This window comes from Haemaphysalis longicornis, unplaced genomic scaffold (assembly GCF_048455015.1).
Source record: "Haemaphysalis longicornis isolate Haplotype H1 unplaced genomic scaffold, Haemaphysalis longicornis Haplotype H1 scaffold_9, whole genome shotgun sequence".
NCBI lineage: Eukaryota > Metazoa > Arthropoda > Arachnida > Ixodida > Ixodidae > Haemaphysalis > Haemaphysalis longicornis.
The window spans coordinates 30,025,025-30,095,359 of record NW_027526460.1 but is presented as its reverse complement, the minus strand read 5'-3'; the positions used below and the strand labels follow the sequence as shown (position 1 = coordinate 30,095,359).

The window sequence follows — 70,335 nt, the reverse complement described above, 5'->3', positions numbered from 1 at the left end:
AGCATGGCTATTCAAAGTTGTGCCTCGTGCGATCGCCTCTGTGTTCGTCATGTTCAGTGATAGGGGATGTACACCATTATTTAATGTGTTGCCCAGAGCATGATGCCGAGCAGACTGCAAAGGTCTGGGTGGTTCAAAAGTTGGCAGCCCCACACAACACCCTGGACCACATCGTCTTCCCCAGGGGACATTGGATGATGCCCAGATACGTGCCGCGCCTGCTACTAAGCTTCCTTCAGGATACGGAACTGGCAAACTCGTGGTGAAAGGACCCTAACATTCACTAATTAGGAGGAGCTTGGGCGGAGCAATAGCCGGCATATCCCGCCAGGCTAACCCCGCCTGATCCCACACAACAACCACCACCCCCACTACCACATCAAGGGTACTCTTAGCGCTAGATATTTATTACGCGTTGAACAGCTAGAAATTAACGTCGTGTTCAAATGGTCATCAAAGGCATCCTTGACGCCAGAAATGAACGTCATTATCGAATTCTCATCAAAGGCGCTGCTAGTGCAAGAAACTTATTGAATATTCAAGTCTTATTGTATTTTGCAAGAAGCTGTTTAGACCACAGAATGTAGGTAATTACTCTCTCTCTCTCTCTCTCTCTCTCTCTCTCTCTCTCTCTCTCTCTCTCTCTCTCTCTCTCTCTCTCTCTCTCTCTCTCTCTCTCTCTCTACAGTGCAATCCACGCAAGTTCAGAGCAGGTAGCATGGCCTCTCCCCTCGAGGGTAGGTATCACGATATTCCGATGCGAAATCAGACGTATAACTCGCCGCTGTACATTTTGTGGGGAGGGCTCACGATTATGATGCTCAAGTTGAAAAATGGCGGATGACTATACTTTATTAGAGACTTTTAGCTTACCGTATTACCGTGGCCTTACCATTGTACCGTGATGCCACCGCGCATGAGCGCAGATACCGGACTCCTTCCATCGGTCGAGGCAAGAAACATGTTTTATCACACGGTTTCGGTTTACGTATTCGGGCGTACCGGCTGCCGAAATTAAAGTAGCGGTATCTGGCTAATAAACCTTTGGCTGGCGATTACAATACTCCCTAACGCGAAATTTGAGCGCAGCTGTCTAGCTGTATCGACTTGCAAGACATGCTGAGGCGACATGCGTGAATGGGCGGCGACGGTAAGCATCTCGTCGGAGGCGCGAACTGCAATCTTCACGCCGACGGCGCATAGCTGCTCCTTCGGCGAGCGCACCTCTGGCGTCGGCGGCGATGGGCCCTCTGCTCGGGCGGCTGGTTTAGCTGCCGCGGCAGTCGAAGCACTTCCTCTGTCTCAGGAAGCGATTGCGTCATCTGCGAACGCACAACGCCGCGCTGCTCTGGAGTTATGTCGTAGTGGGTCCACCGTCCCCGCCACGGAGCACTTCTCCGCGGCACCCGCGACACGCCGCCTTCCTCCTCACACTTTTGCCACACCCATCTGCCGCTTTTCTCCTCGCTCTATATTCGGTGTTCTCCTCGTTCTCGCGTTTATGAGGTGTTTTGTAGCGCCCCAGCACTTTTCCGGCAGCAAACGATGCTTTATTAACTGAGAAATTACACAAATGTAAGCCAAATTTCAATTCTCCCGCTATATCGTGTGTTTATTGACGTAAGAGGTGACGCATCCAGGGAGGAATTTAAAACTAATGTTAAGTATATTGACTAGGGCTGTTGCGGACGACAAATCGTCTTTCGTTGCTTCATTTACCGTCTGTCCTATAGATGGCGACACAATACCGCTCAGGCCCGCTGTCCACACTCACTTTGTTTTTGACCGGATTTGCACCTGGCTTATTTTGTTGCGGTTGATAGTAATCGTTTCATGAAAGATTGGGTGCTTGACAAGCAGAGTCACAGAAGACAATGTCGCTCATGCCAGTTGACCAGTATATACAGCTGAGCGCACCGGACGGCTGTGCAGCTATAACCGGCATAGTGCGCACAGTGCACTGGTGCTTCTATGTTTTCGTGAGCGTACGTAACTGCCATTGCTTACACCACCCTTCTGACTGCTATAAAAAGAATACGCATTAAATTTAAGCCCATAAAACCTCGTTCTGCAAGCTTATAAATGAGCCCTGTCTAACTTGCGTTTTCTTTTGCCGGCTTCAGCTAATCACACTGTTGCCCATAATACGTTATAAGTTCTATACTCGGTAACAACTTAAGAACGGCACCGGAAGTTGCCGCTGTGCCTTATCACCATAGCCGGATGTTTCTCCGCGCGGCGCAAGTAGGGCGTTACTGGGAATATTGTGAACATGGCGTGAGCCGTTCCCGTGATTTTTTAGACTTAATATGCTTATAAACGACTCCAGTGACGACAAACAAACTGCGCGAGACAAGGCAGACGATATCACGCATTCATAGCAAACCCCTTTCAAAACGCGCGCGCATTGACGTCACGGGTCCGGCGCTTTGGCGGAGTGATACACTACATGAGGTGGTGCCGTTCTTGAGTTGTAACCGAGTATAGTGCTGGAAATTAAGTAGTGAGTCACATGGCCATTCCCTTTTTTTCAATATTATATTGCTTATTTTAGTGAAGTTGGCGTTAAAAGTGGTGTGAGTGCTATTCTAATGAGGCAATCTTTCTAATGAACCAAACTTGCATTTTGTGTTTATTGCCTGTTTAAAAGCCGCGCTCTAAAAGCAAATGACCGAGAACTTTGTTGCCCAGAAATGTTCGCTTACCCGTTAAATTGCTTTTATTCCGGACTTCATAAATTATACGCTCGCAATACAATAATTTTGTTTTGAAATAATTGTAGAGATTTTCAGTACAGCTTTAAAAAGACGATGATGATGATGGTGATGATGATGATTGTATTCTGGCTGTAGCCTTCGCATTGGGTGGGCGTGCACGGCACACACTGGCCAAGAAGAACAGCGACAAATGTGTGTGATAAACATAACAACAAATTGGCACGGACGCGAAAGAAAAAATTAGCCCAGTTTCACTATACTTAAAGGGACCCTGCAACACTCCTTTCAACTTTTTTTAAAATCTTGAATGCTTGCAGAACGTAGTCACCCAACACACCCAGTACTTAGATTAGGGGGTGTCAGAGTACTTCAGCCAAAAATGACTGCTCTATGCCCATCAGATAACATAGAAACTCGCTCAAAAGATTTTTCTCTCTTTACCGGTTTTGGCGCTCTTGAACCACTCGAATTACGTCATTAAGACCATTTAGCGGCTGTTCGTCGGTTTTCCTTCAGTCGCTGCAATGAACGCATTCGATAGCAACTTTAAAAATAAAACCACAAAAACAAAGCAGAAATGGAAGTCGTATCTGCTGCGACGAGCAAATCACGCAGTGCCACTCTGCTTCCAGACACGAAGGAAAGAGTAAAAGCGTTTAACAAAAGTGTTGCAGGGTCCCTTTAACGTCGCGAACGCTGATGTCAACAACAAAGCTGCCTGGCGTTTCCTGATCGCAAGGCTAATCTTCATAAACTTCTCAAAGCCAGCAGATCGATTTGTTGCACAGGCTAAGACTGGGTGGGCGGTTATCTATCCATGCCTTGTCTATATCCCCCGTTTCATACATAGCGTTACAGTGTACTAGAAGTTAGTACACTGTAATAGCGTGCAACGCTGTGAAGGCTATAGAGAGCGTGATTGGGCGCTTCCTGCGACGAGGAAAGTAGAGCGCAGGGCTACTTGAAGCAATAAACTTCCAGATACTGTGAGCTCAGTTATTATGATTAGGACTTTGCTGTAGTGTTATCTGGAAAGACAAAGTTTACGTACATTTACAGCTGCTTTTAGTGTTTGTGACAAGGAGAACCCAAAGATGGCGCCGTGTGGCAAACAGAATGCTGCGAGACAAGCGCGTCTGAACTTTGAGCAGACGACGCGAACTGTTTCGCCACTCGTGCCTTTCCTTTCAGCCATATAGACGCTATTACCCAGAGCGCGCATCTGAGCCACGACGCAAGGCGGAGCGATACCATTTGTTTATTTTTGCTTCGGACTACTTGCGTAGATAGACCAGATTTAGGGGAAATCCCCAAGGTGGAGCAGGTTTCTGCGAAGGAAAGTTTGACATCCACCTCAATGCAGGAATCCAGGCTGTGTCACCTCAGCCAAGCAGATGTCCAGCAGGGTTTGCGATTCCCGCGAGCACTCAGCCGTAATTACCAGGTCGTCGGCAAATGCAAGCCCTGGCAGGCGGTAGCGCTCGCGCGTCCCTGTAGTGCTATACTTGAGCCGGAAACCTAGACCACATTGGAGCAGCCTCTGCTTAATACTTGTGGCAAATAGGATGTACAGCAGCGAAGACAGCGGGAAACCGTGGCGAAGGCCCTTAGCGACGGAGATTCGGTCTCATTGGGTCGGTCCAAAGTGCGCTCTGATGGTGTTTCCCTCGTAGACACTTTGAACCGCCCGCAACAGCGCTTCCGGACGTCCGAGTCGACTGAGTTGCTGAAAAAGGGGGGCATGTGGGACTCTGTAATACGCCTTTTCCACGTCCAAAAAGCGGCAAATAAAACAGAATTTTTCTTGATCTCGATTTCGGCACACTGCATTACGATGAAGAGGTTCTCGTGTGGACGAAACCCGTTCTGCAGTTAAGAGCCGTTTGTACTCGGCCCACCTGCTCAGCCATTCCTTCGAGACGCCCATGAAGAGGCGGTAAATCGCGCTGGTTACGGTGAGGTGTCGACAGTCCTCCAGAATATCGCCTTGGCCGCCTTGCTTACGTATAAGCGTCAGTCGACCGTAATGCCGCTCCTCAGAAGTGCCTCCACCCTCAAGGATGTTAGTAAGCAGCACTGCCAGCGGATCTCGTGTGTCTGACCCGAAACACTTCAAAAGTCGCGCTGGAAAACCATCCTGGCCGGTGGACGTATACAGGAGCCGAGTCACGCCAAGGCACGGTCGATTGTTATCTTGGCGAACGCCCAGCGTGATTCTGATTCCTCCACATGAACAACCACATTTGAGGATGAGGAGGACCGGTACCCACGAGTGGTTCGTTTGGTGAGACATGCATGGGTGGAGCCAGGATCCAAGGAGCCGAGCAAGCGAGCGAAGCGCTGGTTCAGGTGTTCTTTGATATTGGGGACTGGTTGCCCAGTTGTGATATCCCCGAGTTGCTGCGGAGGCCCGTCTTTTCTGTCCATGCTCTTCACATAGCACCAACATTTTTGGGATGTCTTTCCGTTCTCCTGCAGAGAGTGCAAAAGGCGCAGGTTAGTCTCAGCAAGCTTTGTATGCACTAATGCCTGCCCCCTGCGTTTAAGCTCCAGATAGTGGTGCCGAGTCCTCAAGGGCACCTTGGCGCCGCCTGCTTTGACGGCACTGCGTTGACTGCGTTACTCACGATTTTCAGCGCGACGTTCTTGCCACGCGGTTTCCACCTTACAGTCCCACCACCGACGATTCATCCTTGGGTGGTTGGATCCGCGTGCTCTTCTTATGTTCCTCTGTATAGTGGAGCGGAGGACTACCACGATGTCCAGCATACGTAGCTGCCTTGTCTATTCGGGGGCTGCTCTCGAACTATTCGGCAACTGCCTCTAAGGCCCGCTCTGGCAGGGAAGTAACTGCGATTTCGTGTGTAAAGCTGCCACGCTTCTTGTGGCCATGCATGTGCGAAGTCAAGGAGCAGGTGGTTGTGGTCACTTCCCAGGCTGTGCACGCCAGCCTTGTCAATAGAGGACATTCGGAGGCCAGTTAGGCGGGGAGACATCAACGCACAGTCAATGGCTGTAGCACTGACACGCGCACACCAAGTGATCTGTCGTTGACAGCGTTGGCCAAGGTTGGCAATTTCTAACTGCAAGTCATCCGCCAGCTGTAGCAGCAACCAACAATTTGCATCCGTGAATCCATCCAGTTCAATGATGTGACTATTCAAATCGCTTGTAAAGATGATGCTTGTTCTTGGCCCATTGTCTTGCTATATTTAAAATTCAGGCAAGTAGTTCTGCGTTAGCTGCCTGGTGAACTGATAACACAGACAGATATGAGACACATACTGCCGTAGGTACACAAAAAATTTCGCCTGCGACCAAGAGGTGGTCACGGCAATCCCCCTATTGACCTTTGTTCTGAAGGCCACGTCGCCAAATCAAGCCCGCACTTCTACCTTTGCGGTCATTCCCCAATCTAGTCTGACCTCCGGCCCCAGCACCAGTCCTGATGAATGGACGGTTCCTCGCAATCACGAAGGCGTGTTTCAGCTACTGCGTAAACTTAAATTGCTTTCTCCTCAAGGTCACGATCACGGCTGCTCGGTTAAAACTCTCATTGAGCGGCCATGGTACGATACAGTTCTGCCCATTTCTGGGTGGAAGCCTATTTTGACACACCTACCATCTTCCCGCCGATGACTGCGGTGAATTCGCTGCTGCTTAATTGTTCTTCCTACCGTGCACACTATTGGCCCTTGCACTAGCGAACAAAGTCGCCGACTAGTCGGAACAGGTCGAAGACTGCACTGGGTGATCCCGTTAGCTAAAGGGGTTTTGGTCACAGATGCGGTAGAGGTAAATGTGTGTAGGAGGAGACGGCAGAGGCCATGGTATTGTCCCATTACCGTGGGGACCCGTAATGGTGTAGGTGCGAAAGGGTGTGGGGGCGGCCATCTGCCCCAAGAGAAAGTCTGGGGCCATTGAGGAGCCGCCTGATGCTGAACTTGGTACTGTGGTTGTAGGCCTGGGCTCGTGGTTGGAGAGGTTTATTGACGCAGTGGCCGCTTTGCGTTGCCCTGTCCGTTGGTAGAGATAGAGAATTGCGATGCTTCCTCGGCATTTTGGGGTCTTGCGAAGACGGCGTTTCCTGCGCATTCCGTGCGACCACGGCGGAGTCGATGCCCTAAAAAACTTGGTGTAGCTTCACAAATATTTTCAGCGACGAAGGTTACCACATGAGGACTGTTTCGCACGCCCTCTTTATCCTACATTGTGGAGACCCAATCATTGTTCAAGTTTATGAACCATGTCAGGTTCGCTTGCATGATTTTCGCAGCGGGGCATTGGCAAGCAGAACGGCGGACCGTATCTCTTCATTTTGATTGGTGACATCAGAGCCTAAGCCCACTGCTTGGACACTGTACCTTGCTGTTGTAATATGTCGACGACGCTCACCAATTTGCCGTTCTAGAGGTGTTTAGTGGAACGACCGTGAAAACAGCCATACTGGTGATTTTAAAAGCCCGCGCGAAGCACTGAATCTTTGGACTTTCTGCGCCCTCTGTGGGAACTGTGGCGAGACTCTAGAGCAGTGAACGTCGGGTCATTTCACCCCGCACCGCACGATGTCACTGCCTACCGCCCTCTGTTTTTTTTTTTTTTGCGTTTTTGTCACGGAGCAAGGGTATTCTTGTTCCGTGGATTTCGGACATAGTTTCATGCACGTATGAAACAAGGGGACAGCGGCACAGAGGCGGAGATTCATTGTGGTGACCATGGAGGTGACTAAGATATGACGAAGAGGCTAAACTGTGCACTGAGGCGAAACCTTTGAGAGATGTCACAGACACACAGTTTCATACAATATTATTGTACGAAACTCTATTGTTACAGCGGCGAAAATGAACTTTCCGTCCTCTTTCTTTCCGTTCTCTTTTTTTTTTTTCTTCTTCTTTCGGCTATGTTGACCTTTGTGCTGCGGCAGTCTGTTACAAAGGGCACAGCCACCATCACCATCAACAATTTGCGCTACTGGGGTCATCAGAGTTTCTCACTAGCCCTTAGAAACTCTATGACTGGGGTGAACGGGTGAACAGTTCACTGAACGGGCTCGCAAGCTTGGACGTTCCCTGGTTTCCCTATAGGCGGCGTAAAAATCGACGCCCCACGTGACCAACCTATAGCGCTGTTTTCGACCATCAAGTCCACCAGACGACGCAAGCGAAAGGTTACTTTTGGTATAGAATACAAAACATTCATTCCGTGACTCAAAGAGCCCGCACAGTTCGCTTACAATGTGTTATTTAAAAATATTATTAACAAGTTCCACATCAAACATCCGTTGAGCAAAAATGTGCGCAACTTTTTACGAACAGCCGACTGGTGCACCACCTCGTTTCTGAATTCGCAACCACAAAGCCGCCAATTCAAATTGAAACCGCTGCAACGGCCCACCGTTTCTATGTGCGCGGAGCACTGGTTTCGTGACTGTTATTGCTGTTATGTGCTTTTGCGTCCATCCGCTGTTGAGAGGACTGGCAAAACACGGGAATTGAGTGCTTGTTGAGTGACAAATGTGGGAAATTCCGCATCGGAAGACAGCTGTCGAGGTCAGAATATTTGATTCTTCCAACAGAAGGTGAGTGTTATACACTCCGCTAGAAAGACGGTGCAAACGAAACCGTTGTCGCCGTCAATACCTCATTCGTGCCCTTCGTTCGAAATCTTAGCGCAAGTGAATGAGTTGTTATGGCAAAAAAATAAAGTCATGAAAATTGCAGCGATCGAAATGAAATGATGTCCTGGCCTCTGTAAACTTGCGGATGTCAATAAACGATTTGTTCTCACTTGCTGCTCACTGTGGTCTGTGCCAGTCGAGGCCATCTGGTCACCTGGCGTAACATCACTTCACTAGCGCGGCGCAAGTAAACACGCGACCAGCGTGCCAGCCAGGAACCAGCAGGAGCAGCCACGGCCGGACTCGACGCCCCTTTCGCGCGCGGGAGGAGGAGAGTCGAGTCCGGCCGTGGAGCAGCGAGCCGGCGGCCGCCGTGCAAGGGCAGCCATGTTATTAAGGAGCTCAAGCGGCCTGTGCAAAAAGCATCCGCCATGTTTACAAAGCCGTGTTTACAGCGCCATCAAGCGGGCGTACTGGGTAGTTCACGACGCCGCCACTACGCTTTTTCTGGCACTACAGGCGAAGCTAGACTACTAGGGTGCCTGGATGTTCCTCCTCGCCGCATCCAGGCACCCTAAGCTAGACCTTTGCTTCTCTAAAATCCTCCCTGTTCTGTGACTGAACTTGACCTAGGGGAAATTCGTAATTGAATTCCGCCTACGTGTTCTTGTGTACTGTTATTGAAGAGCAGATCTCGTTGCGGGCTACTCTGGCCAGATATATCTGAAATGACCAGCTGACAAGAGCCGCTGGACAGTTGATGCGAAAGCATAGCAGCTGTGCCACGGCCGCTCGATGGAAACTAGGTTCTCATCGAGCGGCCGTGGCTGTGCTAGCTGCTATGTACCCTGCAACCAGGGTAGAGTCTACCCGAGTGGCACCCCCCTCTAGCCACCATACTACAAGTGCGACGATTCCGGTTTTGCAATAAATTTGTGATCACAAACGCGTGTCACCTCATGGTGGCTACAGCGCAACAGAAGAATGACTAGTAAAAGTGGCAACACAAACCGTGCTTGCTGACCGTATTTGCAACTCTTTATCCAGGCCAGTAAGGCTTCTGGCATTACAGAGACCACTAATTCGTTAAACTGAAAGTGACTGCGGAATAAACACACTTAGAAAAGCAGAAGTGATCTTTTTGGCAGACGGCATTCTTCTGCGCTTAATCAACGCGACCTGCCTTGCCACGCACTTGTGTAAACACACTCTGCATCAATTAATAAGCAAGAGGGCAAGCTGACTAAGGTAAAGCCATATGGTAAAGCCGTAAAGCTGACTCGACCGCAGCGACCCTTTCGAGAACTTCGAGCAGCCTCGCAGAGCGCACGCGTTTTGCGAGCCGGCGCAGCTTGTGTGCTCGGCCACCTACGGCGCCTGCAGCAGTGGTGGCAGCGCAGTAGTGAGGGGCAGTGGAGCGAGTGCCTACTGCGGGTGCGATGGCGACCGAGGCAGCACCGCCGCAAGAGGCCACAAAGCGGTTGCAGACCAAGAAGCAGACGCTGGACGACGCGTACGCCCCGCCCGCAAACTACCTGGAGATCGACGTGGGCAACCCGATGACGCACGGCGTGGCGCGCAAGCGGTACACAGACTACGAGGTCCGCATGCGGGTGAGCAGAAACGCCCCACGCCGATTAGGCCTGCAGGCGCCGGCGCTGCGCTCAGCCACACGGCCGCCCTCCCTTGCAGACTAACCTGCCGGTGTTCAAGAACAAGGAGTCGACCGTCCGGCGGCGTTACAGCGATTTCGAGTGGCTGAGGAGCGAGCTGGAGCGCGACAGCAAGGTGCGAAAGCCGGGCCCTCCCCTCCCCCATCTCAGGTGGGGGGGTCCCGTGCCGAGTTGCGTCGGAACGCGCTCTTTTTCCGGTTCCTCGTGCCTCGATTCACTGTGGCGACTCTGCGCAGATCGTGGTTCCCCCGCTGCCGGGCAAGGCGTGGAAACGGCAGCTACCCTTTCGGAGTGACGAAGGCATCTTCGAGGACGAGTTCATCGAGGAGCGCAAGAAGGGGCTCGAGCTCTTCATCAACAAGTGAGCGGGGCGGGTTTTGGCGCTCTCTAGGCGCATCGAAACAGTAACCACTACCACCTGCCTCTTGTTTTTTGTCGCTTGCGGATTCCACGCGCAGTCGCGCGAACCAGCAACCTTGGAAAGCAGCGTCACACTCGGGAGTCCACCAGTCGCTAGGCAGGGTCACGTGTATGTGCAGAGAGCAGCACTGTTATTAGCTAGCGGTGGAGCTGCGACGTGTGGTCGTAGTCTGGAAGTGCTTCTTCCCATACATTGCGCGGTTAAGGTTTCCTTTTTTGGACGGGTTGCTTTAGCATAAATGCCACACTGAATGAAGAGTGTAACATTTGAACAACGTGAAAGTGCCACGAGACATTCTAGAAGTTCTGATCTACACCTGACTTGTTCCAACCCCCTAAACTATGCTATGCAGGCAGTCTCTTCACTGCCAGCAGAACTAGAATATGGGGTAGTGTGCTCACTCTACAGCCCCCAAACGAGGCACGGTGAAGCCAGAGGAGTCGACTTTTTGCAGTTTTCCAGCCGTTCCGCTTGGTGTCGCCATATAGTTTAAAACATAAGGCACACTCTCTCGCCTTTCCACTGCTGGTGGATCTTTGGTCATTCTGGCTTTGCTCAGAATCACCTGTTCTGATCAGTTGGTTGCTCGTTAATTTTTTCGAACCAGAATGTCATCAGTGTAGTATTCAGAGCGTATTATTGGCCTGTAAGTCTGTTAGGAAAGAAAAGCTCCAGGTGCTCGGCAGAACTAGGGTACGTACCATGCTGTGCTGCATGATTTGCTGCGTTTGCAAGAAATGCTGCTTGAAGGTAGGACTTCTCAGTGTGCAAAAAGAGGCTAAAATCGCAGCATGAAGGAACCTCCGTAGCACAGAAAACACTAGACAACAGCTTTACTGGGTGCGAATTACTCTTGATTGATTGCAAGGTTTAACGCGCCGACGCAGCGCAGGCGATGAGCGCGCCGTAGTGGAGGGCTCCGCATTAATTTTGACCACCTGGGGATCTTTAACGTGCGCCGAAATCTCGTGCACACGGGCGTTTTTGCTTTTCGCCTCCATCAGAAAAGCGGCCACCGCGGCCGGGAATTGAACCCGCGACCTCGTGCTCGCGAATTACTCTTCACCTCAGTCATGTTTCATTTGGGTTACACACAAAAGCTCGCCTGAAGTTGTTGCGCTTCAGGCATTTATCGCACTCATTGGTAAGATTGATAAGTGGAAACAGCATGTTAATAGCAGAATGGACTAGCATCTCAGGTGCAGGTGGCTTACATGTCATTACATTTGAGCTACAGAAAAACTAAAATTCAAGTTCTTATGATGTTTAAGTTGAGGCAAGCAACGATACTCACTTTGGTATTACCAGTTCTCTGGCAGCACTGTTCAACGCATTTCCCTTTGGAACAGGCGAGCGAGCGTTTAGTCAGCACTTGCTTCCTTGTTAGATGTTGAAAACTGCTTTTCTGAGAGAGGAGCGTAAAGTCACATAACAGCATGAGGCGGTAACAGAAGTGACAGGTGATCAGCCCAGTGTGATATATATGATCATAGCCAGCCTGCAGCCATGAGTGACTCTAGTCATCTTTGATATTGGAGGCTACATTGCTGGACAATATGGTTTGACAACGAAGTGAGAGCTGCATGCCACCTTCACATGCAGGCCCCACATGCCACTTTGCCAAGTACACGCAGTGCTGTGGCAAAGGACTGATTTACCCATCTGCACAGCTCCACGGTTTATTCCTTAGGATAAGAGATTTTTTTCGGGAATGTATCAGCCAGAATCACTGACATCCCGAGAGCATCGATTGATGTAGACATTGGCAGCGATAGATTGTCCAAGGAGCCTGCGGTTCTCACTAATGTGGAAACCCTTTCAAAGGAAGCTGAAATTTTCTATTGCTTCAATTGCTTTTAAAAAGAGTGGTTTTAGACAGCCTACTAGACAGGAGTGAGTCGAGGAGCACTAGGCCCCAGCTAAGCAAATGCGTCAGTTGATTTTCTTCTATACTCAGCCCTGTACCTTCACGAAATCAAATTTTCTCCGCTGCGTTAACTGCAATCTGCTAAATTTTTATTCGGCCAGGGAAGTCGAGCCCGTGCGTACTGAAACTGCATGCATTCTTGCGAATGATACACAACACTTTGTGTTGTGTATCATTCTTTGTGTTGTGGACGAGTTGCTAAACTATAAAAGTTTACACATGTATGTAACAAAAACTTACTTTGTTACTGGAAAAGGCCTGAATCTAGTGATAAATTGTTTGATGCAAGGAAAGAGCGATTAAGTTAAAGAAATGCATTACAGTGAGAATTAATGGTTGCAGCTCCCAAAAATATCACACGCTAGGCTCCGCTTGCGGGGTTTCAGAATCATATACATAATGCATCACGAGTTTTAAAAAAATTTTGGAGCAGTTTATTATCAGTGAATTCAGGTGGAAATGCAGCAGTTGTCAGTTGATGCCGTGAGCAATGTTCCATTCACTCCAGGAAAACCTCGTAAAAATATTGCGATGTTGCACAGAACCTGTACTGTACATTACGCTAAATGGCAAAAGGGCAGTTTGAATTCATAGTTCCATCCCAATTAATCAGCAAGCAAGCAAGATAACAAACAGCTGTTGCACCTACCGTGTGTTCACTCATGCGAGCCAAATGCGCACCCACTGCTTTTAAACAGCGAGTTTCACACACTGGAAGTCGGCCTGGTTATTTGTGGTAATTGTAGTGATACTACGGTGGCTCCTTCTAGCCACCATAGTGATACGGTGCTTTTCTGCAAGCTCGCACACCCATGTACACGCAAGCCCGCTCGCCTCCATTTCTACCGCAGACACGACAGCAGTGCCACCACAAGCGGCCACGTTTGCGTGACAGCGGCGGCTTCACGCCAGCCAGGCCTCTGAGCACACTACCCATATTCTAGTTCACTGCACCAGCAGCTACTGGGTTTCTTGTTGGGCCAGCCACTAGTAACCGGTCGCCGGACAACAGGCCATGATTGGTAGTGCAATTAGTGTCACTATCAGCCATGGACTGTATTTCGTTACTAGGAAACAACAAAGCTTCAAAGTGAACGTCATCGATGCACAGTGCCGGTTTACAAGCCCATACAACATGTCTAGTAGTACCTAAAGCACGGAGGCGTTGAATGTGTGGTTTCTCTTGTTTGTTTCAGCCGCCTTTTTCTTTTTAGTTAGCATTATTGAATTAGTTTTATCGTATTCAACCCCGGTTACATTCCAGCCACTTTTGCAGCCTTTTAAAAATGGGTGCATTACAACTACTCTTACTTGATGGCCCCGATACTGTTGTATGGCAGTGGAGAATAGCTAATCGAGGCAAAGGTGTTCTAGCCTAAGATTCTTTTCTGAACTGTTACTGTTAGGAATATGCTTGCTATTTGTGCATGGACGAGTTGCTAAACTATAAAAGTTTACACATGTATGTAACAAAAACTTACTTTGTTACTGGAAAAGGCCTGAATCTAGTGATAAATTGTTTGATGCGGTGTTGCTGTGTCCAAACACAGAGTTGGGACAGGTCCATTCATTCTAGGCAAATGTGTAAAATGAACACTCCAGTCGGGGAAACTGTGTGTTTTAGGACTCGATGATGAGAGTAATGTTGCACTTTTACATTCGTATTAGATCACAGAGGATCTGGCCACAAAATTGCTAGAAAACAAAAAATACAAGCTTCCTTTTGAAGTTAGATACAGTGAGAGAGTGAGTGCAATTGCTTTAATTGGAAGGCAGGTTAAGGTTAGGTGGTGGCTGAAGGCTGAAGCTCTCTGGTCTGCTCCGGCTGCGAGGCTTTGCTGAGTTCCCAATCAAAACAGCCCCAGGGGGGAAATGAAGGGGAAAGAATAATTTTGGGAAGACCACATGTGATGATGAACTGTGTGAGCGTTGTGCTGCTGAGCACGAGGACGCGGGTTCGATTCCTGGCCACAGTGGCCGCTTTTCCGGTGGAGGCGAAAAGCAAAAACGTGCATGTGTACGAGGTTTCGGCGCCCGTTAAGGATCCCCAGGTGGTCAAAATTAATCTGGAGCCCTCCACTACAGCACGCCTCATCGCCTGCATTGCGTCGGCGCGTTAAAACTTACAATCAATCAATCAAATGTGTCCTGGACCTTGTGATGAATGCAGGGGTGGAGGGGAACTAGAAAGGATGTATATGATGAAGTACCGCAATACAAGGGAAGATCCTGTTCGGATGAGCTGAGGGGTATTTACAGCAGGGGAGGCAGTAGTGGGCTGCAGTGTCATGAGAGCTATGTAGGCTGTCTCGATTTGACCTGGATTCATGGGAAGCAGTTCTTTGCATGCCTGGGAGGTTAGTGCTCAGGCAGTATTGTGGGCCATTTCATTGCCTCCTAGCCCTGCATGGGCCAGGAACCAGATGTTAATAAATAGGTGGGAGGATATTTACAGAGGATTTTTTGTGTGTTTGAGCCAGCGAGGAGAGATGTGGCCCCAGGAAAAGTTTAGAGCAGCCGCCTCTTCTGCTGTGGCTGCTTGCTTGGCCTGATTTGGTGGTGAGGGCTGTGGTGGAATGGGAGCATGAATGACACAGGGCAAGCACGTCATAGTGACAGCAGTATGCTGTGTCCACATATGGGGTGCGTGGGTTAGTGAGATTTGTGGGCTAATGTACGGGATAGCAGAGGACCCTGGCTAGAGAATGCAGAGGACCCTGGCTAGAGCTTCGTTAGAGAATGCTATGCGCCGTACACTAGCCCCTGCAGAATCCGAAGGCTCACGCACGGGTTCGGGTACTCGCATGCGGTAGGCAGGCTCCGGCAATCCAAAGTAAGGCTTCATTGCCTGGCAGATACAGGGCATATACCAGACAACACGACTATCGCTTGCGGGGAGACAGTGGCTCCGCTCGCTCGCTCCAGCCGCGGGACTCGGACCTCGATATCCATCATCACGGCCGCAGGAGCAGGGGAGGCATCCCTCGCGACCAGTCAGGGCAGAATCTCTCAGCAGAGTCCCATGGAGCCAACTGGGTTCACCATCATCGGGGCATTCGGAGTAGGCACTACCAAGCCAACCGATTCCGACCAAATCGCCCAGTGGACTCCCGGTGGAATGCGCACGTGTCCTGCAGGTCAGCTTGGGAGGGAGAGGTCTTCCCCTGGTTGGGGAGAGGGTGGTACGAAGGAAGGCGACAAACTGGACCTCCTTCCCTCGTGCACACGTTCGCGGCAAGCCGGTTCAGCGTGACGCACGGGGTCGCGAAGAGGTCACGACTCGCGTGACGCGCCGGCTGCCCAAAATGGCGGTTCCCAGCTCGCGAAAACATGTGCAGGCGAGGTACATGGAAACAAGGGTCCCCACAGATTTTACTGTTAATACTTGTGCCCATTGGACTCCATGAGCCATATGGTACCGAGGGTACATCTTATTGGGATAGGACGGATGAGTTGAGTATGGATGGCTAATAAGGTGGGAGTTGTAACGGAGCAGGATCAGGAGGCGGAGCTTGTGTCGGAGAGCTGGCCCTGTCGCAGTGTTGCCGAGTCTGGCAGTGGGTGTGCAGGGCAGGAATTTCAATGCAGTCTTGTGAATGTCAGTGGACCAACAAGGGAACCATGTTGCCTAGCTGGGTTCGGCTATGTGTCTCGTTCAATTTGTCCATGACTTGCTCTCGTCACTCCCCACTGCATTTGTGCCAATTTCCGCCATGGTTACTGATTAGTCCCTGTGCATTTGAACCAAGCAATGACTAGATATTAGATCGTAACCCTCTGTGGTGGCGTCGGGATTAAGGCATTGTGCTGCTGAGCCAAAGGAAAGAGGTTCAATCCCAGGTGGAGGTGAAAAGCGAAAACGCTCGTGTCGAGAAAATTAATCCGGAGCCCTCCACTACGTCGCACCTCATAGCCGGTATAGCTTTGGTAGGTTAAAGGAGTACTGACCCGAAATAATTTCAAACTGAAAAGCCTATGTAAGAAGCTTCCTTTACATATGGCATCTCCCAGCAAGTTTCGGCAGAAACTGTTCAGTGTAAGGTATTTTAATCCATTTTAATCTTTGCGCGCACGAGAAAGCTCAGAATGGATGCCCTTTTGCAATCTGCATTGGCATGACGCCATCTACTCCTCCTGGCCTCAAACTGCTTTAAAGGACCTCAGTTCTCCCGAATGTCTGATTTGTCAAATAGGCAAAGCATAACAAATACGACTAAAATTATTGGGTTTATTCTAAAACTGGTGAGCGCCTTTTTTTTTAAGGAGAGGGGGGGGGGGGGGGGGGGGGGGGGGGGGGCTTTTTAGATGCAATAATTCTGGTCTCTCTCTCAGTCCGTCTGTCCCTTGATTTGGCCTAGATTTCCTGAAAGCGGCATTTATGTGGGCCAAATCTATCCTAACGACTAAATCTGGTTGCCTACATCATTCTTACCATTGTTCACCAAAAAGAAAATGTTAAGTGCACTGGAGACACAGCATAAATACATAACTCATGTTAGCAGCGTCTTTTAATTAAAAATAATGACTTGATTTTTCCAGTAGCAAATAAAAAAAAAGCATTGAAAACATCGTTTTGACCACAAAAATACGAAAGGGGCCCGTGCTTAAGCAGTGGTGGCACTTGCTCTAAGCCTAGCAGTATTAAAATGTCGCAACAGATGGTGCGTGAACAGTGCAGTGAGAGAAAGTTGAATTGATTTTAGCAAACCATCATCGCACTCGTAATGGGAGGAGTGAGACATGAGGGGAAGAGCATGAGATGAGGGCAGGGAGAAAGGACATGTTATTACGTGGCAGGGGCTGCAAAATCTTTAGACGACATTTGCAGCGAAGTGAGCAAATATGCGGACAGTTGTTTCATTAGCTTTGTCATAATGCCATTAAGGCAAAATATTGGAGCAATTTCTCACTTTTGTTCGTTTTCACTCAGGCTGATAAAATTGTTCCACATTTCCATAACCGTACACAATTCCGTATATATCCGGTGGTCTTGAGTTGACCAAACAGAAATCAATTAGGTGGAATTTTTTCTAAAATGGAACAAAGGGATCCAGCTGCTTGGGAATTCTTTTTAAATTACGTGCACTGGTTTGAGTACATTCTATTTAGTTTTTATTCTATAAACCTGAGATTTTTACATTCAGTGTATTTGACCATCCTAAACCCAAATATGCAATTCGTTTTTGCCTGCATAGTGTGCCCATTAAACAGTGTGAAACTTTGACCTCTCTCCTCTAAAAGGACCATTTGGTGCCGCTATATTGCCAAAATAATTTTGAAGCGTCTTATCAGTGCTACAGTGTCTGAAGCCACTCTAGGCGTTCCAGTAGTGAATGCCTCCAGATGCCACCTGAAGTACCTGAACGTAATGTAATTAAGGGGGCTGAGGAGTAATTTGGATTGCCTGTGGTTTAACGGGGTCCATTCTTGTGCACTCGGGAGGACGGAGCAAGAACAAGACAGGAGGGGAAATGAGGCTTCCTAGCGTGGCCAGATAATGTCACAAGTGCTTGTCGCAAGTCTTTACCCAAGGCATCTGCCATGGGTAAATAAACTGCGCGGCCACCGCGATTGGCATTTCACTGTGCAGCCATGAAATGAATTGCAGCCGCTATCATTTCGTCCATCAAGTGCCACTACCCTCTCCTTCGCCGTCGCAGCTGCGAAGCTTTGCAGTCCGCCTTGGTTTTCATTGTGACATTATCTGGTCGCTCACCCCTGCTTGCCGCAATGGGCCATTTCTCGTCCTATATATTCTTGCTCCGTGCTCAGGAAGCATGGCGTTTTTCCGCCGTCAGGTAAATGGCCGCCGTGGCGAGGAGTAAAACTCGTGCAACCTTGTTTTCAACAAAAGCCCTTAGCCGCTAAGCTACCATAGCAGCTGCAGGTAAAGCCCCGCTCTTAAAAAAAAAATTTAATTTGTTCAGAAAAGGAGCTTCCATAGGGTAACCGAATGTACTTGCCAGTTTTCATTTGGTCGAAATGTGTGCTGGTGGTGTTTGCTCAGCAGTGTTCTCCTCTCTTGACGTTGTGTGCAGGGTGGCTGGCCACCCGCTTGCCCAGAATGAGCGCTGCCTGCACATGTTCCTGCAGGAACCAGTGATCGACCGCAACTACGTCCCAGGCAAGATCCGCAACACGTGAGGCCACCCACCACCGGAGCTGTTTTACGCGTCTATATATATATATATATATATATATAAATATAAATATAAATATAAATATACGAGTATATGTACGTTATGTAATAAAGTTTACCTTCTTTTTTTCTGATTATCACGTGTCGTCGTTTTTGTCTGGGAAGCATGTCTGTAGGTCGTAACAGGCAGAACTAAGCTAAGCACGTGTGCTCGGATGACTGTAGCAGTGTCTGATTGGCCGCCACGAATGCTGTAAAGTACGGCTGCTCTTAACTTGATGGACCCAGGCTGTGCATTGCAGTTGTCTTAACAGGGCACCATTGTTGGGCTGTACTGAAGTTGCAGCATAACACTAACATAATGTTGGAAGAGGCTTTCTCCAAGTGCCCTCTGGTACTGTGCTGTCATTGAACCAGTTGGACGTTCATGGCAGTCTGCAATCGAACAGAAGCCTCTCGTCACAAGGCATACGGAGAGCAGCACACTTTTAGTGTTGCTCTGTGTAAAGGGACACGATTGTGATGCATCTATGCAGAGGCTTTATTTCACTGCAGTGTGTCCCAAAAGCTGTGTAGCTTTCCCTCGTCACAGTGTGGTGGTATTTTCCTGGTTGCGAATCCTTTTCTCCAGACTTCTGGTCCGTCTAGGGGAGAAGTTCTTGCTTGAGAAAATGTCTAAGCACATAGCCACGGGGCTGTCAGGATGCCAAGACACATCCAAATGTCAACAGTCAATTTACAGTAAATAACCTCAGTGGATCTAAATCTGAATACCTATATGTTGTATATGTGTAATACGTATAAATGGATCTAAATATGCATTATTTAAAAAATTCCATAAAGTTTGGCTTTGCATTTGTACTTTGTATCCAAAAAGTTAGCAGTAATCATAGCACAAACTTGCAGCAACTACGGTATCATGGCAGGCAAACAGTAGTTGGTACCTGCCGTGGTGGCTCAGTGGCTAAGGCGTTTTGCTGCTGAGAATGAGGTCGCGGGTTCGATTCCCAACCGTGGTGGCAAAAGCAAAAATGCCTGTGTGTACAAGATTTTGGCGCACGTTTAAGATCCCCATGTGGTCAAAATTAATCTGGAGCCCTCCACTACGGCGTGCCTCATCGCCTGCGTTTGGTCGGCAGGTTAAACCCCACAATCAATCAAACAGTAGTTTGTGCGAGCTCAGAGTTCATCATGAGGAACTGGAATATTAGGAATCATTGTGATCATTCCTATTACAATTGCTTGAAGGTTTAGGCAAAGTGCACATTTTGTGTGCTTTTTCGCTAGTTATCAAATTCAGTATAGCAACTTGCCCATTCCAGTGTAGCCTGGACAGATTCGTGAAAATGTGTGGGTTAAAAAACTGATCCAAAACACTGCTACATTTTGAATGTCTGGGAGCATGCTTGGCTTGTGCCAAACTTTTGATGTTTCTGTGCCAGTGTGTCCTTGTTGCAAATGAGTGGGATTGTTGTTGCACTCCTATATTTCTGTGCACATAATACACATCGCATGCATGTACGTGCTTGCCGAATTCTGTGCCGGGAAACCAAACAACAATGAAAACATTTTGAAGCATTGTCACCATTGTCATCCTGACCTACTGCTTGCTGTTCTGGTGAGCGAGTCCTTTCTTTAGCAGCAGAGCTGTTTAGGCCGACACAAATCCATCTGGCATAGACAGAAAACCCTGAACGCACGTGAGAGTGTGCCTCGCGGCGACTGCGCGGCATCGTCCTGAGCTATGCGTGGGCTTACGCCACATGAAGAGCTCCCGCCTTCGTCGTCATGTAGCGACCGGCGTGCCAAGGGTGCACCGCGCCGAAGACGTAAAATCTGTCAAGCCATCCCTTCCACAATCCACATGTGGAGACGGCCGCTGGACCAGCTGATGAAGAAGTGGAGGTCCACTGAGGTGAGGACGCGCTAGAAGAGGATTTGCCCAATGTGGCTGTGCCATCAGAAGACGACGAAAGGGATGACGACGATTGGTACTGAATGAAACACTGCATACTTTATTAAATTTACGCTTCCAGCGCGAACAAGGCAAAGGACAGAGAGTTGCTACGTGGACAAGCGCCAACTTACAACTGATATTTTATTTCAGAAAACGCAAATTTAGGTATTCACACATCAGCCTGGCTGCCCGAACAATCCTGGGAAACCAGCAGGCACTGCACATAATGAAGATAACCGCTGTACCTATAGAAAAACAGTAAACCAGAAATGGTGTGACGTAGCGTGTGGGGAGGGAGCACCACCGCGAAGAACAGATAACCCAGTTCTTTCTCTGAAAGGCTGAGGGACGGCATGCTGACGCATGCGTTGCCAAGACGTGCCATTTCGGTGGCTTCTACAATCTCTCTTGTTAACTGATTGTTGCTCCTAAAAGTGATTACACACTTACTGAAAACGGGAACAGTCCCTACAAAGGGCACAACCTTTGCACTGGGCGCTCAAGTGTTTAGTGTGGGCACTTTGTACACCCTTTGCCAAAATTTTGTGGGCCAATCCTAAGCCTTTCCGACCACAAAGAATTAAAAAAATTGGCTTTACTTTCAAATGTGGCAAAAACATTAAGGCAGTAAGAAACTAAAGTGTTTTCCTGAGCTTTCCTGCATAAAAAGTTTCAGCCTCGCTCGGGACGTAAGCTTGTACATTGAATTTTTTGCAGCCTGCACGTTTCTGGCTTGGCCCACAAAATTTTGACAAAGACTGTACATTCCTAAGGTGTTCAGGTAGGCGGACGTTGAGGCACCTCGAAGTCTGGCTGACGCACTTTTTTTCGCAAGAGAGCGGAATGATCTAGACGACGATGTCATTGCAAGGCACAAACTTATTTTTATGTTTTATCTGGCAGCCTTTCTTCCCTGTGTTGGCAGGAGACATTTCCTTGCAAAGTTTTGGCAGTTTTGGGGGTGCTGAAAAAACTACATTTACTTGGGCACTCGCCCCTATTTGCTTTAGCCTGTGAGACACCTGGTGGATGTAAGGAACCACGGCCACCTTTTCGGCCTTCCTCCCACCTTCACTATGGTCGCCAGGAGAGGCACGCCTGGCGTCTGAGCAGTTGATTGGCGGCGGAAGCAGTTAAATGCCACGTAGCTGCCTTCAAGAGACAGTCCACCTGACCCTCATAACTATTCCTGCACCTGACCATCGTCTATGTTTTGTTATTTCCACGTTATGAACTGCCTTCAATTTGCAAATATTGCATTTCTAGATTCTGCAAATTTGAGGCAGTTCATAAACTGTAAATAACAAAACATTTAAGTTATCTTTCCTTCACTATTGCTACTACCAATCGCCACAACTGTGTGTGCATTCCGTTGAAGGCATACCAAAGGCTAAATACCTTGGTTTAACTAACGATCACGCGTTTCATAGCTCTCTCGGATTTTGTTTGACAACCAACAATGCCTTGTTTGCTGGGAATAATTAAAAGGTGGCTTTTCTCCTATTTTTTCGTTGCATTTTTTTGTGACGCTGAAAAACACGCCACAGTGCCCAGAACAAGCTAGGGCCCTGTTCTCGACTTTACTTGGTCAACGTCACCTTCCCAGTTTTAACAAAACCTAGCAAGCTTTTACATCCTACAGCGCAATATGGCTTCACATTGCTGCAAGTATTGTAAACAGAATCCATTACAAGGTTAGTGCCGCATACATACACGCACACTTCTGGGTGAGGCAAGCCTGGTACTGGTCATTCAAGAGACCTGCTGTGATTATATTGAACCGTATATTGACTGTTGTATTAAAGGCAACATTCAAGAGGCACCAATCAAAGGCTACGTATGTGACCACTGATGATCACCCTACCTTGCTCTACTTTGGATTCAACACCTGGCGGGTGTAACAGGTATGTCTAGTTCTATTTTTTAAACGGTACTTTGGACCTCGTTGTCGACACGAGGAGATAAAACTGTGCACGGAAATAGTTCAGCACTTCTACTTGCGCACAATTTGGTACGCGCAGCATGTCGGAATATTAGAACATGGTGCATTTCAATAGCCAGAAAAGAACACATGCAAAAGATTGATGCTGTGTGTCAAAACAGACCTGCAAGAGTGATGAAAGAACCGTTAAACAAAATGCACCAATTGGTCAGAGCAAAATTCTTATAGCTCCTAATTAAATTTCTCTATAAAAGCTCTAATCTTTTGTAGTTCGCAGGAAGTAATAAAATGTAAATACTGTGCTCTGTTCTAGCAAAATATTGTGATAAGCTTGAGGGGGAAGGGGGGGGGGGGGTAGGAAGGGGAGCTGGCATAGGTATTCTCTAGTTTCAAGTGGGTAAATATCTAGCGTGGTTACACCTTTTACTGTGAAGCAGAACATGTCTAACCCCCCCAGTTTTCATACCGGTGAAGCCACTTCACTTGGCACCGCTCTGGGGCCCATCCTCCGCTGACTCCCATACTCTCAACTGTTATTCCAAGTTCTTCGTTATTCCCGTCGCCAACACACATGCCTCTTTCACAATCGGCTGACAATGGTGGTGGCGCCGTTATCAGATGATTGTGGAGAATACACAGAAGCACGAATGGGCATAAAAATGACCGAAAGCCGCCGCCGCCGTCTCCGCCTTACTTGGTTGGAACGCCAGCTTGAGCCCATAATCCTACTTCAGCTTGAAAGGCTTTCCGTGCGAAATTTTTTTGCCGGTGTATTTCATGCCTAAGTGTGTGCCCATCACCGGTTGCTGGTTTATATGTGCGCGTGTTGAGGGTGGAAGGAGTGGGGTGTGCACACACAGCTGCGTTTCATGTCACTACCGATGACATGCCCATTGTGTTGATGGGAGATTTAAACGTGCACGTGAAAGAGTGCTGGTTCAATGCGCCCTGTCAGCTGTCTGTAATCGAATTTTTTGGGTCTGGGTCGGTGTGTTAACACAGACAATTAACATGCTTACGATGGGGGAGAGCAAAGGACAGTCACGTTTGTCCACTTGAATAAAGCTCGAGGCCTTCCAGGTTTAACTCACTATGGGACGGACGCATATATCATTTGCTTGGAGCAAGAAAAGCGGGAATTGAAGAATCATCGGCCTGAACAGAAGCACGGATAAACGCGAAAACAACGGAAAGCCGCTACCGCCTGCTGCAAGTTTCAGCTGTTCGAGTAGCTGCGAATCCCTCCCGGATGAATTCATAACGGCAACTTACCCGCTTTGAACGCTGAAGTGCGCAAATATTAACTTGTTCAGGTTAAAGGGCTTTCAGAGTGACATTTCCGACGGTTTCTTTCCCTTCTAAGCACGCACACATAACGGGCTGCTGGTTACGAACAGTCCGTTGTGCTGGCGGGAGGTTTAAACGCGTACGTCGGACGGCCCAATGCCACGTGTCTGTGGTCCTGATGGTCGAGTGAATTGGGTCGGTGTGCTACACAAACAGTAATTATGCCTCACACGCGGGAGTGAAGCAGACAGCTCCATGTTTGCCTGTCAAACTATAGTTCGAGTCCCTCCAAGTTTCACTCCGCTAATTTGCTAGGAAGCATGCTATACCGCAATTACAAAGCGTGCATGTTTTGTTTTACGCGGTCCTTGGACTGTACTCAGCTTTGCAGGTCATCCTTCTTCACAGGGTGGAAAGGCACTAATTTTTTTTTCGGAAACTGAACAGTTTTCAAATCGGAGCGTTGACGGCAAGGAGCGTGTATCGATTCATGCAATCCACAATATTACTGCTGTTTCTGAACAGTTTCACACCAAAGTCGATCTGGGGGAGCGTGTTTAGATTTAGGTCGCGTAATACAACAAATATTTGTACTTTGACCTGAAAAATAGATGTGTCACATTATGCGTTTCAACGACGCAGCTATACTTTGCGTTATTCGAACATAATTTTTCAAAGCAAGTAGGTCACCCGCCGCGGTGGCTCAGTGGCTAAAGCGTTACGCTGCTGAGCACGAGGTCGCGGGTTCGATTTTCGGCCGCGGCGGCCGCTTTTCTGATGGAGGCGAAAAGCAAAAACGCCCGTGTGTTCGAGATTTCGGCGCACGTTAAAGATCCCCAGGTGGTCAAAATTAATCCGGAGCCCTCCACTACGGCGCGCCTCATCGCTTGCGTTGCGTCCCCTACAATCAATCAAATCAAAGCAAGTAGGTCGAAATGTTTGTAGCAAATAGATAAAACACTAGACCCACATTTAAAATTCCCGCTGAGCTGGCAAAGCGCCATTGCACCACCTGATTGGTCTGCTTGACTCGCTTGACAGTTGAGCTTTACAAAATTAAAGAGGAAAAATGTGTCCAACAATAAATTAATAATAACATAAAGCAGGTTTTATTACTTTTTATAGCAGATAAATAGGAATTCGCTTTTTTGCGTTCCGCATGCAAACATTGCACTAGTAATTTCAAATTACGCGTCCCATTAATAAAGGTCCTCCCTGTTCTGTGTTTATACCGACCGCTTCGTGAGAAGGATGCGATTGTTAACCATGTTAACGTTGTTAGTTCGCTTTATCGTTTAGCGTAAAGATCGTCTGTAGTACACACATCGGTGAACATCATCATTGCGTACCAACAGCAAAACAAAGAGCGCTCCACAGGCCTGCCAAAGCGAAGTGCGTCTACTAGGGAAGGGTCGGCCCAATGGTGTGGGTGCGCAAGACAAAGCGAAGGAGCGTCGTTGTTTGGCCCGTGTGGTTGTCGCGCGGGCTGATGCCGCCGCGCCGATGCCATGCAGAATAGCGCCGCTGCCGAGGCGCCGGACGAAGAGAGGATTCTGCGCACCCACGGTCTGCTCGGTTTCCGCGAGTTCTGCTCCAAGAAGGGCTCTGTCAACCTGCGGCAGCTCGGCAAGTTCGCGCTCGCCGGACTGGCCCAGGAGTACGTCAACACTTCGCGCGCCAAACAGGGTGCCCCTTGCAACGCGCGCTCTTTGCGCCGCTTCCAGCTCGGCCTCAACGCGTATCTGCGCTTTCTGTACGGTGCCGACTTCGATTTGTGCAGCGACCCCGCGTTCGCATCCCTGGCGTCCCTCCCGGCGTCGTCGGCGGTGGCAGCAGGCGCGGCGGCGGGAAGCACAGCGGTGGTCGCGCGCAGGATGGGCCACTCGGCGGACGCCGTGACCATCACGGCCGAAGACTTGGCCAAGATCGGCCAGTACTTCTGGCGGGTGGTGAACACGCCGCGCGGGCTGCAGCAGAAGGTCTGGTTCGACCTGATGATCCACCTGGGCTCGAACGGCATCGAGAACCAGCACGCGATGCGCAAGGATTCCTTCGTGCTGCTCAAGTCGGCGGCCGACGGGCGCCGCCGGCTGCAGTGGAAGGTTCCCGGCGGGGCGTCGGTGCCGGACGACCCCGAGAGCCCCATGTGCCCCGTGCGGACGTTCCAGCTGTACCTGAGCAAGCTGAACGTGGCCTGCCCCGCGCTTTTCCAGCGGCCGCACGACGGCATCACCAAGGCGTCGCGCTTCTGGTTCCACATGTTTCCCCTCAACAACACCATGCTGGCGCTCATGATGTACGACATCTCCAAGGACGCCGGCCTCAGTCGCGTCTACCCCAACTTCTGCACCCAGGTGAGAGAGACGCCCAGCTCTTTTTCGAACTGTCTGCAAGTGCGCGCTCTTGTTGACAGGTGCTGCCGGAGAAGGGGCGCTTCTACGAGCTGGCGCGGCGTGGGTGCCCGTCCCTGGAGAGCGCCCGCAAGGAACCCGGCGTCGCCTACAAGCTGTGTGCTCAGTGCCTCACGGTAGGTTATCGGCGGGCGACTATCCCCACCTGTAACTTGCATTTCGCTACTTGTCAGCTGCCCTCTGGTCACGGACACGACACTCATCAACCGTCATGGCAAATGTGAACACTTATGGAACCTTTTGTAAACATTGTTACCCGTGGATACTAGACAAGTTAGTATACATAGCTTGCACTGACGTCACTGCAGCTGTCATGTTGGAACACTGCCTGCATGGTGGTAGGCGGTTAACTTATCTGTCGCTGTCATCTCGAGCACTGCTGAGATATCCGAGGGCAGTACTCCAGAAAGGGCTGTCGTGACACCACGTGCAAGCTATGTATAGATAGTAAGATTCATCTAAGTGGATTGCCACTTCCCCTTGGAACTTGCTTGTTTACTTATTTTTATGACCTAAATGTCACTACAGTGCATGTTTCATTAAGGGATAACCACCGCGTGGGGCAACCTTTTTTCAGCAATATGACAAGCGACATGATGGGCTGCTGCTATTGTTCACCTCCCTTACTTGCCGTGACAAATACTTGCAATGGCCGGAAAGGATGGGGCAACGTAACATCAAGGATGTTGTAATGCAGCATCAGTGGGCTTGACATTTGTGAAAGATACTGTTCACACAATTGTGACAAACTCGATGGGAACCAATTACAGATGCCCTACAGGCTACAGCTGTGTGGATAATATTCGCATAAAAGATTAGCAGGTGCCCGTCATGTCTGCACATGCAGCCGCGTCTCGCAGGGGAAAAAAAAAACAGGCCTAGGCGTCCATTGTCTGCGTCGTGGCCACCCGATTCTCAGCCGCGGCGTCAACAGATTTGAATAATCTCAGTGACGTACTGTGTGGTAATTCTCTACTTGCCCTTGAGGGCTCCGCATTACCACCGGAGAGTGGAGCCGTGATTGCGAAAGAAAGCGGCACGACGCCCGAAATGCCTAAGCTGCAGTGTAGTTGCCTGCGAACATGGATATCGCCGCAGGGGTGCCCGCACCTTGCTCACAGCAGAGTCATTCTGTAGAAAGGCCCAACAATGCTTCCGAAGAAGCTGTGAGTGTTCACGCGCACTTCGATTGAGCAGTGGGTGCATTGTTAGCTGGGAGACTACTGGCCAAACGGGTGAAGGGGAAGGCACTCGCCGAGAGCTGGGCAATCCGCGGTTGATACCAAAACACGGCAGCTGGCAATCTGCTGATCTGTGCCGACGACTTCACTCGTGTCTTGTGACAGGTAGGCTGTAGGAAACTGCGCGAAACAGTAGTTCACATCGAGGTGATGGTTTTGAGCTCGGTGGTACACAATGCTGCTGCTGCTGCCTGTACAAGCGCTACGCATGGCCCGTGCATATTACGTTTCCTTAGCAATGGGGACGTGCAGGCTCCAGCATGGTGACGCTCACACATGGTTGCTGGCATGTGTGCCACACCAGTGAATACAGCCTATACATGTTAGCATTCAGCGGGTAATGGCAAACATTGAGTCAATGCCCGCCCATTTGGCTTGTCACTTCTGAGTGACGAAAGCAACGTTTTTTGGGTGGCCGAAACCAAGCAATTCAGCTATCCTTGTGCGGAGGTCAAAAAATGCCATCTGCACAGTCAGATTGGTTGTCGTCCACCCCTTTTGCGTGCTTAATCACTGCATGTGGTTGTCGTTTTAAAAAACATGATAATGTGTTGTCTAGAAGCAAGATTTCATAGACTTTGCATGCATTAATCAGGGGTGGTACAGCTGCACCAATTACGCGAGAGTGCTAGATTTGGGGCTTGATACTGCAAGATGCACCAAAACTGCAAAATTGAACCAAATTGCACCTGCGCTGCGCCAAAGCACAAAATTCGACAACCTTTTTCGAGCATATGCTAGTTCTAGCGGGAAGTCGCAGCTATTGGCCGCGAGGCCCACCACTGGAGAGGCCGGCGCTTCGATCGTTTTGACGTCACTTGTAGGATCACCGTTCCTATCTTGCTGTGTAGTTGGCTTGCAGCGCGTTCTAAAAGTATTTTCGTGCTAATTTCCTTCGTTTGAAGTTAATTCTCAGTGCGTCAAGCGCAGTTCGACCTAATGGTGACTGTATAACCGTATCAACTGTGGTAGATTATCCGCAAACACCATGAGTGTGGTGGTGTATTATGCATGCGACCGAAGCGTAAGCAGCGGCTTGTTTCCTGGATCAACAATGTGGACTATGACGATCGCCGAGTTAAGTTTCTAGATTTCCCTTGTTTGCAAGAAATGTATAAAGCAGGAAATCGTGAAGCGTTAACTGCTCGCAGAAGCACACGCACCTGCCGTGCCTGCCTGCACAGCCGACGGTGCGGCACGAACCGACGCAGGTCGCAGCAGCAGCAACAACTTGTCGCCGCTTTTTAAAATCACACAAGTCGTGGAAAAGAAGTTCCAGGTTGGTGAAAGTGGATGTTAGTGCGATGAAAAATTCTGATAGGTAGTGTCATCAGCTGTAGTTTTCAAAGCGATGCTCAAATATCTGCCGCTATTTACGCCGACCGGCCGCGTAGGTCGGTCCCGGCAGCGCCGGCTCGTTCACACACGGTGCGGCGAGCGGCCGAAGGATGGCTATGCTTGTGCTCGGCCGACGCCGTGCAGGTATCTTGATCATCGATCGCTTCAACGGAAATCACCGCGCTTACAGAGTTCCCAGTGCGTTGAAACGTTCTGTTAGAGACTGTCACTCGCAACTCTAACGACAATGAAATATCTGCTGCGACGCCAAGCCTAAAGTTCCCAACATCCGATTACGTGCATCCGAAGCCGGCTGCGAACTGTTGGCGAAGGCCCTCCCGTCGCGCACGCGCGTGTTGCGTTTGGGTTCCTCTAACTTCTTGGGGGACCCCAACGCTCGGTTCTCCTATTCTGAATATCCCCATTACCCGAAATCATTAATGACGTGTTTCGCCTTGTACGCAGCCTCGCCTTCTGTGAAAAGTCGTGAGTTTGGAAATTGATGCTTGAGAAATGCCGGCTTACTGTAAACATACAAAACACGCTGCAATTATAAATTACCACAGCGAGCACCTAATGAAAACCTAATATAGCCTTGTTCAAACCCGGTCAAAGGCATTAAAACTCGCGTTCATACTGTTCATACATTGCGGACAAGTCGCGAAAAGTAAACATCAGCTGTGCAGAGTACAGGCTACGGCAGTGATTGTTAATCAAATCCGGGCATGACTATAAAAACATCGTAGGGGAAATAGGCACTGATTAAGCCAAACTGCAGACCATAACAATACTTTTAAGCATGTGCGGCGAAGCAATCTGATCACCGTTCTCGTGTCATTCATTTACCAGGCAATACGAGCAGTTCGCGCGGTGAGATCATAAGTGAGCGACGCGTTTCCGTCGCTGTTACAAGGTGTTTGCTTGCACACACATGTCCCGTCGCAAGTATTTCATAATGAATTTACAGCATACTTTTCTCGGCATCAGTTGCATCGTCCTTGGCGTTAGCTGGCTGCGTATATAAGAGCTGTGGGTCGCGATGGTAGCAACTACCTAAACGCGGCGGTGTCGCCGGGAGCAAGCGAGTCGCTGATAGCTTGCCCGAATTATTTGGTTTACAGACAACTTTTTTGCTAATTTGCATCAAATCCACAAGGAGCGGGCGAGACGGTGGCCACAACAAAAAAACACGCTTCCGCTTACGCACGGGGAATGTGTTGTAGCAGACGACAACACGATTCAGCGTCCTACAAGTGACGTCACTCGTAGGTGGTGCCACGGTATGTCCTCGAGGCCAATAAAGCAACCTTAGGTTTGTAAATTTTGTGTTCAGGCTGTGAGGGGGCGCGGCGGTCGTATAATGTCACTTGATTTGATTGATTGATTGTAGGGTTTAACACGCCGACGGAGCACAGGCAATGAGGCGTGCCATAGTGGAGGGCTCAGGATTAATTTTGGCCACCTGGGGATCTTTAAGGTGCGCCGAAATCTCGTACAAATGTGCGTTTTTGCTTTTCGCCTCCGTCAGAAAAGCAGTATAATGTCATTCCTACCATCGCTCTCTACCATTGAGGGAAAACGTTTAGGAGGGAGCATCACGTGACAATCTTTAAGCATAGTCATGTAAAATAAAAAGGAAAAACTCAAGGTAAGTACACCCTCACGTGACAGGCAAGCTGTGGTTCTTAGCGCGTAGTTCTTAGTGAGGTTTATCATGCTGCGGCTGTACTGATGTGTTGTGTGCCGCCATGTAAAAGTGAGATGACAGAGTACAGCATCCGCGTCTTTCATTTTATTTCACAAAGTCCACCGTGCTTGTCTTGGTTCTGATCATTTTATATTTTCAAATTGCCGCTCAGGCCCTCTTCTAGGTAATATTTTCAAGGTTACAGTCAGTTCAGAACTCACCACAGTCCCTCCCAGGGGTGATCTCGCTTTTTTTCCCCCCCGTATGTACCCATCGTACAGATTAAGCAGTCCTCGGACAACCAGCTCGTGTACTACCTGTGACATGAGGCCGAGAATGATTCGTTCTTCCTGCGCGCGCCCCAAAATCGGTCGTTCTACACCTTTTGTTTTCACTGAAGGAGACAAAAAAGTACCACAAACGTTATCACGACAACGTGGCACATCCAGCATGCCACCACGCCAGAGCACCTATGAGGCGAACGTATGCAAATACGCATGCGAGTAAAACCAAGCCAAAAATGATAATATTTACCTGCACGAGCTGCTCCAAAAGTGGGTTTTATGCTTTAAAAAGTGCTCCAAACGCTGTTATAGCTGCCCCGCCCCTGATTAATGTGACGGCATTGTTCAGTGTCCTGTTCGGTGTCGTGCAGCCCGTGCAGGTGTCGAGCGCTGGACCCAAGGGGATCCTGTGCTCGGTGCCCTGCCTGGAGGCCTTCATGCGTGCCAAAGAGGCGCGGCAAAACGTGCGCGTTTCCTTCCGGGACGGCACCCGCGTGCCGGCCTACACCCTTCCCAGCGGACAGCCACTCCAGGTGCAGCCGCAGCCACAGCCGCAGCTGCAGCAGGCACGAGACGACCTGGGCAAGAACCTGCCCGAGGACGTCTACAGCTTCATTCAGGAGGTGGCACGAATCCAGGCACTGGGGCACACGGTGCGGACAGGTGGGTGGCACTGCTTGTGTGTTCCCTAGCTGCAAATTCGCTGACGAAAGAAATGAGGCTTTGAACTGGAACATGCAAATTTCCCCTATGGCTGTCTTTGTAAGTCAAACTATTGCTTGGTTCAGTTGCTGTGATGAAGTGAGGTGTAATAGTTATTTCTAAATGTGCATGAAATGTGCCGTTATTTGATCTTCACATAGCTGATTTTTGTGCCTTGAGTGTCTTGGTTCACATTTTTGTGTTTCTGTTTCAGACTAGTAAGTTTTTCCTGCTTTCTTCTTCTTCTTCTTATTCTTCTTTTGTTTAATTGCCTGGCGGGTTGTGTGAGCACTGAGCGCTGATGCTTACAAGTACAAGGGGCATTCGTAAAATTTGTATTGTCAATACTGTAAATTTGGAACAAGATGTGTAACCCTGTTTTAGCAACATAAAAAATGTGTTCTACTCGTACATTGTCAAAACTTCCAGGATTTTTCCTCCAAACTAATTAGTTCACACACCGTAGCCATCTGTGCTCAGAAAACAGGACATGGAAGCGTTGGCTTGCAGTGGGCCCATTGTGTACGGAGAAGGACGAAGACAGGAGGTGACAGGGTAAAACATAATGGGCAGCATTTACTGCAACGTGCAAAATAATATACTGCATACAAACTAATCGTAGGCCATAATAACATTGCGGTGAGGCACTAAACAACACTTGAGGGATCAAGATGGTTCCATGCGCCAATGGAATATTGGTGCAGTGAGGCACCACACGTGCGGTAGCGAGATTGTGCTCGGAGCTTGCTGGAAATGTTCATCCACATTGTGTTTTCCAGGTCAAGAGAGCGCTTGCCAAAAGAATACAGAAATGCACCTTATGTCACTTCCTTCTTGCTACAGCATGTTTTTCATTTCTGTCCTATGTAAACAAGCACTTTCATCATCATTTTTGTTGCACTTGACATGTTTTCGTACTCGCTAAGTTGTTGCATGCCAAGCAGCTATGTACAAAGCTAATGCACATCTGCACTCTCCCCATCGGTGACATGCAGTTGCAGCATATTTTTGTAACAAGCTCCATGACTTGTGGCTGCTGTGAGCCCAGTTTGGGCTGTCCTTGTGTAAGCGCTCTGTGCGGGTCTCGTGCAGATGGGCTGCCCACAGTGTTCAAGCAAGACGGTTCCAACGCACAGGCCCGCTCCCTGCCCATTGAGGTGGGTGCAGCCACGTTTGTCTGCTTGCTGGCTTGCTTGCTCATTTCCTTGTCACCAAGCCCTGCGATGGCATGGCAATGAATGCTGGAGCATCGTGCATTTTTTTAACACGCCAAGATGGAATGGAAGGAAGAACGTGTTAAAGAAGAGTGAGGGGAGGGGGGAGATATACAATTTTAAAAGGACACTAACTAAAGGCAACCAGCAGTTGGTTTCAAATGAAAGTGTGACCTTCCCACAGCCGAAAGATGACTTAATTGCTGAGAAATCACTAATCAAACGTGACACAAACGGTGAATGCAGCAGCCACCGTTTGTGTCACGATAAACTGGAAGCAAGCGAGGCAATGGTGAGGAGGAAGAGGACGAGGAAATACTTATTCAGATTTCTGAACAGCCCAGAGGGCAGGCCAGGGGAGTGGTTCCTTCTTCACTGGAGCCCATATGCAGTCCGCGCTGCCTGTGCTCTGTCCACCAGCTGAAGCTGGGTAGGCAGAGAGCGATCGAGTACAGCAATACCATGTACCGAGCGTCTTGCTTTCCCGAACTCTTGAGCCTTTTGCAGCTCTGAACCAACCAGCAAAATGTTCCTCCTTGGTACCTGTGATCAGTATTGATGCTTTGTTGAAGAAAAACATATCTTTTTGAGGCCCCACGAATGCTGGCGTCGAACCAACCACTCGTGCGTAGCTCACATGCTTCCTCGAAAAGCAATACTGCCACCCCAGGTATGGAGAAGTAGCACCATCCAGTGTCAGCTGGGAAAGACTTCAGGCAAAGCAGGCATTTTAACCACTTCCGGTACAATTGCGCAGTATAGCAGGTGGCAACGGCACCTGTCTTCCCATTTTCGCTATTTTCTACCTTATTTTAAAGAAAGCTACGTGTAAGAGTGGTGCATTCGTGTTTTCGGGGAGCTAATCTAGAGCAACTGTATTTTGACTTCAGTGTCCCTTTAATATGTCCGTCTCGGAATAAGAAACTTGTTTCCACTGAGTGAAGACAAGTGTTGCTGCTTTTGCTTTCTCTTGCAGCTGTTGCGGCTGGCTATGGACGTGGGGAAACCAACCAAATCAAGTGAGTGCAGTCTTGTGATATGTTTAGCTCTAAGCAATTTGTAACGACTGAAGTCATTTTGACTTTGCTTGGGCTCAAGAAAGCCATGTGTTCTTAGTTGGGTCCTTTTTCACAGGCAACTGTTAAATGGGTTAGTTTACTCTCACTTTCGTAGTGACAGCTGCTATCATTCGTGTAGTCATTTGAAAATTAGTTTGTATAAATTTGCATTCATCCAGGTTTGGCGTCTCACTCACGCAGGAGGGCTATTTGCAATCACAAGCCCAATAATTAGCATTTTGACAAGGATTGACATTGCCGCATGCGCACTACTTCAGCACGTTGACTACGGCTATGGTATTAACATTCACAGTAAACATAGATGCCTGATGAAACCAATGTACATTCATGAACAGAATAGGCAAAACAGCTATGCGCCAACCGAATTATGCTAGTGGCCAACACAAGAGTTTGCAGCCACTGTTGTGCAAATTGGGCGGCTTCATAGCAACATTACATTTTTAAAAAATGGTGTCGTTGTAGTCTGGTTTTGCATTTCTTATTGAGGTTTCATTGCACATTGCTTACCTTTGCAGTTCGGCCAATCAGTTTTCAGGGGATGTCATTTTTGTGCTACTCAGCTAAAGGAAGTTAATAAGTTTGTTTTTGCATTGTACACTCATTACAAGTGAATTCTTAACTCTGTGCCACTTATTAACTCTTTCGTTACTGCGGGAAATTGACCTATTTTGAAGGGTCTAACAAAACATTTTTTCTGTGCTAAGCATGTTCGTTAGTCACATATTGCAATGACAAATGCAGATGATTCCCCGCGCTTTCCAACGACACCAGTTTCGATAATGTTTTCTTAAATATTGATTGCAAAAAAAGTTATCAAAATTTTTGTCCAGGCGTTCAAGAAAATAGAAAAAGGAAGTTGTGTATAACAAACACCAGCAGTAGAAAAAATTTAAAATATATATTTTGTTGGTAATCATTTCAGAAACCCATCCTAGAAAATTGAGTTGCACGGAACAATTTGTCAGATATAAAAGAAAATGTTAGCACACGTGGTTCCCGCGCCTTGTGGTGAAGCCCAACCTTCATTTTCAAAATGCGGAATTTTTGATGGTTCTATGGAAGAAATTGCGTGGTTCAACATATACTAGAGGCGCCAATTAGTCCCCGTGTAATGTAAAAGCACCTTGTCAATGATTATGACCAGCACAAGATTTAAGAGAAGCAAGCGATGCAAAGAAATCCGCTTGGAGTTGAAAACCAAATACGGTGATGGATGCTTGTTCACGTTCTGATCATCAGTTATCAGTCAGAGCTTTCATTTACGGTTTATTATCATCTTCTGACTCGCTATGGCAGCCCTGCTTGCAGGAATAAGGTGCGATGCCCTAGAATCGTGCCTAGCAAGCTTTCACCAAGCAGCTGTTGCGCATAAAGAGAGTTCAGCACTACAAGCCTCCTACATTGCAGCGCCACCCAACAATCTCAAAAAGAAACAGTAGCAAGCCTGTTGGAGAGTTTGTCAGAACAGACAATTCTGCTATGAAGCGACACTACCCCTCCGGATATACGCCTCGAGCTTCGCGATCGCTGCGCCGCCTGCCGCCGCTTCTCCACGGCGTTAACGGGATTTGCGCTGCGTGGCTGATAGGGCCGCGTGCAGTGTTTAGGTTCTGTTTCGCTTCTTTTCGCCTTTCCGCGCCCTGAAAAAAACTTATGGTGTGACGTCTATAGTCAAAGAGTACGTTTAGGTCACTTAAAAAGCAGCTGTGTCTTCGTAGAATACGCGATTGCCTGCAAGAGCTACCCGGAGACGCGGTGGACGCGGTGCTGCGCGCTTCGTCGGTGCTCTTCCGGGCGTCGGCGACGGTAGCAACATATCACCCCTGTCACCCCCAAAACATCAGGCACAAATGAATTCTACTGTCGCCTCGTTTAGACCTGATACTGGCACAATGAAAGGTCTTCATTTTGCAGCGTCGACAACGAATGCGACTTCGTTTCGAATATATACGTCGCAGAAAAATATGTTTCGGGGATGTGATTACCCAAACCCGGACAATAACTTATGCGTTTTATAAGCGTACAAACCATGTGGAAATGTTAAGTATATTCCAAGCCTAGCTGTGCGTGGTTAAATATGTGCCCACACACCAAGGCAAGTTAATGAAACCACGGAAAAATAAATGCTGTGCAAGTGCGGAATTAAGAAACATAATTATCTAACAGAAATAAAAAAAACAGTGCAGCTAAAGACGATCGAAACTTAAGCCAGGTAGGGTTCACTAGACCAACTACAGTCGAACCCCGCTACAACGAACGCCGCTTCAACGAAATTTCCGCTTCAACGAAATATTTCCAATTCCCCGTCAGCTAGCCATAGAAGTCAATGCAACAAAGTCCTCGCCACAACGAACCATTTGTCAGGCTTGCTTTCGCTTCAACGAAATTTTCGATGATTTGGGCTGGGTTTGAACAATTATTTGACAATAAAATAAGCATAGCGCCAGCTATCTGTAACTTTTTATACATTCAGGACGCTTAGTTTCACCGAAAATGCGCGTTGCGACCACACCGCCACCCAAAACAAAACAAAAAATAACTCATAGGCGCACGCCATTGCTTGATGGTGATAACGATGTGGCTGGCCGTCTTTACACGAGGCGCAGGCCCGCTTCGCCAAGGCGGAGCCCCAGAGCTACAGCCAATCCATATCCAGTTGAAATTGCATGAATGTGCTCCGCTGCTGGCGCGGTGCCGTCATGTATGCATTGTGAGCAGCTGTCCTTGCCGTTTTCCTTCTACCATTCTTCATAGCCAAGAGCGAAAATCATGTTTGCGCGTTTGGTCTTGAAGCCTAGTCATCCTATCTTAGTCGCGAGCGCGCGGTCCTGTTAAATGCAAGCGCGCGCGTCTTGCCTGCCAAGGTCAGTAGCTGCCGTGCCCTGTCAGAGGATAAGATAACGGCACTGCTCCTGCCACAAGCGAGAGGGGGGCTTCCCACGGCCTAGCAGCTATCTGCAAGTAATCAGCTCGGTGGGCACGCCTTGTTGTACAGCGATACGTTTTGCGCCTGCATATATTCACCCCCCTCCGTAACGCGTTCTTTGGGTGGTGAAAAAACAGATAACCATTGGTATGTTTGTTATCCGAATAAACATGAGTTATTGCGCGTCACTCCTTTTTCTAAACATTGTATTATGCTGCCAATGTTGCGGAAACGCACGGGGCTATTTTTCTGGCCTTTCCGTGGTGTGTTGGGGCAGATTTCGCCTCAACGAATTTTCGCTTCAACGAAATTTTTTGCACGTCCCGTCAATTTCGTTGTAGCGGGATTCGACTGTATTCGCGAAATGCACTGCTATTTCGCGAGACATCGTTTGGGGGGGGGACACGCTGTCTACAAATACGGAGCGGAATCAAGCAATGAACGTTTTAGTAATCACACACACACACACACACACACACACACACACACACACACACACACACACACACACACAAATCTCACGTTTACTTTCCTTTTGTTTTTCTACTTCAACGAACAGCTGATCATACGGCGGCCGCATTTTTGGAAGTATACAGGGTAGGCTGTTCAACAAGCGATGAAAGGTGTCGTTGGAAGAGAGTGGTATGTGATAAGGCCCTCTGATTTCAGTTTCTGCTTTATTCTGCAGGCTCCCTGTGCCATATGACGATATTTCGAAGAAGCATTAGTCGCGGACGCGGATTCTATTCTAAGCCCGTCTCCACGCTGTTCGCAGAGGAGCAGATGAATGTTTGCGGGCGCTCACCTCACGACAAGAAGACTTTGCCGTGTGCTGATTCCCGAGTATAGTTATGCATTGTCCATCGTACTTTTGTTGAATATTCCAGAAATTAACACAGACTGGCTTGTAAATGGTGGTGATCAATATCTGAAGTATAATATTGGAAAACGTAACTGGCGTGCTGTCAGGTATGAGTGCCCCGCTGATTATGTAAGCTCACAAAACCAATTAAAATCGTCTACCGTATAGCCGTAGCATGAACATCTGAGGAACCGGTGGTTACAGAGACACTGCTAGTAAACTCAGGTCAGTGTAACTACAATCGGCTCCATCACACGCCGGTTCCGCGACGCTGGCCTGTGACACACACCTGGTGCTTATACAGACCGAATATGCCACACTAAGATCGCGTCAGAAACATTTACACTCTCGAAAACACACCTCATTTGTGAACAGAGTGACTGCTCCACATAAACATGGATTTCAAACGCCCGCACAGGGTAAATCTCAGTCGTGGACGTGCCACAAAAGCAGCTGCGGCACTGGGGAGCGGGACGCCGACTCCCGCGCCTGCTTTCGAAACGGGCCGCTAGGGGGATTTCGTATACCCCCATACGGAAAGGAAACTCGTCGCTGAACAGCTGGCACTGTTCAAGGCCAATGCGAAGCGTTCTTGTCTGAACTGATATCCGACGACTTGGTGTTATCTTTCGACTTTCAGCTGAAGCTGTAATCGTAGAAGCAAGGCGTGGGTGAAGTGGAAGCACGGGTGGCATGCTTGTTTCGAGGAACAGTAGTGGGCGATGGAGGCACCATGGCAAATCAGCTCGCAGTTCGGTAACTGCGTAGTAGTGCCAAATATGAATTTTGCAACGCAAGAACGAAACTGAAACTGCCGGAAACTGGCTGAAAATGCCAGGTACACTTGCTAGACATGCAAGGGACCATCAGAAGTAAGCTTTGGCAGAATAAAGCTACCCTTTCTCCGAACCAAAGATCACTAGTGAATAGCTGGTGTCATTTTCAATCATTATCACCTCTCCACGCTGTCGGATTACAAAGCTGACAACACATTTTGGTATTTGACTTGCTAGGATCCTCTTGATAAAAAAACCGTGGTTGATTCCTCTGTCATAGGAATCGGTAAAACACGAAAGTGAAATGTGCAGCGAAATCTGTAGCTGAGCATGATTTGTGGGTCGGCGGCTGTCTTGTGGGTGTGCTTGGCGAGCGACGTCCTGCTGGTAGGTCGCTTCGGCAAAGGTGTACTGGCATCATTTCCGTGATGGATATGATGTGAGGGAAATCTTGGTGTATTCCACCATAAAACACTGTCGTGTTAAAATATAAAACCAGAAAACAAACAACCCTAAGTATAATATAACGTACTCTTTAATACTAAAAGTTGCTTTCCCGCAAGAAGACCCAGTGTGCAGGGGTTCACCCTTTACAGGCCACTTGTTTCGTTGTAATGGTGTCACTTCCGTGGCAGATATGGTGTCACTGAATCTGGGTGTATCCGAAAATAAAACACTTTCGTGTTAAAAATAAAATTATGGTTATGCAGCATAGCCACAAGCGGCATGCTTTTGTGTGAAACACAGCAGCCATGCCCCCTTTTGCAATAACACACGCACCTCAGCTTGCAAAAACGCCGTCAAAAATCTCAATGTCGCCGGCGTGAGAAAATCGGAACTGATTCCGAAAGTTCAGTGCCTACACAAACCACTAGGTAGCATTATGTGTACGAGAAATGACTACATGTCAAAATAGGCAGTATAAAGCGTTGATCATCGGTGATCGATTCGAATCAGTGGCGTAGGCAGGGGGGGGTTTCACCCCGCCCCCTTCTTCTCACTCCGTATTTTTTGAGGAACCATATTCTGCCCAAAGCGCCGTGCATAGTGCCTCCTTTTCATCAAATTGGCGAACTTGCCAGGCTCGTAGCAAGAGAAAATTATGAATGACGGGGATTTTCTCGCGACCTTCGGTAAGATCTCAATCAATGTGTGCGTTCTAGTGGCTGTTGTGCTATTTCGAGCGTATGTCTAAATTGGTTCAGGCTTCGGGGGGCGGAAGGCGCGACGCCGCTTGCATGGCTTGCTTGATAGAAGTGTTGTACACGTCCCTCTAAAATAGGGACAAAAGCTCGTTCCTGTTACTTCCTCATTTTGAAACGAGTTCCCGTTACCAGCTCCGTTATTGCAAAAGGAAAGCATTCCAGTTCCACTTCGAATACTGGAACATGTCGTTACATTAACGCTACATTTCATTTTTTAAAATTAAAATATGGTGCCGGATAATGCTTAGGCGAAATAAAGTGAGAAATTTAAAACTCACATCGATCGACGTATATTATATGACTATGAACACCGTCGGCAGCAGATTATCTGGAGACAAACAGAATCTAAAGAAGCGCTCCTAGATGAATTTTTTTAGGGAGCACTGGACAAACTCCAGGCATGTCTAACGTCAACTTTGGTGCTCGTCTATTCTAGGTGCACCACATATGGTACTTTCAACTTCGGTCTTACAAATGCGCAGTAAGGTTACTGCGCTTCAGATGTGCAAATAGAAAGTATAATCACACGCAGGAACATAATTAAATTTCCTGCATAAGAAACCGCGTCGAAAGGAACAATACATAGTCTTTAATGTCCTTCAACACGAATGACATTAGCTATAAATGACATTCGCTTTGCCCATGCGGGTCTACATGGCGAAAAAATGCCGTTTGATAATGATAGCAGTGGCGATTAAAAAACTCGCAGAATTGCAAGATAACAACGTAAATGCGTCCAGAATATCTTCAACTTTTTACTGAAAAAAAAAAATTAACTTGAAAAAAAAGTGTATCTCTATTGTAGGTGACAATTCACATCAGAAGACGAGGCAAATAAGTACTTAAGATAGACTTTATATTGGGCGAGTTGGTGCACATTATCAAAAAGTGTAAGCTGCACTAAGGAAAACACCACACAGAGAGAAGTACATAAGGAACGGTGCAGACTTGCAGCCATTATTCCACGCAGAAACACACATAACTACAGACAGGCATATCATTGCAAGCGCACGCGCGAAAACGTAGAAACAAAACAAATCTGCACAAACTTGTAGAGAGGATTTTCACAAACAATCTTAGATAAGCAAGACTGAACGCTGGCCATCGACCTTCGAGCGGCCACTGCAAGGTAATGTCCATACGGCGCGTGACGAAATTAAACCCAATAATGACGAAATTCATGTCCTTTGTCAACACGCCGCGTGCAATACAAAAAGACCTGGCACTCCCGTCGACCGATTCCAGCCAGATCAGCGACATACCACGGCGCGCCCAGCTCTATTGATAGCCGTTGACCCTTCGAATGACCTCACAGCAGGTGCCCCTCTTCCGACAACAACACACCCACGCCCTGTGCGCACTAATGTGGTAATTATCCCTGACAGATACTTAGGTAACCTGTCCCTTGCAGGGAACAATTCTATCGGCCAGAGGCGCGTCCTGGCCTCCCCAGACAAATGATTCAAGGTGAAAAGCATTCTCGCAGCTGCGCTATTCACCCGTCGAACGCCGCAGAAGCTCAACCGGCATGAAAGCAAGCACAACCTGTGGCCTGCTGCGTGGTTATTCTTCTGCCTTGGACCTTCCAGGAAGCACGTTCCGCTGACGGGTGGGCCAATCGGCCAGCTTATAGGAAGAAAAATACAGTAGCGACTTGTGGATTTTTGTAATCGAGCCTTGGCATCAAAACCAGCCAAATCCTGGCGATGTAACGTTTGCAGAAGGAACACCGTTGCAGTTAATGGAATGGAGGCGTTACTCCGGTCTTCCAAAAAGGAACATAAAAAAACATTTTTATAGGAACTAGGTTGCTGTTTTGATAGCTTTTCCTGGCATCACTGTTCATTTGCATCCTTTTTGTGCCTGAATAAGTTTATTTAGGAATTTTAGAACTGTCCCGCCATTGGAATGCGGGGATAAATTCGTCGCATTTAGCACAGGACTGGGGTAATTGGAGATTAATAGGAGAGGCCTTTGCCCTGCAGTGGGCGTAGATAGGCTGGTGATGAGCAGTACTGTGCATGCCTCTGATCATCTGATCACTGCAGAGTACAGATGACCACAACTAAAAGTGGCATGCAAAGAGACGATGGTGATTTTTCACTTTTAACTCTTTCGCTACCGCAGAAAATTTACCAATTTTTAGGGGCCCAAGAAAACACTTTTTTCCTGCTAAAAAATTGGTTAGGCACTAATTACAGGAACACAAAATGCAGATTATTTAATGGCCTTTCCAATAGCACCAGTTTTTTAAATGTTTTTATATATCATAGTTGTGAAAAAAATCAAAATCAAAATTTTTGTCAAGTTGTCGAAAAAAAATGATAAAAAAGGAGTTGTGTATATCAAACCACCGGTAGTAGAAAAATATTAGAATATACATGTTGTAGAGAAACATTTCAAAAACATGCCCTAGAAAAAATGTCGACTTGCGCGGAACAGTTTGTCAGATATAAAAACAAATGTTAGCACGCACGGTGCTCGTGTCATGCAGTGAAGCCCAACCTTTAATTCAAAATGTGCAATTTCGGGTGGTTCCCTGGAATAAATCTGGCGGTTTGACATTATCAGAAGCACCAATTTGCCCCCACATAACGTAAAAACATCTTGTCAATGACTGACTTTGCATTTACAGGGAGCACAATATTTGAGACAAGCACACGATGCGGAAAAAACATGCATAAAGTTTAAAACGGAACGCCATGGTTGATGCTTGTTGTCGTTCACGGTCAGTTATCTCTCAAAACATAAAGCTGAGCTTTATTATCATCTTCTTACTCGCAATTGTAGCCTTGCTCGCAGAAATGAGATACGATGCGCTAGAATCGTGCCCTGCGATCTTTGGCCAAGTAGCAGTTGCGCGATGAAAAAGATCAGCACAACGAGCCTCCGCTATTGCAGCGCCACCTAACAGTTTTTAAATAAAACAGTATAAAAACTTATCGGAGACTCTGTCCGAATAGACAGTTCAACTAAGCAGCAACACTAGACCCTCGGAGATAACCCTTGTATGGAAACGAAACTGGAAGGCGAACAACTGGCAGTGTGTAAGTAAGGCCGGTTTGAAGTGCTGTCCTCGTCGGAACAGATATCTGGCGACTGGGTGTGATCTTTTGACTTGCATCTGAAGTTCTTATCGCAGAAATCGGGTTAGGGTTCAGTGGAATCAGGAGCAGCATGCTTTGTTCGAGGATCAGTCGCGGATGCTCCAGGCGTCATGGCAGGTAGCCTTGAAGTTGGGTAACTGCGTAGTAGCGCTGAATATGAATTTTGCGATGCAGAAATGAAACCGAAACTGTTGTAAACTGTTCGCGAATGGTCGTGGGGTAAGTAGAACTACCACAGAACTTAGAACAACGTGCGCAAAGGCAAAAAAACTGCCTAAAATCATAAAGTAGCTTTGCAACCAGGCACTGCTTAACATTTTCAGCCGATTTCTGGGATTATTACTGTCAGAGCGCGAACCTGACGATTGAAAATGGTTTGCTGGTTCACCATTCACGCCCTGATAGCAAAAAACAAACGCTGGTGCAGAGTAATTACAAGTGGCATGCATTGTTCGTTGGTAGCAGTGATGCGCGATGACCACGCCCCTTTTCCACACCCAGGTGATTCAAAAGCGTGTCAAAAATCACGTTTCCGTTGCAGAAATGAGAACAAAACTGATTTTGAAAGGTCATTTTCTGATTCAACTCCGAACAGCTTTACTTGTTCGAGCAACGCCTGGAGCGCTGTGGAAAGGCGCTCCCAAAGTATCGATCAAATTGATCAATTTTAAAAGGCGCGGTAGGGAAAGAGTTAATTACTAAAAAAAATTATTCAGGAGAGAAAAAGTGAGTGAATAAGTAATTTTACAATAAGAAGTTAATTGATTCTTTAAAAATTTTGATTAAAAAGTTGTTGATTAGTAAGAATGTCTCAGTGGTGTATGTTGTGAGTGCACTGAATAGTGTAATGAGAGGGTGCTGCAGTTGACTGATGTGCTGTTTTTGCGCGTTTTCGTCACTGGCAACACATGGTTGTAATGCAAAACTGGCCCTGATGGCAGACTAGCCAAATTTGTAAGGACTATAGTTTTGGACCGCCCAATAACTGCTCAGAACAGTTTTGGGTGGACAAATAAGAGACCAAATGTTTCTGACCAGATGGATTTGTCCTTTGGCAGCAGCTGCCTGTAAGCAAATAAGGACGCAAACGAACAAACCAACAAATTTACACTCATGAATGCCCTGCACTGAAAAAATGTGGATAAAGTTGGCTGTTCCACAAAGTCTTTTTTGAGAACGAAGAACAAAGATGCATGGGACCCTAGCCATGAATAACTTCGCTATGGAAATAAGTTAGCAACATCTCCTGGCAATTTCAATGGGGTTTCTCGGAGTTTAAATTCTCAGGATTTCTCGGAAAGCTGCTCTTAAAGCCACTGAGGTGGAAGCCAAGAATTATGTTGCCCCACAGTTGTGACAGCCGACAGCGCTACATACAATATTGTGGCCCAGCCTTGGTTTAAGGTTTTGCCGCCCCAGACATGGCTAAACGATTCCCTGCAACATGTGCCCTAAGTGGGCTTTCCAGCACTCGCAACCAGAGCCAACGTCTGGCGGCCCAATAAGAAAGTTCCTGCAAACTGCACGTTTCTGGTTCAAGTTGCGCAGCTTTTGCCCCTGAAGAACTTCTTTTCCTATCCCACGCTTTCCGGCACACCCAAGCGTTTTTTTCCCAGAGTGAGTACAATGCAGCTGCCAGCTGCACACAGCGTTTAAAACCATTTGTATCACCAGGGACTTTCAAAAGACCATTTCACAAAAAAAATTGCCGCTGCGCTCACACGGCACACTTCAGTTTCACCTCCCTGTTGATATTTGTACTTGCCTACAGTAAGCCACTTTTTACTGTTCCTGAAAAGTCTGTTTACTTTTTCCCAGCGTAATTATTTCCATTTTATTTCTGGTTCTTGCTGTGTGTTTGCGTTTGTTTACATTTTTGTAGTGAACATTGCACAGCACCTCATCACTTGACCCCTGATACCTTTGGGAACTTAAGGATGCAGTAAATTGAATTTAAAATGAAGTCTGCCTGCGTTATAACTAGGGTGTCGGACTGGAACCGAACCGAACCAGAACCAGAACCAGAACCGAACCAGTATTTTTTTGCGGGAACTGAACCCTAACCTGAACCATTATTTTTTGAGCCTGTTGAACCCGAACCAGAGCTGAACCGGAAAAAGAAATACCGGTTACAGGGGTGAGACAGCTGCGCATATTGCGCATATTGCGCACTTTTGATACGAATCTGCTTTCCAGCGCCAGGATGCTCCAAAAGCTTGAAAATTGCAAAAATTGCGCCAAACTGCTCCAAAACAGTCTGAGAGCCAAAGATTTTAACGCTCCCGCCAGTTTCAGTGGGGCAAAATGCTTACTGGCGGCATAATTTTCCAGCAGCCCCAAGGTGATCCTGTTTGTAAAGGTTTAATTGATTGATCATTCAATAAAAAACCCGCATAAAATTGTCCCCAAGATAGTTTTTTCGAAGGTCGCCATGTCGGATTGCACATGTTATATTCTGTGAGTTTTTTAAAGTTTTTCCATAGAAAACAATTGCAAAGTCTTGTAGAAAAAATATGTATGTGTACTCAGGCGACAAACTACTGGTGAAAATTGATGAAAAGACGGCAATTTTTGGAGCGCCGTATATCTCCAGAACGACATTACTGGGCGCCGCCATCTTGGTGTGGTGAATATTGGAAAACATGGCCGTCGGGCGAAGCAGTTGCTCGTGGTTCAGGAAGATTTCGCCGATTTCTACCGTGGTTTTGGTTATGGGTGTGGCTGGGTTTTCATTTAGTCGTTTGATATGTTGAGGGAAGTTGCGTGACTCGAAGAACGGGAGTTCATCAAAAACAACGTGGGGCCCGTGACTTCGCCGTGTTTCGGCCTCGAGTGAGAGGCGCGGTGGAACTCGTTGCGGTGTTATAATAAAATGCTGAGTTATTGCTGCCTTTGACAGCGAGCTTGCGAGTGGCGGAAATGGGGCGATTGACACTGCAGAAGTGGCGGCGCAGGCTACATCGCCGCAAAATGTTCACGCAGTGGCCGATAGCAGCGGTACGGGCTATTATTGCACGCTAGTAATAATGGTTTATCTATCTGAAGTGAAATTTAATGCCAAGAGGGATCCCTGGTGGCTAAACATACCAAGGTTATTCAAATTGCAATCATAGTGAATGCGCACCTTGGGAATTGAAATGGGAGGGCTGGTGGGGTGCGACGACTGTCACCTCGCTTTGCGCAACTTTTGCCATGCCTCTACAGTTGTGTTTAAAGCCGAGTCTGGGATTACAAAAATAATAATGTCAGTATTCACATGATAATGAAAATACCTTACGATTGCTTAGTTTTTCGATTCGATGTTGTCAACGGCACTCCATGCTATCTATGCATAGAGCCTAAGAATTATAAATGGCTTGTAAAAAGGTAGTACAGTTCGTGCCATGTGATACTCTGGTAAAAAATACTTCATTGAAAGGGTGTTTCAGTGTTATGTACGTTCAAAACCCATTAAAAAGTGCACTACCCCCCCCCCCCCCCCCCCTTCCCCCCGAGTTGCCAAAAATTTGATTTTTAGGCTCCTAAGGTGACATAATAAATGTCATCATTCTGCTCCAAATCAAGGTTCTTCTGCTCCAAAATCGAGATTTCGCTGCTCCAAAAACTGCTCCCAAATCTGATTCAGCTGTCGCACCCCTGCGGTTACCAGTTTACGGCAAAACAGTTCAACTATCCGTTGTTGATAACACATGGTCAATGTCATTCAGCGCTTTAATGTCGTAATGTCAATCAATGTCATTCAGCGCATTATCGTCTGCTTCGCAGTCTGTAGCACATGTTTCCCCTTCAGCTTTATCACAGTGCTATAAACACTCTTCGTGTCCGGAAGATTGGGGGAGGATTGCGTTTGAATAATACCATGGTATGTTGCTCCTAGTTGCGCTAGCAGTGTGCAAGGCTGTGCAAAAGAAATGTCACACTCTTGGCAGCGGGCACGAGATATACAAAATTGACTGTGCCCTTCTTTTGTTCAGGGGCAGTCAGGTCGCAAAATTGCTGCATTGCTGACTGACCAAGGCAAAAACCCTAAATGCACCTACTTGTAGCTCATCAACAGTGTTGATGCTTTGGCTGTTCGGTACGTAACCGTAGGGGTGAAAACAACAGCGTGGTGGAAGGTGCACCGGAAAAAAGAAGCACACTTGCACTGACTAGAAACCATATGTTTTTATTGGTTCGGGGAATCCACTTCATATTAGCGAGGCAAACCCAGAAAGATGGAAAAAGAGAGGGGGGGGGGTAGAGTTGTGAAACACACAACAGGAGGATAACAGAAGACACGGGTCAATTTGAAATTCGAGAGGTTGTACATCTTTTGAATTGAGAAGTGTTGCAAACGTTGAGCACTAGACATAAGAATTTAGTCATTGCCACTAGAGTCACTAGTACTAAAGTATCTTGAACAGGAAGAGCTCCTCTTTGCAGGTGGATGGAACACTGTTGTGCATGAGTGCGAGCATGAGTGCACTTTTTTGTGGACAATTCTTGTAAATTGTTTTTCATCTAGGGATGCTGAATGAAGGTGATGCAGCCTGTGGTTGGTGCGTTTTTTTCTCTGATGCGTTTTGGCACACACTTGGCTAGGACGCTAAATGGACCATGAAAACGAAACCCAAATTTGCATATTTCGAGAAACTTGCCATTGGTTACTCACTCAGCTGTATCACGGCCTCAACAATGATGTTTTCACCAGAAAAGATTAGAAACATCAAGGACGCTAGAGATTGTCTGCTAATCAATGCCAGCAGTTACCTAATAGCGGAAATAATTAAAACAGATTTAGCAGTGTGGTGATTTCCTGTTAGCATTGAAGAAGTGGTAGACAAGAACGGAGCAAGAAGTACCAATAAATCCTCCGGCCGTTTCTCTTTGCGTTGGCTGTCTGTAGTCCTTGGCATGACATAAATGCTGGGCGAAAAAGTTGCCGCTGCGTTTTCATATCTGGCCTAACTGCTTTAAGTTTCCTTTAAAACTGCACCCCATTTATTGGGAAAAAACATTATTTTGAATGAACAAGGATTGTATTTGCTTTTGTGGTGCCTTTAAAATGTGGTGCCTTAAAATGTTTTAAGAAAACATTTTTCTTCACTTCTCTAATAATTGGCTAAGGGGCTATCATCGAAAGGCAATTCGTCGCATGGAGAAATTCGTAACAGAGCAATTCGTCGAGATGATGATTCTTTACCATGTTGGAAACTTTTTATGCGTTAAGGAGTACTGCGAACTGGGGTACCTTATTTACACGATTGTAAGTCGACTCCTCCCACAGTGCACATCAAAAAAAAAAAAAAAAGGCAGAACACGAGCCCATTCTACAACCGAAATTTAGTGGTCACCTGACCTGCAGTTCGTCCTCACTAGTGCCTTTTCTAGTGCTGCTGCTGCCATCATAACTGCTGCGATCCCACAGCATGTCGTCGTCCAGTGTGAGCCAGCACTTTTCAGAAGACTGTATCACCACATTGCGCGGAGTGGCCGACCATACGGAAAGCACCCACCCACACACACGCCCTCTTTACAGTGAGCCCGGCTGGTGTGAGTTCTCGATTGTCTGCCCACAGCCACTGATTGTATTCATTGTGCAAAAGGTACTTGAAAGACTTATTTATGCCCATGTCAAGTGGCTGAAGCTGCCCTGTCAGGCCACTGGGGATCACCAGCATCACCAACACCACCTCTGGTGACACGACACTGGTCATGAGAGAGCCCCATAATGGCCAATGGAAGATGCCAAGTGTAATACCACGAGCCGAATAAGAGTAGAAAAAAAAAGTATTATGAGCGAGCGTTCGGAATATAAATGCTATAAGCGATAGGTAGAGTTGAAACGCAAACCCACATTGACAACTAAGTTATTGCGTCCACAATTTCTCGTTTGGCTTGCCATTGCCGGCAGTACAAGTTTCAATTTCAATTGTAGGGTGATCCCCCACCCTACCTCAGATTTTCAAATTTGAAGGAATGGGTCAACCTACAATTGTGTAAATGCGACAGTTGGTTCTGGTTCATTCTACTACTGCACGAAACAGACTGCAGCAAAGACACAACATGGGACGCAGCGCATACTAACAACAGATCTTTATTGAGGAAACCAGCAATTTATTAGAAAGGCCAATCTTTACCGCCTGCGTACAATGAACGCGTCGTACCTTTTATAATACGTAAAAAATTGTGCAGACGAAATACTTCATGCTTAGATGCAAGTATTTCACAAGGCACCAATATTCCTGTTATCCAGAAGCAAGAAGAGCTATCTCGCTGCTATCGAGTCTGCTGTTTATCAAGTATTTTGTCACAAAGTGATGGGCGAAACAAGGTTCTTCTGGAAATAACAACTACTGGAGCCAACCGGCGTCCCGTTATAAACTAGAACAAAGCACGAAGTTCAAAGCAGGCATCAACAAAGGGTTGTGCAGATTAGAGCACCAGGAAATAGAATGCTGCAGCATTTGCTCTCGTTTCCGACACACCGAATCAGATCGAGAACATTGTTGATCAACCAAAAACAGCATAGGGTAATGATTGCAAAGCTACACCATTACTTTATGAAACAAGGCTGTGCAGCATACAAAGGGAGGAGGAAACGTGCACTTCACTTTAGACACAAGATTAAACCCAAGATAGCTGGGCGCAGCCACACGCTAGTTACAAAATAAATAGGAAGTAATGGTTTGCAGCAGTATTACTTCAAACTGTTAACGTTGAGTGAAAGTTTTCCCTCATTCGGTGTTTGCTTTGTAGCGTAATGTTTAAGAGTTGGTTTAGATTCTGGACTTTCGTAGTAGACGCTGCCTGATTTTGTGGGAATACAGCACAGTCAAGTTATCAATATGTATCACTCATTTTGACAAGAAGGTGTACATGAAAAGAATTAGGTTTAGTTTGGTAATTCTGCATATACCTTTTGACGCAGAATCTGTTGTTGTATGTCTTGAGTTCGTTCTACAAACTGCACATACACTGAACCAGTCACCTTTTGGCCTTGAGTGATACGACTTACCCGGCGCACATGCAGACTCCTGTGCAGTGTCAGCGTAAGAGTGAATTGAACGTTTCTTCGAAGGCTTTGAAATTTTATCTTTTATACATATGCGTTCCATTCTTCGGCGTATTTCCCCAATTTCGGTAAGCTTCTGATCTTGAAATGTTAAAACTTTTCTTTTTGAACAACTACAGGTTTTCCCGCTCAATTTAATCCAATCGCCATACAATTTAATCCAAACGCCTTCGAATTTAATCCAGGTGCCAGCGAATTTAATCCAAGTGCCGACCAATTTATACCAGCTGTAGGAAGGTTGTTTCAGGGGTATTTTGTGCGGAATCAGGTGCAGATTTGCGGGTTTTGATGCGCATGGTATGATGAAAATGTGGTGTTCCTTGCCTTGCATGCAAAATGCCATGTGCGCGCAGCTTAATGGACATAATTTTACTAATACCTGCAGACCAGGAGAGTGGTCTCGTTTGATCCGTTGGTGGCATGCGGTGAACGTCTGCGAGATCGTCAGAAGTATCGTCTCCTCGCATATTGTTACCCCAGCAGATTTGCCAGCGTATTTTTATGCGAGCAGACACTGCTGTCGCCAGTAGGCAATATTTCTGACGATCCCGCGTACGATATTATAATTCGGAAATAATGCTTAACGCTGCAGAAAAGCTTCGAATTATTGAAAACCAGAATGAAAAGGGCATTTAAGTAATGTGCCTTTATCAAAGGATCTTTTGAAGGCATTGTTACACGACGACCAGACAAAACTTCTGATGTGTGTTATCGATGGCGCTCTCGCAGGCGATCAGCTCACAGCAACGGTCTGCGTGTGTTAGTAAATGTATATTAAGCTGTTTGCATCAGATATTTTGTACATAATGGATCAAGAAACACCACGTTTTCATCACACCACGCGCATCAAAGCCCGCAAAGCTGCGCCTAATTCCTCACAGAACACCCCTGAACAGCCTTCCGACAGCGGGATTAAATTGGTTGGCACTTGGATTAAATTGAGTGGGCAAACCTGCAGTTTCCCCAAGCAACGAATGGTCCTAATGACGAATTGCCCGGCGTAACCAATGGCCCTGTTACAAATTCCCCTATTACGAATTGTCATTAGACAGGTGGTTCGTATGCCGTAATGATTCAACTCCTTGAACTGGTTTGCAAATTGGTACGGCGCTTGTGAACTGGTTTGGTATGTGATTTAGTCGAACAAAAACTGAACCATAATTAACTGAATTTTCTCAAGCCTAAATCGTAACCAAACTGTTTTTTTTTTTTTTTTTCGGTTGGACACACTCATTACAACCAGAGCCACTTGATAAACTAAATAAGCGATCTTATTTAGTGGTTCTAGTGACAAACAACGCAGCCGCCACCTAACAACACCATGAAAATACGCACCCTGTTTGACGATATTGTTAGGCAAAAAAATCATCATCATCATCATCAACAACAACAGCCTATTTGGATCCACTGCAGTACGAAGGCCTCCCCCATTGACCTCCACCCACTTCTGTCCTGTGCTCCCCGTGTCCATTCCTTGCCTCCAAATTTTCATATTTAATCTCTCCGTCGAGTTAGTGGCCTTCCTCTTCTTCTAGTCCTGTCTCACGGTGTCCATTCTGTTGTCCTTGTGGTCCACCTGTTGTCCGTTCGTCGTACTACATGGCCAGCCCAACTCCATTTCTTTTTCTTAACCTGTACTATATCATCTATCCGAGTTTGGTCCCTAATCCAGGTAGCTGGTTTTCTGTCCCTAAGCGTTACTCCTAACATTATTCTCTCCATGGCACGTTGAGCGGACCTAAGCTTGCTTTCTAATTGTTTAGTAGTAAGTCGCCAAGTTTCCGCTCCGTATGTCATCACCGGCAGGACGCATCAGTTGAGTACCTTTTGTTTTAGGGATAGAGGCATCTTACTTTTCATTATTTGCGAGTGCTTGCCGAATGCACCCCGTCCCAGTCCTATTCTGCGCCTGATTTCTTTCTCGTGGTTTGGGTCCGCACTGACCATCTGGCCAAGGTAGTTATACTCCTAGTCTAAAAAAGGCGCGTTCAGCATGTTTATTTATCATCACTTTAGTTTTATTCATGTTTATCTTTAGCCCCACGGCAAAGCTCTGATTTTAGTCCCTCAATCATGTTTTGGAGTTTCTCTGCAGATTCACTGAGCAAGGCTATGTCATCTGCAAACCTTAAATGGCTCAAAACGGCGAAAAAAAATCAGTGGCTATGATTAAACCTAGCGGGCACCTGGGGATTCATATTTTCCGGCAAACTTGACTGTCGGAAAAGCAAGTACCGTACTTTTTTTTTTTTTTTTGAAAACTAGGCGTCACCGAGCCAGGCAGGCTAGTGCATGCAGTAAAAAAACGGTATGTTAAATCTGTCTATTTAAAACACGAGTTAAATCGCACTGGACAGTTGAGGACAGGTGCAATCAGATCAGTCGCTGTATGGAGTCAGCCGGCCCTGCACATTTCGTCCGCTCTCGCACAAGGTTGCACTTCCTCCACTGAGAGCGCAGGTAAAACCCTGAAGGTATGAGCTCGCCTGCGTCACTCATACATCTGGCACCGTGGCGCGGGCAGTCTGACCCGCACTCGCAATAGAAAAAAAGCCTTACCAGTTAATTCAATCAGCGAAAAAACACCGATCATGTCCGTGATCTGAAGAAGGTAATGCATCTGTGTCATACTGCTCTTCTAACTTTAGCGCAGCTATCAGCGGGCGAATCAAATTAAATTTTGTTCACGGCAGGTGGTCCGCTTTTTCTCCACCAGTGCACTGGCATAGCGAGAGCGAGCAAAATCCAAGCCTTTCTCGACCGCAAAAGAGCAAAAATAAATGTATCTCGCTCGCCTGCTGGCGCATGCGCGCATAGCAGACGATTTTGCGTGTGCCGCTGCACGTGATGCTGACTCTGCTCCCATTGTTGTGCACAGGTTCTGTGAACGTTTCAAAAATGTGTACCACCTGTTTCTGCTGTTCGCAATGCTCTGCAGCCGATCACATTTTCAGTGCGTGCGCGTCTGCGTGCATCGCACACACTACGCGGAAAGATGCATGTGGTCGTGCTTTTGAAGGACATCGAAAACGTCAATTGACGCGCAAGCGCTCTCTGCAATGTTTCAACATTGTGTCGGCGTGAACTAACTCAAAACGGTGTAAAGGTACTACGCGCTGTGTGTGTTGGCTGTTTGCGGTGACGGAAAATCTATTTCTGCATTTGCGGCGGCAGCTTGTGATACGCACAAACCAAGCCCCACGCGTCGTTAGGCGCCGACGGCTGCCAGCATTGTTGAACATTTCGGACGGGCCTTTTCCCCCGGAGCCCCGCGGTGGGAGCAGACACTAATAACTGCGTGTGGTCGGTTAACGAGAAAACAGGGACAGTCGCCTGTTAATCGACGGTGAAACGGAAGCCTGCGTGTCTATACAGAAGAGTTTTTTTAGCATAGCCGTGCGGCTGAGCGCAGATGTTGCGTCTGGCTCATAGCACCGCGCCGGAATGCTTGCACGGCGTTGTGATAGCTGTGTTCCCGCGGCCCTGTAATCGCGGCGCCGCCGGCGATAATTCAAGGCGCTGTCACGCGTCGCCTCCTCGCCCTCGGCACTGCACAGTTGTTCGTCGTGCGTGCTGTTTTGGAATTTCCGTTCAAGCCTGCCCGCAGGCGACCAGGCGTCAGCGGCGTAGTGCGCACTCGCCTACAACAGCCCGTGGTCGGAGGCGGAACCTGATCGCACGCGTGTTTACATTGCGATGTTCGGTTTCTTGCGGACATGACGACAATAAACCGAGATAAATAAACGCTAACCGGAGCTACCCCGTCGTCGTTGTAAACTCGCGCAACGCGTGTTTACATTGCTATTTCTTGCGAACGTGACAATAAACCGAGAAATGTCCTGAGCGCTAACCGGAGCTGCCCCGTCGTCGTTGTAAACTCGCGCAACGCAGAAAAGGCGAGGTCGTGCTTTTCCACTGACGTTATCGGCCAAGCTGGTCCGTCCGCATCTTGCCGCGTCGTTACTAAAAATGAGCACATATGAGCGCCACCAGTTCTGTCGGTGTTATCTCAGTCCTTTGCTCCGTTTCAGTGCAATGTTTGCAGTCTTTTGTTTTACCTACCTCCGGCGGACTCGGGTGTTACCGACGCCAGCTTGCTCCGGTGAATACTCTCGGAGGTGCAGCGTTGTCGCGCATATACGCGTTAAGCATTCCCACTAAGCTGTAAAAACGACATCAGCGCGTTTTTTATGCGCGCTAGGTCCAGGAATCTGACAAGTATCCTGGACAAATAGCTGAAACCTAATCCTAGGGGGAAAAAAAGTCGACAGGGGAATTAGCAAGCTGTAGTGCGCTTTCCTGAGGCACCCCTAAATAATGATGAGTAGGTTACGATTGTCAATGAAAATAAGGGTATTTATCAATAGACAACGTCTGTGCTTATTTAAAGTCGAAAATTAGCTGCATACCAAGCACCTCTTTTAGAAAATTGAGATGGGTTGGGGAGAGCCCTGAAGTGAAAATGTGACGTTCACTCTGCTGTAAGAACTCTGCATTGCTAATAAAACGTTTACTCCCTCTCTCTCTACTGCTGCTTAAACAGAACCGGCTTAGAGTTTCTGGCATTGTAAGTGGGACACTTTAGCAAACAAAGCTCTCTGTATGCAACTCTCTTCATAAATGTAAAGACTGCATTATAAGGTTGTGAATTTCTCGTGGTGTCACATATGAGTACCATAAAATCCCGATAAATAGCCAGCCCAAAATCTAGCAAATCTAGGGAAAATAATAGGATAGGCTGTCTTTGGGCGTACAACCAAGAAACTGAGGACTGCAGAGGACATACTTGATGGGGGAAAAAAATTCGCCAAATGCCAGCATGGGTAATCAATCTAACTTTGTATGTTACAACCACAGTTGCAAGTGAAACTTTTGAGGAAGTGGGTCGCTAGCCTTACCAGCTACCACCCCTGGACCTACCTAAAAAATTCTAGGAAGCTGGTCTTGAAGTAAAAAAATTAGCAGTGGCTTAGCTCGGCTATGCTGGGATATGCGTAGCCTGAGCTAAGGTTCAGCTGGTTAATCTTAGCTTTCCTGGTTGTCTGGGATTAGCTTGATTATCATGCTTACTGCTGCTTCAATGACACACACGGTGTACGCATTATGTGACCCATGTATATTTATCAAGCGGCTCCGGCGCAGCGTCACCAATCGCCCCAGAGCTAAGCTGGTTCCACAGGCGCACGCCGGTGTTGCTGCGACGCACAAGCCATCAGTTGCACACCCGGCCACCCTTCGCATGATCATGAAGTGGACCAGGCTGCCACGTGCGGAACAGAGGTCGGCCAAGACGCTGGGCGCATGGGGTGCGTGAAAGACGCCGGGCAGCTAGCAATGTTCTGTGCGCCGTGTGACGTCACTGCTCCTCGCACATGCGCAGCACGGCTCTCCAGGAGCCACGCGAAACTGCTCAACCTCAGCCAGTGTAGCTCACGCTACAAAAGTGTGAAAAAAGAGATGGAGTACGTGGATGAATGTAGCCCAACTTTCCGTCCTGTTGTAGAAGGAGGCTGAGAGTGTGGTCCTCTGTGTGCAGGCACCCTGCAACAGCAGCAGCAGCACCAGGTGCACCTTCAGCAGCAGCAGCAGCAGCAAGTGCCGCAGCGGGTGGAGGTGGTCAAGCGGGTCACCACGAGCACTGGAGAGCGGGTGACCGCGCGCCCCGTGCTGCTCAGTGGGGGCCGCAAGGTGCTGCTTGTGCAGCGCAGGGACCCCCCTCCTGCCTCGGCACCACAGCGCGGCGGCTCCGCTGGCTGGCGCTGAGGCCCCTGCTCTGTCATGCAACGCTTCTTCGCACCTCGGAACATGTGGCCTTCAGCCGCGCGAGCACAGCGTCACGCCGGTATTCGGAACAAACAATATCGGATTAATCTATATCAATCGGCCGATATTAGATCACTACAACGAATGAAGTGTGGAACTAGGATGTGCACCGCATTGCGCACAAAGGGCATGTGACAATAGCGTCTCTTCCTGGGGCGTCGTCTTGTTCTTTTTGTGCCCAACGCTGCGCCTTAGCTAGCTTCGTGATCACTTCGGCACATTGGCGTGCCGGATTTGCCGAGCCCTTATCGTTCAAGTATAGCTTTCCCGATTTAAAAAAAAAAAGTACAATGCATTACGTCATCAGGTATAAGCGGTTCTTAGCATAGCTTTGAAGAGGCCATAAAGACGAAACACAAGTTTGGTTTATTAAAAAGGTCGCCTTGTTAGAGTAACACTGCCACTTTTAATGCAATCTTCGCTCAAATGAGCTATGCTATGAGGAAAATAGAAAATAGGCATGCAACTCACCAGCTACTTTTTTGGAATACTTAAAAGATGGCAGGTGCCTCATTCAACATACAAAGTCTTCATCTTGGGTACCTTTGTCTAATGCATAATTGCCGACATCACGAAACGTGACGTAGCCAGCGGGGGTGAAATTTTGAATTAAATATGAAATTTCCCGGTGAATAAAGCATTGTTTGTTGCCATACAAGTGCCAGGGGTACTATAAAACACCAAATCATTTGAATAAAACAAGCTTGCATGTTGTCTTCATGGCCCCTTCTCAGTTACCCATTCAAAAGTGTAACTTCAACTGTCGAGATGATATATACCCAATCTGATTTTAAGTGGGTTGCCAACTTTCCTAAAGGCTTGTGCTGTTGCTGGCGTTGGTTGAAGGCCACGTGCGTTCTTGCATTTACATTTCATTTATTCTGACATATGCATTGATCTAGAACATGTGCTAGGGAGCCAACAGGGACAACTCGGCTGCCAAAACACGCCTGTATGATAGCCATCACCCGTGCACCTCATGTCCTTCCCCAGAGACACAATCACCCAGCGTTCGATTCATAGCCGCCGAGATGTAGTTCAAGCAAGTGCGCATGACGGGAGTTCGCCTCGCGAACATGCATTTGGTGAAACAGAGTCTGTTGTGAATCTTCCCAGCTGATTGTGTGGGGCCCTTCCAGTTATGTTTTCAACTATGAAGCGCTTGCTTTTGGTGAAACAGGCTGCCACGAATCTTCCCAGTTGATTGCGTGGTACAGAGGGCCCCTTCCAGCGTTTCACCATGCCCGGTTGTGTTTTCAATTACGGAGCGCTTGCTTCACCATTCAGTGGAGTCCTGTTGGCTCTCTAGCGTGTATTTCGGGTCTACCCACACGGTGGGGGTGATGTCTTGCAAGAATTTAGTGCCCCTTTTCTCCAGAGATTGGTCACAGCCACTGCAGTGCTGCAAGTGAATGGGGGAAGAGGAGTCCTTGGAGAAGCCACACCCCGGACGAAGCAACGTGGATCTCAAGTTTCACTCTGTCACGCGCCTACATTGTAAATACGCATCTCGTGCCACCCGCGGCAGCTGCGTTGTTGTTGCACTCGCAAAACTCATCCCTCTCGTATACACAGTGCCATGGTCACAGTCACGGAGCGAAATAAAAACGTGTCATTGGTCTCTCGAGCGTACTTGTCAAGTGGTGCTGCTGCATAAGGACGGCGGCATGGAAGCAAGGACACAATGCATGTGTGTGCTCTTGTTCAGCGCAGTTTAATGATATGAAATGCATTTGGCAGCAGGTGTGACCTCGCTGGAGGCTGGACACCAGTGGTCTAGCCAACCTAGACCGCAGTCTCTGGGTCTTGAATGCGGGGCCGCCGTCGATTCCAGTTCCACACGTTCACAGCAGTAGAGTCTGCACAAGAGGGGAGTGGGTGGGGGGGGGGAAGGGTTCAGGGCATTTAATGTATGTAGAAGAGATGCCACCGAAACTGCGATGTGAAAAGCTGTGGAAACACAAAGCAAATGACTGGCACGTCTTTCTTTAGTAATCTATTTCAAGGTGGTTTTTTGTGCGTGTGTGTGAAGCCAGGAAAATAGTCTTCACACACAATGTGCGGTAGTTGCAAAGATGAAATTCCACCAGTTGTCAGCTTTAATCAATGCAAGTATTTCTACCACTAAACCTGTTTGCTAGTGCGTGACCTCATTAAATTTGCACTGAAAGTCTAAAAAGATGTTGCCATATTTTGAAAAAAAAAAAACAAATTAGGTGATGAGAAAAAGAAAAAAATTCATCTTTTCACCTACTTACATGGAGCCCTGTATTGGGGTTTTACTAATACTTCTGCGATAGCCTGCAAAAACTTTGTTTCAACTGAGTTTTTGGCTGTGCATCCTGGGAAGATATTTGCAAGAGCAGAAATTTCAACGGCAGCCGTGGCGACATATAGGCAGCTCAATAGCGGCATAAAAATGACCTTTACAAAAAGCCAAAGTTGTGCAAGTTTAGCAACTTTATTTCTGGGCCATTACCTGTTCCCTGCTGTACTTGCCTCATCAAAATTTATCAAAACCTGTCAAAATTTCCTAAGGATATTTTTTTAAGCGAATAAAACCTAAACACATTATTTCTCCCTTGTTTGCAGCACTCAAAACAACACCAGACGTTTTTCACCCAGATTTACAATATTATAAAACCCATGAACAAGGAATTCCCTATTCTTAAACGAGATAAGTACAAATTTGGCATGACTTTCGTAACATTTTAATCCTTGCATTGATGGAACTACTAGCTGAAAGGGAAATTTTCCCTCTGGACGTGGGATGACAACGATCTTGCAGAACTGGTTAGAAGCAAATGCACACTGCCAGAAGCTGGACTGACCTGTAAGCAATGGCACCAAGTGAAATGAGTGGCCAGTAATTTGAGAGAGACTGATGTGCATTTACTGCCTTCTAACCGGGTTCGTACACCTGTTATAACTTTTAGGGGTAACAGAATTGTTAGCTTGAACAAGACTGCTTCAAATGACACCGAAAAAATTCTCGTTCGTGACGATGCTCTGCACTGCTTTTAGCTTACAGACAACTGATTTTTGTTGGGCATGTTTTCTTTATCCCAAATGAAAGGGCACAACTTGAAACCTCTTAATCCGAAACGGTTCTGCCGACAGCGCATTAGAACTTTTGAAATCAGTTTTTTTTTTTAGATCTACCAGCCATACGTGGTCCGCCAAAACAAAATGCTGGCAACATTCACAGTGAGCCGTGCAGCAATATACTTTTAACTGCACTTGAGATATAAAAAAAAAGGTATCTAAAAATTTTTCCCTGGCTATAACAATAATGCGCAACCTTTCCAATCCCTTGATGCGGTTTTTGACCACGCATCGAAACCGACGGACTTGTTTAAACACTTACAATAGTGTCGCACTTAGACACTACATGGTGCCACTTTTCAGAGTTGAGACATTTTAGTGCAAAATTATTTCCGCCTGTTTGTTTAGAAATTCCTTGCGGTTGCTCCAGTATTAAAACGCTGGCTTTTATATGAGCTAAAAGACATGCACTCCACGAAAATCGGTTGCCTGTCCCTTCAACAGTACCCATGTGTTGTGCCAAGGTGTTGAAGAATTGAAAGTTCATATTTTCTACAAAAAATCACAAGCTTCATCACTACCTCCCATCTACTCCACCCAAAAAAGGAAAGAGAACCAACCATGAAACACGCACGAGCACCTACATTTGTAAGTACGAAACAACCAAAGTCTTTGTGGACTCGTTTTGTGGCCTCCACCAACTATATGTGACGACAATTTTGTCATTTTCAACACTTAATTTCTTCAATAATTATTTCACTCAAGTACATATTTGGAAAAAAACAGCAACCTTAATGGCTTAATGTCGGTAAGCTGTATAATTACCTTATTAAATAAAACTTTGCAAAGTACTGATTTCAGCTGCAATTAATAGTGACTGCAAACATGCAAGTGCCCTTTGCTGGCCAGTAGGCTGGTATACAAACAAAAGCCTGGAATAAACTAACTTTTCAATGCCTGTATCAGCAACGTGCTACACATGCAACTCAACACAATCCACATTATCCTAAAGCCCTCGGGCTTTGGGATCACAAGCATTGTGGCAGGAATAAATGAAAAATTTTTGGAGGGGCACATAGTATTTTTATGTTAGGCAATATTGCGTTGCCTTAGTCATGACGACATGGTGCACATTACTGTTTCTCTGGTAGCAACACTTTAGGTGACATTGAAGAGAATTACCAACATAATCCTATTACTTTTATCAGTTTGGAATGACCGCCATGTACTTTTCAACCGCCAGCATTTCGTTCATAAGAAAAGTGCGTTCAAAAGTTTGCTTCTCTTCAACCATCCGCCTCGTGAAAGACTGCAAGCAGGTTCAACTTTTATAGACAATGCATGCACAAAGACTATGCTAAACAGGAAACATGCCAAGATGAAAATTCTTTAGTTTGAAATACATTGATTGATTGTAGGGTTTAACGCGCCGACGCAACGTAGGCGATGAGGCGCGCCGTAGTGGAGGGCTCCGGATTAATTTTGAGCACCTGGGGATCTTTTCGCCTCCATCAGAAATGCAGCCACCGCGACCGGGAATCGAACCCGCGACCTCGTGCTCAGCAGCGCAACGCAGTTTGAAATACGTTCAAACTGCACTGGGAACCATGGCGCCATTATTACACTAGTTGGTGGTGTTCCTTCTTCAGGACTCTGCAGCTTCACTTAAATGCTGCGTAATACTTCATGAAGAGGTTCTTTAAAAAAAATAATTATTGAGTGTTTATGTCATTTAAGTTACACAATGCGCCAAAAAATCACAGCTCGACAAATTCATTTCAGTGTCCCTTCAACTTGCAAATGACCAAGACTCCAGTTTCGAAATGTGGTGCAAAACGCACTCACAGTCGAGCAGTCGTCAAATTGTGCTCACACCCTCTTGCAAGGACATGGGTTTATGATTTCATGCAAAAAGGGCAGTCATATGACGGATACCCAATAAAATCTAGCACGATGCAGGTCAACATGGTTAACCTGCAGTTTCAGAAATACTTACCGCGCTAATATTTTCTGAGCTCTAAAAAGAGAGAGAAGACAGGAGAGAGAAAAGGTGAACGTTTTTACATGCAGACTTGAGCCTGATAGACTCCTGCTCTACGCTGTTGTAAGTGTCCTTGGCCAGCAAGATTATTGACTATTGAGCACACCGCTCTTGATGCTAGGCCAAGCTACTCAAGAGATAAGGGCCTGGGCAGTGAGCGTTATCAAGCAGACAGTAGTGTGCCCAGCTCTCATCCAAGGTCAAGTCACTGGAACTGGCACAGAAGTGCGATGGTTGTCACAATGCTGTGCCCTTAATTTACCACGTATGGTGCTAGAAAAAATGCAGGGTGGCTTCGCAAGCTGGGTAAAACTTGACCCAATTATCTGTGGAGCCCTATATTGACTCCTCTAAGTATAAAATGGCTGAAAGCCACATGTCTGGCTTAAATAGCAGGCCAGATTTTTTTTTTTCGAGCAGTTTTGTTTGATCTGCAGCTCACATCATTAGTTAATGCAATTTAGCTTGGCATCTGGCTGCCCTGAGTATGTTTACAACAGACTGTAACTGTACACGAGCAGCAGCCTGGGTGCGTTACGGCTCGTTTCATCCGGCGGCGACAACACGAAACAGTGGTACACGCCACGCCCGAGACGGGCACAAAGCACTGCGGCGCAACCTACGCGCACCAGCACCGTGAATGAGCACACCCACGACGGGCCTAACGCGATCACTGCGGCGGCGGCCGGCCCTTTTTTACCTGCCGCCTTCGCTTCACTGCGGATGGCGGCCTCCTTGATCTGAATGAGCAGCTTGGTGGTCTCGGAGGAGGCGTCCAAGTCGAGGCCGTTGTGGGCCGACGTCTCGGTGACGAAGAGCAGCTTCTTGACGACGTCCTTGCCGAGCACGTTGTCGAACACGGCCTGCAGGAAGCTGTCTCCGCTGATGGTGAGCTTGAGCTTGTCGCGGTTCCACACGACCAGGCGGCAGCGCTCGAGCGCCGTGGTCGTCACCTGGAAGTTGTCGCCGCTGCAGACGCCGAACCACTCGGGCGAGTCGAGGAACTCGTTGCGGTCGACGATCTGCAGCGGGCGGCCCTTCTGCGAGGCCAGGCAGCGGCCCTTGAGCACCAGCGTGAGGCAGTCGGCGCGCGTGACGCCCTCCTGGGAGTAAGTGTCCTTCTCGTTCAGCTCGACGACCGCCTTGACCGAGGCGGCCGCCGGCTGGAACTGCTGGCGCGACACCTTGAGCGGCTCGAAGATCTCGCGGTACACAATCTCCATGTCGGCCTGCAGCCGCACGGGCCGCAGAATGTACATGACCACGCACGTGTGCACCAGGTTGATGGCAGTGAAGAAAGCGTTCCACACCATGGTGTCGAAGGCGCACAAGATCACGTAGCCCCACAGGGCGAAGAAGAAGCTGCCCAATGTCAGGCACACGCGGAGGTACAGTAGTCCGTGCAGGCCCGGAGGGGCCATGTACGAGAGGAAGAGAAAAATGTTGGCCAGCTGGAAGAGCAGATGGTTGGTCGGCAACCAGGAGGGGCACACGGCCGTGGCGAAGTACGAGGCCACGCCATCCCGGAACAGGTCGACCGTCGCGTTGGACGCCGACATCGCGTCAGGACGACCGCGCACCGACGCTCTTCTGAAGAGGGCCCGCGGCTCGCGGCAGCAGCATATCTCGGCGATCAGCAGATAGCGGACGTGCGCGAGATACCGGAGGAGGCGCCCAACGTGCTTCGCCCATCCTTCACGTCCAGGCGACGCACAGACGCAAGCGGACGGACTCGGGCTGCTGCGGGAGCGGCTAGCTAGCCCCTCAGCAACCGCCGCACGCACGTTGGGCTGCTGATGATCGCCCTCTCATGCTTCCTGCGCTTCGGCGGCTGCTTGTGCGCAGAGAAAGGAAAAGTTGCTTCTCGCTGCACCAGTTTGCTTACGTATGGATCGCCCATTATACCCTCTCCTTTAGCGCCGGCTACGCCATCTAGGCCCTAATTGCCCTAATGGAGCCATTCATTTCTGTGACAAAAGCATGCTGTTCGGCTTCTGAACAAGCATAAACAACGTAGTGCGATTCATGACCAAAGCAAGAAACACGCCGGATGAGCGCACGTGTCTTTCATTCCGCACCAGTGGCAGTGGTCTATTTTTTTTTTTTTGACGTAGGTTCTTGAACCTGTCAGTTCGCACTGGTCTAGCAGGTCTAGTCCGCAGAGTAAACGTTGAGCGAAAGAGACACGCTTTTCTTGCGTGTTTTGGATTAAGGTTTTTGAACCTGATGCCCCCTCCCCGTCTTCACCCACTTGCGGAGGAAAGAGACTGTTATGTCATAACTATGAGAAATAACGCAGTGAAGAGAGAGGAACAAAAATACAAGTTATTGACTCGCACTACGGCCTTTAAAACTGAATTGTTATTACAAGTAAACCAAAACTACGGGAAGTGTGACTCACAGTTGAGATTCTAAGAAAGAATACAGCCATATTTATTCGTTTGTTTTAACAACCATGCGACTATTTCATGGCAGCAGCAACCGTCTTTAAAAATAACTTATTTTAGAACAAATTGAGTTTTTTTTTTCTGCGCTCTCTATTTTCCTTTGACTGCTGCCGGCACGATTCAAATCCATGTTGAGCCATACACCAAAGGCGGCTTGATCCCATGGACTGGAGGAATACTTGATCCAGTTACAGTTACAAGGCCAGAAAACCTTTCTAGCCTCTATAGTTACAGTGTTCTAATCACGACAGTGTTCTAATCATTAGCCGGTCGTGCTTCTAATCCAGTATTAGCTCTATGGTGCCGCGAGCTGCACCGCCTGAACTGGTTCACGTGGTGCAAGCGGAGCGAATGGACCGGTCAAATTCACCGGGTAGTAGCAGACACTTGCCCAAAGATATTAAACAGCGCTAAACAGTGACCGTAGTGACGGCGATCTACTACTGTCCAGTACTCTGCGACCGTATCGAACTTGCAGCAACGTACAAGGCGTTGTTTCAACGGTTGGTTACAACGTAGTGCGTGTGGTGACATGAGCAATTGTGGAAGACGTCGGCGGCGGCCTGGCACGCACGGTAGTTCTGCGAGCTCCGTCGCAGCCAGTAGCGACTTTAAGGAAGACGACCCGTTTCATTTGCCGGGATTCTATTACGATGCGTCGCAGAAACGATATTTCCGTCTGACGCCCGGCCAAAACAGGCACAACCCGCTGACGATGGCGTCCATCGCAGCGAAGCATGCCGAAAAGAAGTGTCGCGAGGTCGTCGAGGCAAGCTTACGGCGCAGCGTTGCGTTGCCTCGAAGTTTAAGTCGCGTGCAGACAGGACAGATGCGGTGCGACAGCCTGGCGGCTTCCGTGAGTCGTGCACGCTTGGCGTCGCTTAAGAGCACGTCACAAGTGCGAGTGGACTGCGGGGAAGAGTGCACCTTTCTCTCAGGCGGCCAAATACCGGGCATCGTGGTCGGCTCATGGGCGTCTCAGACTGAAGTTGACGGACGGCGCGGATCAGTTCTTCGCAGCGTCGTGACGGACCCCTTGGCCTCGGCCGGCGTACGGACCATCGCCACGCACGTTGCACACAAGGTGTAGCTGTGATTTTTTTTTTTTAATTGAAACGTAAATGACTGGGGGTCCAGGCAAGAAGCTTGCAAGAAGATCATGACCTCCTCTCCTACAGGGAGGGTGTGGGAGCGCTTCATTGACGCGAGGAGCGCATCTATCTTGTCGTTTTTCGTTTTTTCTGTCGTGGTTTTTAGCGCTCTTTTTCTTGATGCGAGGAGTGAAATGTGGTGGCCACGATTCCATACCTAACAAGAGACAGGCATACCCAATGATAGATAAGTAGACGGCAGAGTGGAACATGTCCTCAGGGTACATCTGGTGTGACCGAGACTCTTGTGCATAAAGGGTGGGATCACTGACTTTTTTTGAGGGGTACACTAACGTCTTCAGGCATAAGCAGTTCTTTGAGTATGCTCCATCCAGCTCAGGCCTGCACACTCGTCAAATTCACACATATTTCCTGACGTTACATGAACATTCTCACCAATCACTCCTGTGTAGTACTCGCCGAAGGAAGAGAGGGAGGACTCTGTGTTAAAGGAGTAGTGGGATTCCTTGTTCCTGTTATGGGAGTAGGCAGCATGATTAATTGCAAAATCTGGAGTTGAGCTTGCGGCAAGGGACCCGAAGTTTTCCTCAGATATATTAGCTTTATACCTTGTACTATGCGCCTTGTGGTGTGGGGCATAATAAATACTCCAGTTGACTGCTGCTGTGTATGAGGAAAGATAGTTGCCTAAGTAAATTCAGCGAGGTTTAAGAAGAGCAGAAACTGAAAGTATAGGCACCCTTATTTTAGCAGCATTATGCTTGTTGCCTGATTGCGTTCCAGCCACAATGGCATGGCAGTTAGGGCTATGGAGCGTTGCCTTATATATAGAGAAAGGAGGCCATCTGTATAGGACTTCTGGGCAAAAGAATAAAAACTGACACTGACTATAAAAGTTTATAAAAACAAAGGTTTTAAGTTGCTCGTATGGCTTGTGCCCTCACCTTTATTGTCAAGAAGGCTCTCATACGGGTGCCAAAATGTCGTTTGTATAATTTTTTGTGGTCAGTGCCAGCTTGAAATTAGTCATGTGTTTTTCCTACCAGATTGGCTGGCTTCATACAACTCTTGATTTCTGAGTGCGTTGAAGATGCTAATGTGGTCTAAATTAATTCACAGCCCTCATCTACAGCGTGCCTCATAACATAAAGTGAATTTTCTGAGATACTGTTTTGTGATGGGACTTCTGCTGCTCATACGAAAAAATATTTGGCCACACTCACAACTGAGATGCGAAGACTGAGGCAGCGGCGCTTATGCGATCACTATAGTTCATCTCACAAGCTACATGCAGCACTGTGGAGGCTACATTGTTGTCCCCCTCAGGCCGCCTAACTCACCGCGAAGGAAGCGACAAAAGGCGCCGGGGCCGTGCGGTGCCACTTGCTGAGAGGGGAGAAGGGAGTGTCCTTTCAGGACCCCCTTCACGGCGGATTAGGCGCCCTCAGTGGGCGCACTATTGATAACAATGTAGCCTCCACAGTGCTGCATGTAGCTTATGAGATGAACTATAGGTCCAGCCAATCCCCGACAGGCGCCTCCCCACCTGAACGTGTGCGCCGTGATGTGCACTCGTCGCACCTTCTCGTCAACTCCTCGCCACTTGCCCTCACACTTTTTGTCCTAGCATTTTCCTCTTCGTCACTTTGCTGCGCTGATTTTTGAGCGACGCCTGGCAAGGCTGGAAGTCTAGATTAAACAGCTCTGCTGGTAAAATGTGCATTTGGGCTTAGCCTGCACGCTTCTTTACTGTGCATAGTGTTTTGCTGCAGCTTAGGCTTTTTTTTGTGTGTGTAAGCAGATGCTGCAGAAATTGTTTCTAATAATTTTATGGCCAAATGCTGACAGTAGTATGCAGAGAGAAATCTGGATCGCCATCGTGTTATGTAGGTCCATGTAGTCTTCCAGGCCTCACAGATAAGCACTCAATGAATTCACTGTTTGGTTCATTTATTCACACATGCATTCACTCATTTCAGGTCGTAGACATAAGCGTGTGCCGACGTGCCGATGGAACAGCACACGCATTGTACGCCTGCGTGCCTTCTGATTGCACGTCAAGAACTACCAGCTTTGTGGAGTCGCGCACTCTGGAAGGGGAGGGCACGGCGAAGACGTGGGATTTTGGAAGCGAAGCACTGCGAAGCTGTGCTTCTGTGGCCGGAGGCCAGATCCATGCCGTCGGCTTAGAGCGTAAAGTACGACTCTTGCGTGTGCCTGGGACTGAGTCTTCATCGGAGGTGTGGACACGCCGCGAGCAGCCGCTGAGCCTGGAATGGGACAGTGGCGGCAGCTTGCTGCTAATCGGAACGCACCGCGGTAACATGTTTTGTGCCGACCTCCGTGACCATCCAGAGTCGAAGCACGCATATGCCATTCCCTTGGGGCGTGGTCTTGTGTCTCTCAAGCTGATCAACGGTGGCAGCAGGCTTCTGGCAAGCGCCTACGATGGAAAACTAGTCTTGGTATGAGCTCTTTAGTTTTATGCAGAGTGGCCGACTATATCCTCTTCGGCATAAATTTTTACATTTGAAAAATGCTAAGGATGTATCTTCAATTGCAAAAACGAAAATTAACTCAGAAAAAATTACCACACGTCTTAAAATCCATATCGTATCTATCGCAACTGGGTTGCAAACATTAATTCCTGTTGGCAAGGGTCACTAATGCCATTTAGCAATGCAGTCGGGAAAGGACATGGTCACTGCTTCTCAGGGAAGACTCATTCTCCCAGAATACCAGAGGCAATATTTCGTCACCCAAAATAGCTTACAATGGTGTCCCAAATAATGACCATAAGGAGAAAATTTGGAGCAGTATTTCTAAACCCTCATGTTTGTCACTGGTTGTGTTTTTAATACAAGTATGACTTCATCTGTGCACCCCCCCCCTCCCCCCCCTTTTTTTTTCTCGAAAATTACAATGGAAGTATAATTCTTCATCTCTCTGCCCAGTCCTGCATAAGCAATCGTGAAATATTTTCTCAGGCGTCGAGAACTTACTATCCACTCATACCTACTGCATACAGTATTCTTGAAGTTGGCTACAAGAAACATGAAGGTTTGTTTTTGGCATAGCCAACAGGACCTGAACTTCCGTGTGTGCAACAGGACACTTCCCTTCAAAAACCACATCCATTCTAAACTACTAATATGTATGCTTCCTACGTGATACTGCTCTAATATCCTATGCAGGGGACAAACTGTCATTATTAGTTATACATTCCCTTTCTGCTGTTTTGAAAAAAAAGCAGTCACCATTTGCAAAGGGTAGCTGTGTTGGTGTTCTTTTAGTGAGAAGCTCTGTATCACGTGGATTGTTGAAAACAGCCTGGTTGTGCTAAAAAGGCGCTGACAAGTCATGTAACTGTAAGATGCCAGGTAATCTTATGCCAGACTTGGTTTTGCTTTCAACTCGAAGGGATGGTATGGAAGAGAAAGTGGATCACCACAGTAGTGGAACGAGCTGTTTTGATGCTCTTCTTCCTTTTTATACGTTCAGGTCGACCTCCGTGGCCAGAAAATCGTGCAAGAGTTTCGGGACCATTGCAACAACGGACTGAAGACACAGCTGAGCTATGGCGAAGCGGACAGAATTGTGTGTTCTGCTGGTGACGACCGAGTGGTCCGATTGTGGCAAGTTGGTGAAGACGAACCACTGGCAGCGTTTAGGCCCGGCTCTGGGCATCACCAGCCTTGGCCATGGTACTCGACTGCACTGTTTTGTGCTGCAGGAGATGAGTGCTTCTCCTTTCGCTAAGGCTGCAGAGATGGGAAAAAACTGCAAGCACACCAACGAGCCTCACTGTCCTCACCGTCCTGTACCTCTTCATTTTCAGGCTTTCTAAAGGTGCATTTGCCAAAGCCAGTAGTGGTATGTCTGTGCATATGCGTTTAGCAACAGTGGTGGTGGTTTCATTTTGTTTGTTTGTTTGTTTGTCTTCGTCGCGCTTTGAGCAGCAGCGGCCAATTATAAAGGGCGCAGCCACCATTACTGACCAGCAATGTTCGTGGTCTGGTGATGGCTGGGAATGTGCATTAAAAATTGTTTACTAATTCATTAAAGGGACCCTGCAACACTTTTTTCAACTTTTTTAAAATCTTAAATGCTTGCAAAACATAGTCCCCCAACACACCCAGGACTTAGATTAGGGGGTTGCAAAGTACCTCAGCCAGAAATTACTGCTCTATGCTCATCAGATAACTTCGAAACTCGCCCAAGATATTTTTCTCTCTTTCCTGGTCTTGACGTTCTTTGACGGCCCGAATTACGTCACTGAGGCCATGTAGTGCTGTTGGCCGGTTTTCCTTCAGTTACAGCAATGAACTCTTTTCGTTAGCAACTTTAAAAATAGAGCCACAAAAACAAAGCAGAAACGGAAGGCGTATGTGGTGCAACAAGCGAATCGCTCCATGCCGCTCCGTGCTGGCGATAACTGTAGCTTTTGCAGTGCTTCCAGACACGAAGGAAAGTGCGTTTATCGAGTGAATGCGTTTATTGAAAGTGTTACAGGGTCCCTTTAATGTTTGAGTATTGGTTGCTTCTGTTTTCAGGAGCTCTTACGAAATTTCATCGTCAGTTTTATCGTTAATGGCTTAATCTAGATCCCGCTGTCAATTCCCATTGCCAATCCCAGACTAAGGCTTCTCGGGGTTTCACATTGCCCAAACCACACCCAAGCCAAGACAGTCTTGTAGAGAGAATTCTTTTCACCTTGGGTTCCACATTCAATTAATCATTTGAAACAGAGCTTGAAAACATGATTGTGTTTCACAGGAACAGTTAATAATCATTAAGTGTCATTAATAGACATAGTTAAATGGGACCTTTTTCACAATCGGTATTACACTTCTAAAAGCACTGTGAGAATTGGCTGCCTCTTCTGCAGTACCCAACGTACGCTTATGTTCATACTCGTAGTGCCATCCAAGGTATAGACGTCGCAGCGCTTTTGTCCAGTTTGGGTAGAAGGTATTTATGGTAAAAATCGACCACGCTAGAGGATCTTCCTGTGCGGTAAGGGTGATCAGTGTGAAGGAATGTGTCGCCTCCTGTGTTAACAGTGAATGGATGCCAGGATGTGCAGAGTTCCGGGGTGTTGCATGGGCCTTGGGCGGTTTGAGCAGGAGGAAATGTGGGTTGAAAATGCAGTGGCTTGCATGTTTCCCTGTCTGCCAAGCTCGTGCACATGACGTTGGTGCAGCAGTGAGCTTAGGACTCTAGTGGCATGCAGTGAATTATGGCTGGAAGAAGTTTGTCCATGTGACATTCCTGACCAGCCATTTTTAACAGCGAACCTGTTCCTGGTCAAGGCTTTTATGAGATGAAATGTGGTAATGCGGTCGCAGCAATGTAGAAAGGGCATAGTCTAGTAAGGAGGAGACCAAGCACCAAGGTAACATGCAGGAGGTTAGAAGAATAATTGAAGACGTTCTGGTGGCACTGCTTATACTGGTCATCACTGTTGCGCAACAATAAAACAAGCAGTTTGAGGCAAGACATCAATACACACGAGATATTTGCATTGTTCTATGAACTAAAAAGGACATGGCTGATCATTTTTGCGATATCGAATATAAAAGTATGCCATGAAATGATGATGATGATTGTTATTGGTTTCCGCTTTGTAGCAGGGTGATGACATGTCATCTTACCAAAAAGGACTAATATATATCTGTTGTATGCCCTTGGTTTAATACTAGCGCTGCTTAGGGCAGGCATAAAAAGCTTATTAGGCACAAAATACTTTTTTTTTTTTCTGTTACAGGTAGTAACTGTCCTAGGCAATATTCCCCTCTCTGCTTTTCGTCCACCAGCATTCTAATCTTCTTTTCGTCACCTCGACAGCCTTCAAGTTAACTTCCTCTGTGCTACCCTTAAATCCTAGTGCTTCTGGAAGCCGAATATTTCCCTTATGTAGATTTGGATGGATACCCTCACATTCTAACACTATATGTGCCGCATAGTTTCTGTTTCTTTTCCGCAGACCATGCATACCCCATCATTTTGTGAATACATCCACACAAAGCTCTTAGTTCGCAAGCAACCTGCTCTAGCCTCAAAAAGCCAAGCACTGCCCTGGGAATTATCGTAGAAATTTTCCTTTATGTTCAATTTCTCAGCCCTGTACATCTCTAACGAGGTTTTACCGTAATTTTTTTCTCTCCATTTATTCGCTTCAATCTGTCTTGCCTCATTTTTTGGTTACGTTGGCTGTTTTTGATTCTCCACTGTTCTTTCCGTATTTCACCATTAGCCTTCTAGTCTTCCTTAACTACTGCGTGTTCACGCTTTTCAA

General features: G+C 47.5%; 4 protein-coding genes across 5 annotated transcripts; 3 read left to right on the top strand and 1 right to left on the bottom strand.

Annotated features, from left to right (window-relative positions):
• The first annotated feature begins 9,660 nt into the window (after positions 1 to 9,660).
• Positions 9,661 to 18,631, top strand: Snx3 (sorting nexin 3). Its single transcript, XM_077682360.1, has 4 exons — positions 9,661 to 9,947; positions 10,027 to 10,122; positions 10,244 to 10,368; positions 18,394 to 18,631. Exons 1-4 carry the CDS (start codon positions 9,774 to 9,776, stop codon positions 18,497 to 18,499), a joined length of 501 nt encoding a protein of 166 aa, XP_077538486.1. The 5' UTR covers positions 9,661 to 9,773; the 3' UTR covers positions 18,500 to 18,631.
• A 6,301-nt stretch (positions 18,632 to 24,932) lies between these two features.
• LOC144152041 (uncharacterized) lies at positions 24,933 to 57,013 on the top strand. Of its 2 annotated transcripts, none has more exons than XM_077683232.1 (6): positions 24,933 to 26,034; positions 26,094 to 26,207; positions 31,013 to 31,304; positions 32,436 to 32,500; positions 33,534 to 33,576; positions 37,251 to 37,587. In XM_077683232.1, exons 1-6 carry the CDS (start codon positions 25,189 to 25,191, stop codon positions 37,409 to 37,411), a joined length of 1,521 nt encoding a protein of 506 aa, XP_077539358.1. In that variant the 5' UTR covers positions 24,933 to 25,188; the 3' UTR covers positions 37,412 to 37,587. The 2 variants fall into 2 exon arrangements, with proteins under 2 accessions (XP_077539358.1, XP_077539357.1); XM_077683231.1 differs by lacking the exon at positions 37,251 to 37,587 and adding an exon at positions 55,106 to 57,013 and having other exon boundaries at positions 24,934 to 26,034.
• Positions 57,014 to 57,087: 74 nt separating this feature from the next.
• LOC144152044 (popeye domain-containing protein 1-like) lies at positions 57,088 to 62,397 on the bottom strand. The gene is made up of 2 exons (XM_077683234.1): positions 61,179 to 62,397; positions 57,088 to 57,251 (listed from the first exon to the last, which is right to left on the bottom strand). Exons 1-2 carry the CDS (start codon positions 62,035 to 62,037, stop codon positions 57,178 to 57,180), a joined length of 933 nt encoding a protein of 310 aa, XP_077539360.1. The 5' UTR covers positions 62,038 to 62,397; the 3' UTR covers positions 57,088 to 57,177.
• A 464-nt stretch (positions 62,398 to 62,861) lies between these two features.
• On the top strand, positions 62,862 to 67,954 carry LOC144152043 (DDB1- and CUL4-associated factor 4-like). The gene is made up of 3 exons (XM_077683233.1): positions 62,862 to 64,009; positions 66,017 to 66,502; positions 67,539 to 67,954. Exons 1-3 carry the CDS (start codon positions 63,458 to 63,460, stop codon positions 67,794 to 67,796), a joined length of 1,296 nt encoding a protein of 431 aa, XP_077539359.1. The 5' UTR covers positions 62,862 to 63,457; the 3' UTR covers positions 67,797 to 67,954.
• The last annotated feature ends 2,381 nt before the right edge of the window (positions 67,955 to 70,335 follow it).

Bases quoted from the DNA above. Each gene is read 5' to 3' on its own strand.
- Snx3 (XM_077682360.1), top strand. From the start codon at position 9,774: ATGGCGACCGAGGCAGCACCGCCGCAAGAGGCCACAAAGCGGTTGCAG. The intron at 9,948-10,026 runs GTGAGCAGAAAC...CCTCCCTTGCAG, and splicing joins ACTACGAGGTCCGCATGCGG to ACTAACCTGCCGGTGTTCAA. The intron at 10,123-10,243 runs GTGCGAAAGCCG...GACTCTGCGCAG, and splicing joins AGCTGGAGCGCGACAGCAAG to ATCGTGGTTCCCCCGCTGCC.
- LOC144152041 (XM_077683231.1), top strand. From the start codon at position 25,189: ATGCAGAATAGCGCCGCTGCCGAGGCGCCGGACGAAGAGAGGATTCTG. The intron at 26,208-31,012 runs GTAGGTTATCGG...GGTGTCGTGCAG, and splicing joins TGTGTGCTCAGTGCCTCACG to CCCGTGCAGGTGTCGAGCGC. The intron at 33,577-55,105 runs GTGAGTGCAGTC...CTCTGTGTGCAG, and splicing joins GGGGAAACCAACCAAATCAA to GCACCCTGCAACAGCAGCAG.
- LOC144152044 (XM_077683234.1), bottom strand. From the start codon at position 62,037: ATGTCGGCGTCCAACGCGACGGTCGACCTGTTCCGGGATGGCGTGGCC. The intron at 57,252-61,178 runs GTAAAAAAGGGC...CCTCTTGTGCAG, and splicing joins CAGTGAAGCGAAGGCGGCAG to ACTCTACTGCTGTGAACGTG.
- LOC144152043 (XM_077683233.1), top strand. From the start codon at position 63,458: ATGAGCAATTGTGGAAGACGTCGGCGGCGGCCTGGCACGCACGGTAGT. The intron at 64,010-66,016 runs GTGTAGCTGTGA...CACTCATTTCAG, and splicing joins CCACGCACGTTGCACACAAG to GTCGTAGACATAAGCGTGTG. The intron at 66,503-67,538 runs GTATGAGCTCTT...TTATACGTTCAG, and splicing joins ACGATGGAAAACTAGTCTTG to GTCGACCTCCGTGGCCAGAA.